Source organism: Protopterus annectens, chromosome 8.part0, assembly GCF_019279795.1.
Source record: "Protopterus annectens isolate FY-2018-M chromosome 8.part0, PAN1.0, whole genome shotgun sequence".
Classification (NCBI taxonomy): domain Eukaryota; kingdom Metazoa; phylum Chordata; order Ceratodontiformes; family Protopteridae; genus Protopterus; species Protopterus annectens.
This window is the reverse complement of record NC_056741.1, coordinates 197,687,310-197,759,398: the sequence shown is the minus strand read 5'-3', so window position 1 is coordinate 197,759,398 and position 72,089 is coordinate 197,687,310.

Genomic DNA, 72,089 nt, shown 5'->3' with positions numbered 1-72,089 from the left:
GTAAAGCATGTGGTGACCCTTTGAAGTAGACAGTGGTGCCGAGGGCTCTAGATGAAGAAAGTCTTTCTATTGTTTTAACCAAGAGTTAAATTGCTAGATTTAAACATGCAAATGTATTTGGATTGCTCTGCTCCTGATCAGCTGCAAGATAACAAGAGGGAGATGTTAAAAATGTAAATATAGTTAATGCGTAGCCTGGGAACTCCAGGAAGGGTCAAGAATGATGTAATGTTTAGCAGAACTGCAGTTTCAATTTAAACAGTGAGAACCAAAGAGTAAGCATTTTTGTCTTGATCATCCAACTCACAGAACTGCCTGTTGTCTTATGTAAGTAACCATAGATTTGTGTTTTCTTTTAGGAATAGCTAGGACTTAGAAAGATTAGACTAAGTGTTTTTTGTGATGTCAGAACTATACTACTGAATTATTTTAAGTATTTCTGTGAGATCTCTGAACTTTTGACTAGCACTGACTGTGTAGTAGAAAGTATTGTCTTGTGGTTTTAATTATGTATTAACAAATGCTTTAAAACCTTTTAACTGTGGCTGGTTTGTGTAGAGATAATTTAAGCTCTTAAGAGTACTTGCATGCCTTTGGTAAAACTGCTCAAGGCCACTCTAATAGCTTTATCCCTGGGCTATACTACCAACTGAATAATAATAATGCACAGTAATAATTGGACACCCCTTTAAGGGCCTTTGAGTAGCTGATAATTATTAGCTCGCTGGTGGCAGGGTACTACTGTATAGTCTGGAAAAGGGGGCACAGCTGGAGAACCTGTGCCAGCCTTCCCCAGGAGTGTCTGTGTCTCAAAGTATGTGTGGGTGTGTCAGCTACTTGGGCAGGGACACGAAGCACTGGTTGGACAGAGAGGATGCTAGAGGTTTTAGCTTGCCCACTAGGCTGAGATCTGGACCCTATAGTTGTGCCACTGGGGAGTCTTATTGGGGACCTGGGGAGCAAGGGAGTGACCAGCCCTGGATTGACTGTGATCTCTGTGTGCTCTTAAGGGACATTGTATTTTACTGTGTGTATTTGTTATCCTTTCTTCTCATATGAGACACCCTTTATGTTGTTAGTGGTGAAGACTGAGGCTCCTTGATTGCTGGGCCAGGGCACGGGCATCACAATGACAAAAGTCACACTGGAATATATCTCCCTTTGGGATTTTATCCCTGGAATAATGACTTGTCCTTTATTATGGCTTAGCTGCAAAGTGTTTGGCTGCTGTTTCATGGTCACTGTAATGTAATCAATCAACATAGGAAGTATTCTATACATCTGAAAGTACTCCTTTATCCATGAATGTGGCATGTTGTTAAATGCTTTTTGTAGTCTATTCATGCAATTCTTAGATCTTCCCCCTTTTATAGTACTCAATTATTTCTTTACTTAACAACAAAGGATCCTTTGTTCTATATGACTTTCTCTTATTAAATTTTGCTCTATTGCCATGACTGAGTTTTCTTCTAAATGGCTATGAACTCTATCAGCATCTTTTCCAGTACATAGTTTATACACTGTTGGAAGGTAAGTTATCGGTCTATAGTTTCTTAGATAGCTTGTCAGTTCACCCTTAAGGACGAGTATCATTTTTCCTGTTGTTAATCAGGATGGTGTTTTTTTGGGATGAACATATCAATAGTTCTTACTCAAGGACAAATCTCTATGTATTGATGTTAATACTTTTTGGCAGAAGTTTGATCCTGCATCTGGGACTGGGGTTTTCCATTTAGGTTTTTTTCTTAATTTTGTTTCAATTTCTTTTGCCACTATTTCAGCCCATTTCATATCCTGTACATTTGATCTTTTTATTGGTTGGGTGTCAGGCTGGCAACTTGGCACCATAAAAATCCACTGCCAATCATGAGCAGATTGGAGTTCCACTGTGGCGATCCCTAACTGGGAAAAACCGAAAGTCAATAAATTGTTTCTTTTACTTCTTTTATCCATTCAGTATCTTTGCTACGTTCTGCAGGGTCTTCTTAGATATTTCTCCAAAATGTGTCTTTTTCTTCTTTTTTGGTGATATTTATTTTCCTTTTGCCTTGTTTCCTAGTTCTGTAAAAAAAATATTTTGGGTGAACAATAAATTTGATTATTTTGTACTTTTCATTCATATTTATCTGCATATCTTCTAAGTTTTTCTGCTCATGCTGATTATTTGAAATAGTGTAAAATAGATCCTTGTCTGTTCTGATACTGTGCATTGCTTTTTATTATATCTAGTTTTCTATGTAATTTTGTTGAGATCTTCCCTCTTCTGTGCTCTTCTAACAGTAACAATTCTTGTTTTAATTGTTTGATTTCATCCCTTCCTTTCCCTTTTTGTCTTGTGTTTTTGCGATGAGACTTTACCATTATTAATTTAGCTGCACAATCATATATTGGGTCTATATTAAATCATCGAACACTTAGAAAAGCGAACGATGATTTATCGACCCCATGTAAGCAAAAGCTTACAAACTCAAACACTTAGAACAGCGATTTCTTTCCTAGGGAAAAAAAATCACTGTTCTAAAGAAAAAAAAACACTTAAAACATAGGGGCTCCCTCGACGTAGGGGCTGTGCCCCCCCCACTTAAATATACCAACTCTGAGATCACACTACAGTGATGAATACAGCAAAGTAATGGATGCGGCCAAGCTATTTCTTGACCAGGGAAAGAATTCACTTATATGTCGCTTCATCATTTTGCCTTTTCATCTTTTCAAGTTTAACCTAGACACATTTGAAAGAATGCTTCTTCGGTCATCTAATAGGAACATAATATATCCTGTTTACTTCTGTTATATGGCATGAATTTCTGTGAATAGTGTTGACTACTGTGTTCATTTCTTTCTAACATGTTGAGTCTTAGAGATTGTAATCTATTCTATTTCTTTCATTGATCTTAATATGTCCATCCATCTCTATTACATCAAGCAAGTCTCCTCATAGACCATTTTCTTCTAAATTAAGGGCAAATTCTTTGTTTTGTATTTCCTGTGGACATTCTGCAGAAATTACCAGAACATCTTCCTGTAACATATTCTCTTCAGCTTCATCCTGTGTCATCCATTGCTCTTTCATATGGGAACTCACTGGCCTATCATTCCATATTGTGTCGGAGTTCAAACCATTTCCTGCTCCTTCCCTTGCTGTAAAACTCCAGCTAAACTTTTGTAGTGATTTCCTACTGAAGGCTCCAAAGTATCTTCATATGACAAGTGATCACATGCTTCCTGTTCCACCTGTTTTCCTTAATTTGGGGACTCATTGTTCTATCATGATGTGATGTTGCCAACGTTGGATTTTCTACACTGAATCATTCACTTTTCAGGCAAACTGTAACTTCAGTTTCTATTTCTTTAATTTCTCCATTACTAATCTTCTTTTCTACATTCCCCTTTGTTTTCTTATTTTTTGTATTGTAAAATTTTCCATATCTGCATGCCTTTGTCTGTATTTCAAATAGTTTTGATGCTGCTTTTTTATATTGGCTAGTTTTGCTTCCTCCTTTGCATAACTATTGCACCAAATTAAATCTCTTTTTATTTCCCATGTCCGTATTTCTTTTTCAGACGTCTCCTGCTCCAGCTGATTCTCCTTACTTTGGTGGCTCGTTGTTCCATCATGCTGTGACATAACCTGTGTTAGACTTTCAGCACTAAATCCTTCACTTCATAGGTATTCCATAACTTCAGCTTCTATTTGTTTAACTTCTACTATACTAACTGTATTTCTACATTCCTCCTTTGTGATCATGATTTCTAGGTGTCTTTGACTGTTTTACTTCTAATATCTTTGGAACTGCTTTTTTTTCATATTAATTTGTTTGACTTTCTCCTTACCATGAATACTGCACCATGTCAACTTTCTCTTTTTCTTTCTCATGTCCACGTTTGTGTTTTATACCATTCAAAAATTTCTCAATGTTTTTCTTTATATTTTCACATTTCCTCACTTGCTTCATTTTCCAAATGATCCAAGTTTTTTGGTCTATATAATGCTTTTCATGATCTGTTGCATTAATGAACATAGATGTGCATTGGAAGCATTTGACAGTTTTTTCAAGTATTTTTCTTTCCTCTAATTTCTCTTTTAATCTTTTTATATATTGTCTATCTGGAAAATCCAGGCCAACCCCATTGTAGGAATGTTTCCATGTTTTGAGGATTCTACACTGAGATTCTTTCTAGTCCTGGCACCAGTCAAGATTGGGCACTAATATAGGGTTCCTATTACCTGATCGAACGTTTAGGTTAGCAAATACCTAAACATCAATCTGGTAATAGCGAAAGCAAAAAAAGTGAACAGATGTAATGCAGGGAAAGATTTCTCTTGGCTGTTATGTGGATTTTTGCCCCTTACCCACTGTAGAACATTCTCAGACTTGGTATATTTAGTTAGGGGGTGTGAGGGGCACAGCCCCTCCAGATCAGGAGATGTGGGGGGCAAAGCCTCCCACTTCATTTTGTTTTAATTTTTTTTTCCGTCCGAGTGTATTCATTCCCTACATTAAATTGTCTGTTTGCTGTTTTAATTTTTAATATTACTAGATCGACATTTAGGTATTTGCTAACCTAAGCTAACCTAAACTTTCAGTCAGGTAATATAGACACCTTTTTTATCCTGGGGCTTGTACATCCAGCTGTCTTTTTTATTTTTGAAACTCCACCTCACCCACTCAATACTTAACAAACCCCACTCCTATCCAGCTCTTTCTAGTTATATTACTCCCTATAGTCCTAGCCACAGCTCAGAGCAACATCTCCTTCAGATCTATAAACCCAACAAAAACACTGGCAAACTCAGTCTATGATACGTGTTATATAAAATACAATCTATATATCAGTGTCATCTTGTTGAGATTTTGTAAAAACAGGGTCCATCTTGTGAAGGCACTCACCAAGACTTGAGGATTCCAGCAATACTTATCTTTGCTTGCTGATTTTATAATCTGTCCATTTGGGCCTATTTTCTTCTTATGATTTTACATTTTTATATGCTTCAGTAACAGTGCTTTACTTCTCAGTTAAGGGAGGTGTGATGTTTGATAGATAGCTCCCTAACTGTTGTTACAACATTGCAATTCTTGACTTGCCTCATGCATATATAATTGAGGGGGCTAGAAGTTATCATTGGGTTAGAGCAGCTATTCCATTTCAGAGGACAGACTGACTATAATAATCCCTACTAATCTGAAAAGGTTTCCTATATGGTATGCATTTTTATAGCTTTAGTGATATTGGAAGCATGTGACGTTTCACACATGGTTTTCATATGTTAATAGGTTTTATTATATGGGAAATATTATTGCCTAATGGATTTATATGAATCACGTTTATGTTTATTTGATTTTATTTCATAGAGAGAGTTTTCTTTGATTGATTTATTAGTTGTTCAGTAATGACATATTTGCATATTTTTGTCTTCTGTTTCTGAGTCTGTCTGTCCCAGTCAATGTGCATTTTGTTTCAGCTGTAATGAAAATTCATCAATTTTCCTACCAGTACAGAATTTAGTTTTAAACCTGGATTGAAATTAGGTTATTTTCATTCCAGAAGAGCAATATTATTGAATCTGGAAAACAACTCTGGATTTAATGACTGCAGCAAATACAATAAAAAGTGAATAAAACTGACATGTCAAACACATTTCAAGTTGCTGGTCCATCAGATGTAGATTTTACTTCTGGCTGCTATCTTTGTAACAGCTGTAAATGTAATATATCTTTAAAATATGTTTGTTTATTTATTTATTTGACATTTGTTGACTGGCATGGTTTGGTTGCTCAAGTGCCCATTTTCATCAGAGACCCGAGGACAAAAGCTTCCTAAAAAAGGTAGATAGTATACAGTGATTTAAAAACATAGTTACAAATATAGAAACAGCATTCACATATAAATTCAACTGTGGTGGTGGTGCTGCGGTAGCATTGTCGCCTCACAGTAAGACGTTGTCCTGTTAGATTCTCAGCTAGAGCATCTTCTGTGTGGAGACATACATGAATGGGCATACCTTCGTTGAAGGTTGTGCATCAGGGCTGGCAACTCGACACGTAAAAATCTACTGCCAATCATTAGCGGACCGGAGTTCCGCTGTGGTGACCACTAACAGGAAAAGCCGAAAGACACAACAACAACATTCACATATAAATTCAACACATACAATTTTACAATAAAAATTAGCAACTGTATGATAGTAGGCGGAATGTAGTTGCATCTTTTATACTGATTTATAGTATATTTCTTTATCAATAGAAGGTATAATGCTAGAGATGTAAGGTATCCATTGTATACAAAAGTAAACAGTTACTGAGATAGGAATACAGTAGATTATAATGGGCATAGGAAGTGTCCTTCAATACATAGTCAGTGTACAATTTGTTAAGGAAGATTTAGTGATAACTAGTAAAACACTTACAAGATGGAGGCGATTGTTGTATAGCCTGTCATGTAGAATAAGTTCAGGATGAGCGAAGTGGTTGAAGGGAGAGGAGGTAGATACAAGAAGGGGGGCATAGAGGTACATTACATTGGGTCAGTGCAGGGGCAAGTCCAAGAGTGAAGTAGACAGTCTTTTAGTGATTTCTTGAAGCAGTTAGTATTATAAATTAGTCATATGTTGGAGCAGTTTATTCCAGGCATTTGTGACAGAGTGGTTATAAAGGAGTTTGCCAGTGGTTTTGGTGGGTTTATAGATCTGAAGGAGATGTTGGACTGAGCTGTGGCTAGGAATATAGGGAGTAATATGGCTAGAAAGAGCTAGACAGGAGTGGAATTTGTTAAGTATTGAGTGGGTGAGGTGGAGTTAAGGCGAAAGGAGTTGATGGTAAACTTTAAGTCACTACAGTTTCTTAGAGAAAGGCAGTGGTGTGAATGATATGGTAGATTGGCAACAAATCTGGCAATTGTATTATATGCAAGTTCAAGCTTAATCAAGAGATTACTTTGAAGGATATTGAGGATTGGGGCAGCATATATAAGGGGTAGGTAGAAGGTATGCTTGTGCCACAGAGAATTTGGATTCTTTTGTCAGAAATTTTTTATTTCTATACAATAAACCAAGTTTTTGGAGTGCCTTTTTGATGCAGTTTTTGATATGTAGACAGAATATATGTTAATTATCAATTATAACTCCTAGTAATTTAGTGTGGGGTTCAACCTTGATCGTTGTGTTGAGAAGTGAGGTGAAGTTGGATTTGAGGTGTTGTAGGGATTTAGGGAAGAAGGGCAGGAGTTTAGTTTTGTTGGGGTAAAGCAGGAGTTGATTAGAGGTTAACCATCTTTCAACTGAGTGGAGAGATTCTGGGTAAGAGTGAGAAGATGTGGTGGATTGTCAGAGGTTGAAATTATAGTAGAATCATCAGCATATTGAATTAGGGAGGAGTGAGGACAGGCTTGATAGAGGTTGTTAGTGAAGATGTTGACTAGAAGGGGTCCAAGGATGGAGTCCTGGGGAAGCACGGTACAGAGTGGGAGGAAATGGGAGCATGCAGAGAGCCATTTCACAGACTGAAATCTATTAGTGAGGTAGCTGGAGAACCAGCAGAGAGTAGAGCTGGAAACATTGAGGTTTGATAGTTTGGACAGGAGTAGGTTGTAAGAGAAAGTGTCAAAGGCTTTAGAGAGGTTGAGGAAAAGACACAAGACTAATCTAATATTGTCCCAGGATGAAAATATACAGTTTGTAAAAGATATTAGTACTGTGGCTGTACTGTGGTTATTGCAAAAGCTATGTTGGGTAGGAGTGAGGAGATTTTCTTGTATTAGACGAGCACCCCCTCTGGTGTGATACAGTTAAGGCTGCACTATTAGCACAATTAATTGTGGCACAAGGGACATATAAAAGTTAAGCCAAATCAACTGGGAAAGAGCAAGGAATATGAGTAAAATTTAACAGTTAGAAAAAATATAGACAGACTGAAAAAATTAAATTCAATTCATGATCATAACTTCTTCTTCTTCTTCTTTCGTCTTTTTCCCAGTTAGGAGTCACCACAGCAGATCATCTCTCCGCTCATGATTGGCAGTGGAGTTTTATGGTGTCGAGTTGCCAGCCCGGCGCCCAACCTTCCACAGAAGGCACGAATTCCTGATCATAACACATGTCATAAATAATCTAAAAAAGCATGGGTGACATTATGCTTCCTTAGTGAAAAAAATCCCAAATTAATAACAAAATTCTTAAGGAATAAAAGTATGTACTTAGTATAAAATATCATCTGATAATGCAACATGACAAGAGCTTAGGAAATTTAGTGTAGAGCCATATTGCAGCCATTCTAACAATACAGAAATTAAGCAAATATATATAGATACGGGTCCCCTACAGAATTTCAAAGCTTAAAACTTCAAAATTCATATCATCAAAGACCATATGATCAAAGTTTTAAAACTCTGACATTCTGAATGGAGATCGGCATATAGTGCAGAACAGGAGATTTCCCTTTTCCTCGCTGTAGTGCGATCTTGGATTTGGTATATTTAAGTAGAGGGGGGTGTGGGGTGTGCAAGGGGGCTTGCCACCCCTGCAAAAACATGTTTTGTGATGTGTTGACTGCTTTTTGGGGGGTGTCTTAATTTTGAGATTCCAAGATCTCGAGGTTCTGAATTTGATATTCTAAACGTTGAGGATTTTTGTATTTCAAAATTAAGAAGTGAACCCATAAGTACACATGCAATGTCATTGGATGATATCTGTAGCTGACTCTTGGAGAAGATAGTAGAGAGGGAAGAGGTAATACAGACAATTAAATGGCTAAAACCCCATACCATGGTAGGACCAAATGGTTCCTAAGGAGAATTCTGTAAGGGGGAAGGTATTATTAAATGATTAATGTTGCTCTAGGAGAATATTAAAAGAACAATAATATAACCCCTCTACACCAAAAGGTAGAACAGATGTCTTGCCAAAAGTAAAGGGTGAGGCTTTAAACACATGAGACTATGTTCAATTTGTCTGCTTAATTTAAATGCTAAAATACTTGCACACCATGACTGTATATTACTTTCTCTTTGTATCTTGAGGAGCCTCTGCTGAAAAGGGGATGTAGAGCTCTGCTATCCTCCATCTTGCAGTGTACTAAAGCCCATAGCCCCTATAGTATATTGTTTGCTTTAAAGCTTCATTTAAATGTTCTGACATGAAGACTTGTTTTGCAGTTTTTCCTTTGAGGTTGTGATTATTTAAGGTGATTGAGAAAGTTTGTAGCATTTTATTGATTTTCTTTTCATTTAAATTATGATTTTGGCATACTTTTGTATATTAAACATTTCTGACAGGAAGTTTTCATAAATTTATACTTTATTCCTTGTCTAAGGCTAATTTACATTGCTTCTAATCATTTGGTGATATAACTAGCCTTTGTTTATTAAAATTGGAGAACTTGGTGACACATATTTTCTGCTTTGAACTGTGTTGCTGAAACTATTGTAATTTTACTCAGCAGAGTATTCAGAATATTATCTATGCAAAAATAGACTTCCGATTGCCATTTTTAGAAAGAATAGCGGGCTTTGTCATTTTTTTACTGCATTGACTGTGCAACTAGTGTTTGGTATTGATGGGCTAATTTTTTGTACCCCTTGCTTAATGGATGCAGATACACTGCCCCCAACAATATCTACCCCTTGTGTACCAAAACACATAGAAGTAAATCAAGAAATATGTCTCAGCCTATGGCTTCTGACTCCACAGTAGCCTTTGGCAGGCTATTGGATCACTCATCTTCTTTGGCCTCCAGGTCATCAGGCATGGTGTTAGTACAACAACTGTGCATGTCAGAAGGGTCAGACATGTCATCCTGGGCTGTCACATTGCTTGATTCAGGTACAGGAGAACCAAATTATTTTAGGTACAGAGGAAGTTAGGGGTGCAGAATCTGTTGTTATTGTTAATACATCTCCCCCATGGGAATTTTCTAACTAGTGTAGTACATGCAGAAACAAGGCATAAGACCCAGCATGTTGCAGCGTATCAGTGTCTATCCATTGTTCAAGTGTTTTATTACATGGTGCAAACTGTAACACTGTTGTTCCCAATTTGTTTAACCACAAAAGGATCCTGATTTTGAATGAAATTTGTAATCTGTGGTTTCAGAAGTGTCAGAATCTGCTCAATCAGTTTCCTCTGAGGAAAAACAGGTTCAGAAACCCAGACAGATGTTTTCTTTTTCCAAAATGCTTACCAGATTTAGGGATGTTTTCAATTGGGAGAAATTACCTGCTGTCCCTGAGATCAGCAGGATTTATAATCTTTTGAAGGATGAGCTCCTAGATGTGGTGACCAGTGACCTTCCCTCCACTGATGCCAGCATTAGATGATGTCTTTAAGAAATCTTGCAACTTTCCCCTGCTGACTCTCTGACTAAAAAACTGTTTGAGAAATTAAGGGTGTGCAATACCATGCCTGGTTTCCAAGCCCCCTTGTCTGTGGACCCTGCTGCCCATTGAGCTCTTCCAATAAAAAGGCTATGTCTTCATTAAACCCAGTCTCTTCAAATAAGCTAGGCTGGCTAGAATATCAGAGAAATAAATTGTTGCAGTTCAGTACAGCAGTTTTAAATTGTTTAACTATCAGGGTTTTATGTGGACATCTATGCTGAGGTGTTTGTATATTTTAGATGAGTTTGCTATGTTGTTACCTGCTGAGCAAACAGTTTACATCAAAGGTGTTCTTTGCAATGTTTCTCAAGTGTCTAAGCATACGTTAAAGAGTTCCATAGAGGAAACCTATATAGTTTCTAGAAATAGAACAATGTTAGTGGTGATAAGGAGGTATGCTTGTTTACACAGACAAAACTTTTCTGATAAAATAAAAGGTGAGGTTATGAATGCTAAACTTGATTCTGATTGTGTGTTTGGTGCAGCAGCTGATCAGACCCTTAAACTCTGGGATGTCAAAGGTAAACTGGTACAAGGGATGCTAAAAATGTTCCATATTCCCAAGAAGGATAATTTTTGGTGACCCAACAAATGGAAGTCCCAGTCAAGAAAATACTAAGGCACAAAAAAACAAATGGCAGGTTGGGAACTCCACCAAACCTAACAAGAGGTACTCCTTTCAAAAAAAGGCTAATCCCCTTTTCTAACCTATGACTATGCTGAGATGCAGGATCCATGTTTTTCATGTCTCCCTCTATGTGCTCTGTCTCAAATGTTAACTCTCAACAGGGCAGCCTAGGCAAGCAGCCTAGTCATAAGTTATTTCTGAAAAATGTGTGCTCAACATCAATGGTATAGGTTACAGGTGGCACTGGAAGGAATATCTGCCTCCATTCAAGGGGTGGGGGACCCTGTCATTTACCAGACCAGACTTTATTATTCTCTTTTTTAGTCAGGCAAATGTTGGACTCAGGGGTCATAGAACTGGTCCCTCCTTCTGAATGAATGAAAGGTTTCTGGGATCTTAATGTTTCCGAAGAAACAACAGTCATGGAGAGCAGTGTTGAACCTATTCATTCTGAATACCTTTGTCAACTCCTCAAGATGAAGATGCTTCCCCTGCAGACAATGCTTACTCTTTTTGCCAGACTACTGCTTCATGGTGACCGTGGACTTGAAGGCTGCATTTCATTATATTCCAATTGCTCATTTCTTAGGTTCATAGGTTCATAGGTAGGTACTAGGCTATCTACCCAAAGGCATTTATAAGCCGCTCCAGAATGTGTTGGCTTTCGCCACCCCCTTAGATAAGTTCCCTGTGCCTCTGTCCAGCAGAGCCATTGAAGTGATCCCTGGGGTAAACTTCCTGTTTCCCATCCACTCGTCAAGGTTTCTCTTGAAGAGAGTTAGCAAGGAGCTCTGCCTAATACAGATTGGAATCTTGTTCCAGAGCATGGGAAATCTCTGGGACAGGAATCTATCCCTCCAGCATGTCCTATTTATTGTTGTGGTGAGGTTTAGATCCCTGGAGCATGTGGCTCGAGGGGGTAGGGTTTTCTTTGGGTGGAGCATGTCCATCAATTCTGGGTTGGACATGGCCTTGTATGCCAGCCAGAGATCACCTCTGAGCTGGAGTTTCTTCAGTCGAGCTGCATAAGGCATCTGCTTGAGGTCAGTGATCCTCTTGGTGAGGGACTTCTGTGGTCTTTCCAGTTGTTGCAGGTGTCTTGTAAGGCACATCCCAAATGGGGCATTGTACTCTATGATGGGTCTGATGAGTGATGCATAGAGGGGCCCAATGACCTCTTTCGATCTGGATGCAAACCCTTTTGTGATTAGGTGGGCCACATAGAAGGATTTTCTAACCACTTTGGCAAGATGATTATCAAAGGATAGGTTACTATCTACTTGGGGCTCCAGATCCCTTATTACGTCTTCCGTATTTAGGGGGCTACCACCTATGTGGTAGTTTGTGGTTGCTTTGTTTTTTCCAAAGAGGATGACTATGCACTTTTTGGCATTTAGCTTGAGGCCATGGTTTTGACATCAGGTATCTGTCTCAGTGAGACCCTTTTGGAGGATGTCTGTGTCAGCCAGGGAGCCAATTATAACCCCTAGTTTGCAGTTATCAGTGAACTTGGTCAACCATAGTCCTCCTGTGCTTGCCTGTACCTCTGAGATGTATATGCCGAACAGGAGGGGTCCTGGGACTGAGCCCTGGGGAATGCCACTTGTAACTGGTTTAGAATCAGACCTAGCTCCCACATCTCTTACCATGTGGGTTCTGTCCGTGAGCCAGATGGCAACCCATCTTGTGATATAAGGGTTTATGTTCAGGCTGGTGAGCTTGTCTATAATACGTGAGTGGAGAATAGTGTCAAAAGCCTTTCTAAGGTCTAGGTAGGCTATGTGGACTACCTTTCCCTCGTCTATAACCTTGGTAACTGTCTCAAAGAAGTCCACCAGGTTTAGGAGGCATGATCTGCCCTTATCAAAGCTGAAGAACGCCAGAAGTCTAAACCTCAAGATGCATGCACTCGAGACTCTCCTCAGTATGGAGAATATCGATATCTGTGCAGTAACAGAAACCTGGTTCAAGGCTCCCGAGAGCACCCCAGCACTACCAGGTTATACTTCATACCATGCTTTCTGGCCCCAAAACTCAGACCAAACCACAAAAGGAGGGGGAGTATCCATATTTATCAAAGATACCCACACCTCCAGGCTAGTGGCACTGCACGAAGCTTCAGAGACCATCCATGTGCAACTAACAGTGGGAAAATCTGCCTTTCAGTTTGTAGCCTGCTACAGACCACCCTCCCAAACACAGGAACCTCACTCAGCTTTCCTGAGAACACTGGAGAATATGAAGGTCTCTCCAAACACTATTATATTGGGTGATTTCAACTGCCCAAACATCGATTGGGAAAACTACTCAAGCCCAAACACCCTCGCCCAACGATTCCTAGAATTTATAAACTCAAATGCTATGGAACAACTGGTTACCATTCCCACAAGAGGGGAAAACATACTGGATCCAAAATGGGGTCTCTATGTTCCACACCAGAGGTATACCCCTCATTGCTAAGATCAGACCATAAACAAATCTCACTGGACATCCATATTCCATCCCCACCCCTAGCCAAGGAAACCACGGTGAAGAACTTCTCAAAAGCAAACTTTACACTTCTCAAAACTGAGATGGAATCCTTCAAAGCCCCCGGGCTAGTGGACAATACAGCCTGAAATGCAGAATCCTTTACAAAAGCATTCTATGGACACCTACAGAAATGCATGGAGCATGCTATCCCAAATAAAACCAAGAATCACTCCTCCAAAGGCAGGAGACCTGTCTGGTGGACCCCAGCCATAAATAAGCTATACAACAGAAGGAGAAAACTACTACATAACAGAGCAAAATCCCAAAAAGGGAAGGTGCCACTGATCAGTACTAGCAAGAAACTACGATCCCTCATAAAATCTTCTAAGGCCAGCTTGGAAAGAAAAATTGCACAAGACACTAAAGATAATCACAAGGCCTTCTTTAGTTATGCCAGAAACCTGGGAGGAAACTCCCAGATATGCTCTGAGTTAGCGCAAAATGACAAAAAATTCACTGAACCCACAGACATTGCCAACATCCTGGCAGAAAGGTTCAGTGCAAACTCCCCCCCCCTTCCCCCCCAAAAGAGCAAATGTCTATCCCAACAGAGTGTAGCCTTCCTGAGATCACAGATGCACAGGTGATAGCTGCCCTCTCCAAAGCTAAAAACACAGCATTAATGGGACCAGGCGGTGTCCCGGGCTGCATCTTACACAAGCTCCAAGAAGAACTAAACCCTCATATTAAGTCACTGTTCAATCTCAGCCTTACTACAGGATATGTTCCCAAGGAATGGCGTACAGCAACAGTGGTCCCACTCCACAAAGGTGGTGCCACAACAGACCCCGGAAACTATCGGCCTATATGCCTGACTAGCCTGGTCTGCAAAGCTATGGAGCATATCATCATGGAAATCATAAACAAAGACATTGGGAATCTCCAGACACTGGATCCTACCCAATTTGGCTTTGTTAAGGGCAGATCTTGCCTCTTGAACCTGGTCAACTTCTTTGAAACAGTTACCAAAGCCATAGACAAAGGGAAGGTAGTCCACACAGCCTACCTGGACCACGCAAAGGCCTTTGACACAATACCCCACTCGGGCATCACAAATAAGCTCACCAGCTTAAATATCAACCCCTATGTCACAAGATGGGTTGCAGACTGGCTCAGGGATAGAACCCACATGATCAGAATAGCAGGTGCCATGTCAGACTCTAAACCAGTTACAAGTGGTGTCCCACAAGGCTTAGTCTTGGGACCTCTCTTGTTCAGTATATATTTCTCCGAAGTACAGGCTAACATGGGTGGACTATGACTGACCAAGTTCACAGATGACTGCAAACTGGGTGCTATAATCAACTCTCTGACTGGCACAAGCATCCTCCAAAAGGGTTTCACAGAGACGGATAACTAGAGCCAGAGCCATGGCCTAAAGCTAAATGCCAAAAAGTGCATAGTCATCCCCTTTGGAAAAAGCAAAGTGCCCACAAATTACCACATAGGTGGTAATCCATTAAGTATGGAAGAAGTAATTAGGGACTTGGGGACCCAAGTAGATAGCAATCTCTCCTTTGACAATCACATTGCCAAAGTGGTTAGAAAGACCTTTTATATAGCCCACCTTATCATGAAAGGGTTCACATCTAGATCAAGAGAGGTCATTGTGCCCCTCTACTCATCACTTATCAGACCCATAATTGAGTACAATGCCCCATTTGGGATGTACCTTACCCGACACCTTCAGCAACTGGAAAGACCCCAAAAGTATCTCACCAAGAGGATCAAGGGGCTCAAACAGATGCCCTGTGCAGTTCAGCTAAAGAAACTCCAGCTCTACTCAGTTGCATACCGCCTACTCAGAGGCGATCTGTGTCTGATGTATAAACCATGTCCAACCCAGAATTAATGGACATGCTTCACCTCAGGAAATCTAAATCCCTTAGAGCTACACACTCCAGGGAATTGAACCTCAGCACAGAAATAAACAGGATATGCTGGAGGGACAGATTCATATCCCAGAGGCTCCCCTCACTCCGGAACAAAATCCCAATCCATGTCAGGCAGAGTCCCCTCACTGACCCTCTTCAAGAGAAATCTTGACGAATGTATGGGAGATTGTAAGTTTACCCCTGGGATCTCTTCTGTGTCACTGCTTGACAGAGGTACAGTAAACAAACCTTAAAAGGGCTATCTTCTGTGAACTACTATACAGAGGCACAGTCAACTAATCTAAAAGGGTGGTGAAAGCCAAACACACTCTGGCTAGGCTTATAAATGCCCTAGGGCAGATAGCCTGGTATCAACCCATGAACCTATGAACTGGGTATAGTCCAGTGTTTGGAGGTTTCCAATGTCTCTGTTAATGAGATCCATGATGATGCTCTCCATAGCTTTGCTAGTCAGGCTTATAAGGTGATAGTTCCTGGGGTACATTGTGGCTCCACCTTTGTGGTGTGGAATAACCATTGCTGTGCGCCACTCTGTGGGCATGTTGCCTGTGGAGAGGTTGAGTTTAAACGGTGTGTTTAGGTGAGGGGTTAGTTCATCTTTGAGATTGTGTAGGACACTGCCTGGGACACCGTCCGGTCCCATTGATGCTGTGTTTTTGGCTTTGGAGAGGGCTGTTTTAACCTGAGTTTCTGTGATTTCAGGGGCACTACATTATTCTGGTATAGTTATGGACTCTTTTGGGGGTGAGAGGGGGGTGACATTTGCAGTGAACCTGTCTGCCAGGATGTTGGCTATATCAGTTGGTTCAGCAGATCTGAGAATTGCCACTTAGATTCTTGACATAGCTAAATAATGCCTTGTGGTTATCTTTGGAGTCCATGGCAATTTTTCCTTCGAAGCTAACCTTGGATTTTTTTGAGGGAACATAGTTTCTTGATGATACTGATCAGGGATGTCTTCCCTTCTTGGGATTTTACTCTTTTCTGTACTAGTTTCCTCCTTCTATTGTATAGCTTGATTATGGCAGGGGTACACCAGACTGGTTTCCTTTTCCTGGAGGAGTGAGTCTTGGTTTTGTTTGGGATAGCACAATCCATGCATTCTTGTAGGTGCTTGTAGAGTGCATTAGTAAAGGATTTTGCAGCTTGGACAGCGTTATCCTTTAGCATGGGGGCTTTGAAACTTCCCACCTCAGTCTTAAGTAACGTGAAGTTTGCTTTTGAAAAGTTTTTCACGGTGGTTTCTTTGACCGGGGGTGGTGGCAGAATGTGGATATCCAGAGTGATTAGTTTGTGGTCAGATCTAACCAGTGAGGGGTTGAATTCCGGTGTGGAACACCAGTCACCCATGTTGGTGATGACCAGGTCCAATATTTTGTCACCTCTGGTGGGGGTGTTGACCAGTTGATCCAGGGCATTTGAATTTATAAATTCTAGGAAATGTTGGGACAGGGGGATTGTACTTGAGTAGTTCTCCCAGTTAATATTTGGGTAATTGAAATTACTCAATATCAGGGTGTTTGGTAGGACCTTTATGTTTCCCAGTGATTCCAGGAATGCGGAATGGGAGTCCTGGGACATGGTGGATGATCTGTAGCAATCTATTATTTGAAAAGCAGTTTTGCCCATTGTTAGTTGTACATGGATGATCTCTGAAGCATCGTGCTGTGCCACAAACCTAGAGGTGTGGGTATCCTTGATGAATATGGATACTCCCTCACCTTTTGTATTTCGGTCTGGGTTTTATGGCTGAAATGTATGGTATGAGTTGTAGCCTGGTAGTGCTGGGTTGCTCTCTGGAGCCTTAAACCAGGTTTCTGCTACTGCACATATATCAATTTCACCATTCTGAGGAGTGCCTCGAGTGCATGCATTTTGAGGTTTAGACTTCTGGCATTGAGTAGCATTACCCTCAGTATTTTGTTACTTGTGCTATTTATGGCGGTGGGTTTGTCGTTTGAGCCTTGCGTAAAAAAGGCACTATGGGGGTGGCAAGAGCCTTGGCCAGTATTAGAAAGCCTAAGGGTGACAGGTGCAAGCCACCTCTAGTGAAGCAGCATGTCTTGTCGAGCATGTCATTCCAGGATGACATGCACTGGATCCCCTGTGAATGACACCAGAAGCTTAGCCAATTGTTGAAATTGATATTTTTTTCTATATACCATGATATCATTCTTGGTGAGGGCAGGATGCTACTCAGGGTCAGGGTCATACCAGCCTGTGCTACTTGATCAGAGAGCTCCTCCGTGTCTCTTTTCATGTAGTCCAGGGAGGTATGGTTCAGGTCATTCACACCAACATGGCAATGACAGTGTCATATTTGTACTTGTTCTGGAGTGACCTGAGTGCTTGTGTTATGTGGTGGATCTTGGCACCTGACAGGCAGATAACAGTAACCTTCTCCTTGTTCAGCCGAGTGAGTGGGATGTCAGTGTGCCTGACTATAGAGTCACCTATTACTAGTGTGTTGGGTATGTTATTTTGCCTTGAGGGCTGTGATTGTGTGGCACACTGGTTTTGTGAAGTATGTGTTTCATGGTTTGTGTTGGGGGTGGAGGTTGGATGTCTACTTTGGAGGTCTCTGTTGCTTCTGATGATTTTTGTTTAGAGCCTCTGAGTATGTTTTCGTGTATTTATGTGTGTTTTTTGCCGGTGCTGGTTTCATAGGTCTATGTGAGACTGGTGGTGTGATGCAAGTAATTGCCTTCTTCTCTTGACTGCTTGGTCCTGTCTTGGGTTGAGAGAGCTTAGACTCCAGTTTAGCTGTATAATTTTATCTCTTGCATGTATTAGTGTTTGCTGGAAGGAGGAGAGGGTTGTCTGTGTACATGAGGCAATTGTAACATTGCCTCAAAATACCCAGATTCACCAGATGGACATGAGAGTACATCTGACACTGCCCTTTGGACATGCCTGGATAGGTTCAGTGAACTGTTTTACTGATTGGTTGGTAAGGTCGACTAGAGAGCCTTGTCCTTCTCTACAGTATAGGAGGGGGGTCTAGTGCTAAGGTTTATTAGTGCTTGCTATGAGTTTTGAGCAGGTGCCGGTATGAGAAGTGAATGGTCTGAGTGCTTAAGTTGAAAGTTTGTCTAGTTCTAAGGGAAAAATTGAAGAGTAGACTTTGTGGAGTCAGGATTAGTTATACCCTAGCTAACTGGTGCTGCCCGGTGTGCAAAACCACGCAAATGTGGGTTTTATAGCAGGGAAATGGAAGAGATAGAAATTAGCCCAAAATGGCCAATAAACTACTAATCCCTGGGCTGAAACCACTCCTCCAGTGGCAGATAGGCTTCTCAAAGCTCCATCTCTTGCAGTGAACAGAGAAACTTCCTTCTATCCAAGTAAGGTATGGGCAAACACAGAAACTTGCAACACAGCCCTGAATTCAGCACTAACCTGAAAACTGGACTATACTAGCTTAGAAAGGTGGGAAAATAAGTATATTTTTTTCTTTTTTGTTTTTTTTTTCTTCAGAAAATAAAGCAGATTCAGGAAATATCTGAGATTTGTTGTGTCAAATCAGTTCTTGACTTTTCCCTTCGGGCTATCCACTGCACCTTGAGTGTTTACCAAATACCTCAGCCAGGCAGTGGCCCACTGTTATACTCTTATCGTTCACATCTATCCTTACTTGGATGACTTGCTGATCTGTGCAGTGTTGGCATCCAGGTGTTTGGAATAACTAGATGAGGTTTTGGCCTTACTCTTCCACTTAGGATACAAGTTGAACCTTTGGTACCCTGCCTGACACTATCACAAAGCAACAAAAGAATAGCCTTTCATCCCAAAGACAAGATCATGTCTTACCAGATAGTGTTTCCAGTGGCGGCTGGTGATTTCAAATCAAGGTGGGGCAGCCAAAGACAGAGGAACGGGAGGGGCCAACAGGAAGGGGTGTGACCAATGATAAAGGGGCGGCGTTATGGTACAGTGTGCTCAATGCTCGCCATGCTTACCAATTTACATGAAATAAATGTTCAGTCACTATGGCACATGCTGAATACTCTACACCGCACATTGTTACATGTAAATACAGGTCGGTTTGAAGACTTACCTCTGCAAAGTATGCATTTTCAGCTGATTTATATATATAATCCATACACATATACATACTCACACACACACATACACACACACACACAAACACACACACACACACACACACACACACACACACACACACACACACACACACACACACACACACACACACACACACACAATATAAAAGTGTACACACCCCTGTTACAATGCTAGGCTTTTGTGATATTAAAAAAAAAGAGACCACAATCCATCATTTCAAAACTTTTCCCACCTTTAATATGACCTATAGCCTGTACATTTCAATTGAAAAACAAAAAATATAAAAAATAAAAAACATAGTCCAAAATGCTGGTTGCATAAGTGTATACACCCTTAAACTAATAACTTTGTTGAAGCACCTTTTGATTTAATTACAGCATTCAGTCTTCTTGGGTACACATCTGCCATCAATTAAAGAGACTCCGATTAACCCCAAATAAAGTTCACTCTGAGGCAGAAGTAAGATTTAAAAAGTAAATCTCATAAAGAGATCTGAAACTGATGCAAAAGTTGCAAGAACATTTTTTTTTGTTTCTTTGAATTGTACAAGTTCAGTTGCATCACTACCCATTCTGTTTCTGGTTAGAATGACCACATGTACATAACAATGTGTCAGTATACCTGGATTTATAATGACTGTGCACGTATAACATTACTAGTATGGCCCAGAATGACCACGTGCATATAGCATTGTATCAGTTTACTTTGACCAAGGATAATAATCTGTCACACACTGTCTTCCGTCAACATTAAGATTACAAGTTAGGAAAATCTTCACTGTTAATTCTTAATACACCCACATCTACAAACCACAGTAATACAGGGTATAAAGCTGTACAGAGAAAATTATCGGACCAAAGCACTACACTGGTAAGCCCAATATAACACCATCACTTAGTAAACATTCATTTAAAGTGGTCATTCTGAGCAGAAATAGGATGGATACTTACTTCTGCCACAGAGCTACTTCTTCTTTCTACTTTTCCCAGTTAGGGGTTGCCACAGTGGATCACTGGTCCGCTTATGATTGGCAGTGAAGTTTTACGGTATTGAGTTGCCAGCCCGGCGCCCAACCTTCCACAGAAGGCACACAAATGCACACACTCATGCCTAGTGCCAATTTAGAGTGTCCAGTACACCTACATCATGTCTTTGAGATGTGGGAGGAAACCGGAGCACCCGGAGGAAACCCACACAACCACAGGGAGGACATGCAGACTCTGCACAGAAGGCACCCCAGCCAAGGATTGAACCGGAGAACCTCTTGCTACTACTTAATAATAATTGTCAAAATAATTCAAATATTTAACCTTTTCCTGAAACTGCAGGTGTGGTGCTTAAAGTAAGTAGGAATGAAGGCTACATTAAGAGATTCATTACTGCTTATGTGCAAATGCACACACACACATATCTCAGGAAATGAAAAAGTATACACTTTAAAATTAAAATACACAAGGTACATATACAGCAGCAAGATGTATTCTATTTTACATTTCTGTAGCTTCATTAAATCAGCAAATATTTTCCACAGGCATCATACAAAGTCTGATTTATGCAATTCACTGTGAAAGGTACAGCTGATTCATGAATGCAAGACCACCTTTAAAAAGTGTGTCTCCTTAAGAGCCCTGGATCTATCATATTTGTCCCAACTGAATTTATTATGTATAACCTGTCAAGCTACAATACCTCAGTTATAACAGCAGTAATCCACTTTATCTAACTCCCAATAAAAGTATGGCTTTATAGATGGGTTTAGATAAACTGCATACACTGTACAGAGGTCAAGACCAGTCTGAAGATACCTACACCTCTAATGGCAGAATTTATACATTATATTTATAAATTATTCATCACATTTATTTTAAAGCTCCTGGTATTGTCAAAATGACAACACCTCAGTCTAATAGTATTCTGCTGCTTACAAAATACATCTTCATAAAACCTAAACAATCACATTTATGAAACCTTATAAACTGCGGATACAACAAACATAATTACACTGTATGTATTGATCTGACCTCGCAGTGGTGGTGCTGTGGTAGAGTTGTCACCTCACAGTAAGACGTTGTCCTGTTGGATTCTCAGCTAGAGCGTCTTCTGTGTGGAGACATGCATGAATGGGCGTATCTTCATTGAAGGTTGTGCATCAGGGCCAGCAACTCGGCACGTAAAAATCTACTGCCAATCATTAGCGGACCAGAGTTCCGCTGTGGTGACCCCTAAAAAGACACAACAACAACATGTATTGATCTGACCTCAGTTTTTCAAACAAGTTCAGCATGCAGCTCACATCAGTACTAAAACTTCTTTTGCAGGTAATATTGCAGTAATAGACCTTAAGCTACCTCAGGCATTACAGTTACTGATTAAAGGTCACACTTTTCTTGGCTAGATGTTCCCCTCACTGATCTGCCGGGTCCATACTGTCTCAGACTCTGGAAAGGCTGACAGCATTACACAGAAACAATCTTCTGCCAAGTTTCTCCACACTTGCATTAGTGTATTCTACGCTAACATTTACAAGTTGCTTGCAACTATGTATGCAATGATCTTTTCACACTTTTCTGCACAGTCCTTCATACCAGAACAACTAAGAAAGCATATGACATTTGTTTAATCATTCAAACTGGTTAAATTCACAGAAAAATAAGGCAGCTCTCTGTCCCTAACCAAAGAGTTCCTGCAAAATGCCCTCTCATGAATTTCCTGTCACACAACTGCCTATCACCTAATGGCGACATTCGCTACTCTCACCCTGACCAGTTACAGTTTGAAATGAGTTTGGAACACACACTAATTTTATTTTCCCATGTCTGCTTCTCTTGGATTGAGAAGATGTTTTACAAATACAATCTATATGGAAAGCATTTAGGACAAGAAAGTAGCTTAATAGTCGTCATCTTTTAAACCAAGTCCACCTTTTTTCATTTCTGTATGTGCTACTGCTTTAGCCCACTATGCGTAAAATGTAAATGTTATACAGTCCCCACTTCTTACTAAGGGGTCAGGGTCACACAGTGGTTCTGAGTGCTCACATTGTAAATTATCCTACTAAATTGCAACTTGTAGAATATTACAATCTCATTTGGATTATCTACATATAGAAACATCACATATCTGGTAACAGCCCATCATTAATTTACCCACCAAAGCTACATGCTTGACTTGCAGTTACAGAGTTATTAGTACACAAAGACATTTCTCAAAACATTTACAGATTTGTCTCAAAAGATGTCACTACTACGTCTAGTAAAGTGATATATAAACATCTGTCACAATATTTGAGGATATGGTCAGTTTATAAATATGTCATAAATAAATATGTTACTGCTGTGTTTTTCAGAGTATAGGAAGTTGCTGCCTAAACTCTGTAATTTTTTAGTAAGACTGATATGACTAAAACATGCATAGAAATAAAGAAATTAAGTAGGCAACTGATGATAATTTGAGAAAAGTCCAGTGATCACTTATAAAAGGTAAGAAATGGCAGAATAAATGCACAAGGCAAAAGAAAGAACATTTTAATTGCTTCATTAATTAAATATGGCAATTCCTGGTATACCACTCCCATCACAACCTACACAAATTTGCTGAACTGCAAAAAATACAAAGCTGTGCATTGACTGAGTAGTCACTTGTTGCTGCTTGGGCTAGTTTGTTTTAAAAAGAATAACCCAGAAAATTGCTAGCACCATAATCAGGAAAGTATCTCCAGCTATGAATAGGGAGCTGCTGTAGCAAAATGCGCACGATATGAGTAGGACTAATAATTAATGCCTCCTATCAAAACTTAACCTCACTTTGGAACTGAACAAAATTGAACAGAGATGCCTAAGATTAAAATTTCACACACGGTACACTCAGGACATATATTTTAAATGGAACCTTAAATGAGGCCATATAGAGTTGCTATGAAAACGTTTCCATATCACACTGGCTAAAAATTAACATTAAAAAGGTCCTGTTACTGCATCATCCATGAGAAAAAAACTCTACTTTAGCAAATGAATTATATTCTTCAGACTTTGCACTTTTATTAGAAAATAAGTGATTATAACAAATAGTCTCATGGTTGTTATGGTTCTTCTTCCTGCTATGTTATTTTCTTGTTAGTCTGTAATAATTACTACAAACAAAATGGCTCATACTGTATGAGTTATTCAGTTCATATATGCTACAAATAGTACTAGCTTCATAGATTAGTACTAAGCTAGCTGCCCTTACAAGCTATTTTAAGCTTAGCCGATTATCCCTTGTGAGACTCAAGCTCTGCACCTTGTGTTTGTAAGACAAACACCTTAACCATTAGGCCACCCCCCATGAGCTATCACTACATCTACACGATTCATGAATGCATTACTTGACAATAATTCATCTGTCATTTTGAGTGACATCCTGTATTCTAATATATTCAACAAGCATTTTTATACTGATTATTTATTTATTTATTTATTAAGTTAGCCTACTAAACACCTATAAAGCTACAAACCTATTAATATTTATTAACTGGAGTACAGCACTGATCTTAGGAATATTTTTCATACTCCTTCTTGGAGCTCAGTTTGGTTAATTGACTTTCTCAGAGTCCTAGTTAGGTGCGCAACTGGAGGCTGAGGGAATCAAACCTAGGACCACATGAAGCAGCTTCTTAACAATGCATAGGTTTTGCCCTCCTAATTAAGTACCAGGCATTGCTGAAAACTACTTCATATACAGCCTGAAACAAGCTACAACCATGTTTAGTTTTATTAAGCATTGCCTACTCACATGGCATCTTTAGTTATAAATCTTTTACCCATCTTGACAACATGTGCTCCAAGGCATATCTGTTATTTATAGGGCTACAATGACATAGTACTGTACAAACATGTGGCACAGTCTTTAACTGGTTGAAGTGAATCAGTACTCAGGTTCAGAAGTCAATGCAAACACTAGTAACTGACTGTGTAGCGTGATGTGATATTCAACATGAATTCTACAAGAGTATACACCTACCTTGCAAACTTGTTAAAAAGAGTGATGGACTGTGTGCATCTTCGTCGCACTCACAGACTTTTTTTCTCATTTCTTCATTCTCTGTCTCGTACGTACCCTGCTACAGCTACTGCTACTGATTGTTTCTCAATCTCTTTTTTGAGAAAAGAGCGAGAACCAATCAGTAGCCACCCAGCCATCCACGTCATGTACGTGACTGTGGACGTGGCAGTCCAATCCCCCTCCACTTTAATGTGTCGTTAAACCACATAGACATCTGGGCATCACACTGATGCCTTTTTTTCCTTAATCCAGACTGCTTGTATGGCAGTCTGGAATGCAGATTTACAAAACACTAAAAAAAAACCGGAACTCGATCAGGATGCGCAGTTCGAGTTCTGGGACTTTGCGAGTCAGTCGGACTTGCAGCCAACCACTACATATTAAATTATTATTAATGAATTTTTTTTTAAACTTTTCTTTCTTCACAGCTGGGGGGGGGGGGCTGCAGTCCGATGCCAGTCCGATGCCATGAGCCACCCCTGAGTGTTTCAGGAAGTTACCAAGAGGAAAATCACCTCAGCAAAGAATTCCTAAAAATTCCAGGACTGATCACATCCAGATTCTCCCGATAACACTGGCCCATCTCTACATGATGAATTCAGTGGTATGTCTAAAGTTATTGGACCCAGCACCTACATTTCCTGAAATTCCAGTTGCCAGTGCTGCCCTTCATCAGACTTGAGTTACAGTGGTGGAGAGAGCAGTTGAATATCAGTCTAGAACTTCCATTCTTCCCATCTGTTCTTGAGTAATCTGTCCAGAGATATTCATTTAACTTTGCTTGAGGAGGGGCATCAGTGGAAGTGTAACTGCAGGCAAATTGGGAGGTTAAGGATGCATGGAAGCACTTCAATATCAAGAAAGTGTCAGCAGTGATTCAAGCCTTGATAGTCCTTCACCACCTATGGACTCTGGGTCCTCTTCTTGTGATTATGGAAAACAAAATAGTGATGTGGTACCTCAACAAAGTAGGAGTACAAGGTCATACCCTCTGTGGCAGTTGGCAGTGATGACCAGATAATCGGCTTTACAGAATTACCTCACTCTTCAAACAGCATACATCCTGTCAGAGAAAACATTATGGCAGACAGACTAAGCAGATCCTATGCAGACCTGCTTAAGTGGTAGCTCAAGGCAGTGGTGTTCCAGGATCTAGTCCACATGTGAGAAACACCTCAAATAGATCTGTTTGCCATATTTCAAAATAGACAGCTAAAAACATTTTGTTCCAGACATCCTTCCATCCATGCTTGGAGTTAGATGCATTCTCATTCCCTTGCATTTTCACCCTTTGCACTGATTCACAAGGTACATCTGAAGATTCAGAAGGAAATGTCAGAATCATTGCAGTGACCCTCTTTTGGCCTAGGCAGTCTTGGTTCTCTCTTCTAATGGCCAAAGGCAATTACCACAGACTTCCTCACACTCTGGATTTGCTCACTCAGTCTCAGGGCTGACTAGTGCCCCAGTTTGAAGCAGCTGCAACTGACAACCTGGATGATTCACTCTGAACTTGGTTTAGCTACTTGTTTCATGAGGATGTGCAGCAGGTTTTAAAGGGTCCAGAAAAACCTGGTACTAAACAATCTTATTTTTTCAAATGGATGAGGTTTTTTAAGTGGTGCCTAAATGGGAAAAGAAGATCTCTCAAAATTAACATCCCTCTGGTCTTAAAATATGTGTGTGAGCTACTTCAGTATGGCTTATCATATGCACGCATTAAGGTGCATTTAGCAGCCATTTTTGCTTCTCAGACAGTGTAACCCCCTCTTTCTTATTCTCTTTTGGTCAAACAGTTCATGAAAAGTGTATTGCATATGAGCCACCCCTCACAAATCAATGTTTTCTTTATGGGATCTCAGCTATGTTCTGGAAAAATTGACCTTGTGACCTTTCAAGCCAGCAGCACAAGCTGATCTAAAGTTCTTAATGTGGAAAACTTTTTTTTTCCTAATTGCACTGAGATCTGCAAGGTGAGTTTCAAAGCTGCAAACTGTCATGGTGGGAAAACCTTACATGATTTTCCACAGGGATAGGTAATCCCTCTTTCATACCAAAAGTGGTTTCAGAATTCAGTCTTGGTCAGTTGATTAATCTCCTTGTGTTCTTTTCAGAACGTAAGAATAAGAGAAAGAGGATACTTTATATCTTGTATGTGCATTGGCAGTTCAGATACAACCTTGTCAGCGCAAAACCTTTAGGAAGACTGAAAGGTTTTTTATTTCCTACACAGTGGAAAAGAATGGTCAACCTATCTCCAAGCAAACCAGTGTTCATTGATTATTTCACCACAGCAAGGCAGATCCAGGCAAGGGCACTTCCCAGAAGGGACCTTTCGTCTTCAGTGGCTTACTGGAAAGAAGTAGACTCTAGCAGTATTCTAGAGGCAGCAACTTACTCCTCTGTCCATATCATTACAGACCACTATAAGCTGACTACCTTTTTAAAATCCTGAGCCGGCTTCACTAGAATCCTTCTCCAAGGGCTGCTGGACCTGTACCCTTCCTCCTCCCAGGCTGGTTAAGCTTTGGGAATCTACTGGTGTGCCAGTAAAGCAGTGAGTTTGTTGAACATAGTACAGTTGTACAAGTCCTACTTATCTTTAACACTAGATGTTTGGAGAGCATACTGTTTATTGGCAGAACCCACCCACCATCACCTTTTTTCAGATATACATAGTTTAGCATTGGAATTGCCTCAGAGTTGTTCTCAGAGGCCTCTATTGTTGTGTGTGTGTGTGTGTGTGTGTGTGTGTGTGTGTGTGTGTGTGTGTGTGTGTGTGTGTGTGTGTGTGTGTGTGTGTGTCTGTGTGTGTCTGTGTGTGTGTGTGTGTGTGTGTGTGTGTGTGTGTGTGTGTGTGTGTGTGTGTGTGTGTGTGGTTTTTGGTGTGTGTTTCATCTTCTCATCCTGCTTGACCCTAGAAAGCTGAAAGACAGTCCCTTTATTGCCAGGTGACTGGTCTATCACACCCACAGACAGACAGACAGGGGGAGGAGTGTTGAGCTTTAACAGACTGCCAGAGGGAGGGTAGCAGAGCACTTCTACCCATATACCAGTTCTGCAAACATCTACTTTCACAATTAAGTAAGACTTACACAACTGTATTTTGTCCACTCAGTTGGACTTTCCTAGTCAACAAAATCAATAAATAAAGCAATGAATAGATAATAAGAAAAATAATACATATGCTAATGACATTAGATGGGATCCTCCCAAAATAATAAGTGCAAGAAGAGGAAGTTTTGTACAAGGCAAACAGATATGTAAATAAAGGACAGTAGACAATTCCACTAATTGTAATCTGGATACTAAAACAGCAGGGATAATACTATTTGATATTAAAAATGATTCAGTGAATTTGTATTTCATTTAATTAGGATTAAAACATAGAGACTTCAGAAATAATCCTATGGACCAGATTAATGCCTTGTGTAATGATCATCAAGTACATTTTTGAGTGGGGAGCACCATCTGAGGGCCATATTTAAAGAAGTAGTAGGTAAGGTTGTTCTTTGCCTCAGGAGATATTTATTATGGCTGTAAAATACTATCTTACTAAGCTAGACCATTTTTGTGAAAATTAAGAGGGATGGGCCAATGTATGAGTATTTTTTTAATGCTTGCTTTTACTGGGTGATAAGATTGACAAGAATGTTCAAAGAACTAATGAAAGTCCTTATAGGGTAAGGAGGCATTTGTAGTCTGCATTTTACTGAAAGTAGTACTGTTGTTATAAGGTCTGAAACAGGCAATAGATTAGGACAATGTGGATCCCTCACAGAATTTTTTCTAACATATTTGGGGTTCTATGTAGGGTATACCTTAAAGTCAGCTATAGACAGACACTTGTTAACTTGGAAAAGCATAAAAAAGCATTTAGAGAAAACTATTCTCACTTTTACATGTGAAATAAATGCAGTTAAGGTAAAGGGAATTATTTTACCACTATCATTATAAGCAAATAAAAAAATACCCTGTGTTGCAGAAAATAACATGAGATTGTTTGTAATCACATCTTCTAAATCAATGGAAGTTGAATAGCTAAGAACAAAGCTGCACCATGGTAGTCATTGGAGACTGGGGTTTGCCCATTCTACCATCTTACTGATAGCATTAAGTGCAAAAACGTATACTGTGGTGAACCATGAGGAAAAACAAATGTGAACAATAATATTTTTTTTCTCAAAACATTTTTATTTGAGAAATTTAATATACAATAAAGTTAAATGAAATTAACTCATTTTTTCTTTTTTTTAAAAACAAATAAAATAAAATTAATTTTACATGAAGTAATAACATAACAATAAACAATATATAACTATATACAATATGTTCACCATCGATCAATACATTTAAAATAATTTATAAATATGTAAATAATATTTACTATAATATATAACTTCTTTTGCAAAAAATCATATATTTTATTCCAACTGTGAAGAGAAGAAGTATTTTTAGAAATTCTATTCCCGATGGTTAGTTTTTCCAAACAAGAGACTTCATTAAGAAGATTTTTAAATTCTTGTAAAGATGGAGAGGATTTAGATTTCCAATTTCTAGTCATAATTTTCCTTGCTATGGCTAGCATAGACCAAATCAAAGGGTAATCAGATACCTTAATACAAGCTGGAACTGGAGTATTAACTAATATTAAGGATTTAGTTAAATTAAAGTTGTCTGTAAAAATAGCTTGCATAAAATCATTTATATCATCCCAAAAATTTTTCAATTCGATACAATCATAGAACATATGAGACCAATCAGCATTTACTTTATTATTACATCTCCAACAGTTTATATCTTTTTTCCCAATTTTCCTCAATGTATGGGGAGTAATAAAGGATCTATTTAGATATTTCCAGGAAAATATTCTCCATCTTAACGAGGAAGTAGTCATACTAGATAATTTTAAAATATTGAATTTGTCTTTGTCAGTGGGAAAATAATTATTAATGGAAAAGAAAAAGTTCCAGTAACTGTCAGAATAGACATCTAAATCTGATTTGATAGCTTTATATAGTTGCGAGAGTTTATTAGTGGAAGGAGAATTATTCTGAAGAGATAAAATCAAGTAATGTAGTAAGTTTGGTATAACTTTCTTAACTGAAGGGGTCATTAAGTCAAATCCTTCCTTCATGTAACTCCAACCAATAAAGGGACTCAAATCTGAATTCAACATCTAGTAAATTAACTGATTTCAAGACATTATTTAACATCAATTGATACCAAAAGAATACATTTTTCTGTTTAAAGATACACATTTTATTAGAGACAGACGTAAAAAGAATACCTGTTGAGTAGGCTATAGGAAAGTGAAGGAATAACCATTATTTATAAACATTATATTTAAATATAAAATGTATAAAAGATTTTAACTTCTTGTTCCGGCTTTTTCCAGTTAGGGGTCGCCACAGTGGATCATCTGTCCGCTCATGATTGTCAGTGGAGTTTTATGGTGTTGAGTTGCCAGCCCGGCACCCAACCTTCCACAGAAGGCACACACATGCACACACTCACAACTAGGGCCAATTTAGAGTGTCCAATCCACCTACTGCATGTCTTTGGGATGTGGGAGGAAACTGGAGCACCCGGAGGAAACCCACGCGACCACAGGGAGGACATGCAGACTATGCACAGAAGGCACCTCAGCTGAGAATTGAACCGGAGAATCTCTTGCTGTGAGGCGACAACACTAACCGTGGCACCACCGTGGCCTCCCTTTCTAAAAGATTTTAACAAAAGAGGCAAATAATTACTTTTAAATTTTAGGGAACAAAAGGTGGAAAGCTGATCTTTTAGGACCCACATTAATGAGTTATTTATAAACAACAGCTTTTGAGAGTTATTTTTTATAGTATCCAACATTAATATTTCAAACATTTTTTTTCATTTAGCTTGATAATTAGTATCAATTAAGAGAGAAATCACTTTTACCATAGATTAAATTGAATACAATTCTAAATTAGGCAATGCTATACCTCCATTATCCAAGTTTTTCATATGGTGAGATAAAGCAATTTAAGATTTCTTTGGAAACCATAAAAATGTTTTAAAAAAATTGCATTTAATTTTTTAATTATCCAGTACAGGGGAGGTATATAGACTGAATAATGTAAAGAATTTTAGGGAGAAAAATCATTTTAATAATAGTGAGTCTTTCATCCATAGATAAAGGTATTCTATTCCAATTCTTTGTTAAATTTTCAGTTATTGTAAGACAATTGTTATAGTTAATTTGTATTATATCCTTAATATTTTTAGGATTGAAATGCCTAAATAAAGAATTTGATCGGATTGTATTAGATATTTTTATAATCATCATATAAATTAAATTGTTTTGGGCCAATTAAGAGACTTTGTGTTTTATTATTATTAAAAGTTAGACCAGATTTCCTTTGAAAAAGATTTATGTTATTAAAGAGGGCTCGAATAGATGTATTTTCATCAGTCAAGGTGAGAAGAATGTCATCAGCAAACAATTGTATTTTATATAATGAAGTGGAATTTAAATTATAACCTGTTATATTGTTATCCCATCTTATTAGGTTTGCCCATGGTTCCATAATTAGTGTAAATAATAAAGGGGACAATGGACATCCTTGTTTAGTGACTTTAACTAATAGTATATTTTGTGATATACTTGTGCCAATTTTAATGTATGCTTAACTATCGATATATAACTGAGTAATGAGATTTATAAATGTATTAGAAAAAAATTAGTTCTTCTAATAGGATAAATAAATAATTCCAGTTAATAGAATCAAACACACTATTAATTTCTAAACTAATCAAAGTCAAATTTTTATTTAGTTGTTTAAGTCAATCAAAATTAATTTTTTTATGTTAACATATGAATTCCTATTCACTATGAATTCTGTTTGATCATCATCAATCAAATTAGATACATTTTTTTAATCTATCAGCATAAATAGACATGAACATTTTGTAATCTACATTGAGTAAAGAAATGGGTCTATATGAGGAACATTTGGTAGGATCTTTGTTTGGTTTTAATATGGGAGAAATAAAAGTGTATTTCCAAGAAGGAGGGTTTGATAAAGTTTTGTGTGAGGTTAAAGACTTCATGAAGTAATTTTAGTGCCATATTAGGAAATATCTTATAAATTTCTGGAATGATGTCATCATTTCCCAGGGCTTTACTTTATTTTAATTTGTTAATTTGTGTTTGAATATCTTTAAAGGAAATAGATTTGTCTATAATATATTTCTGTTCAGTAGATATTCTTTTATTAGTATATTTGCTAACAAAGGTTTTTATATCTTCTTTAGGATCTATTGTGTTAGAATTTTGGTTGATATTGTTAAAAAAATTCTAAATTATGATAGAATGCTGTGAAGATTAGTTACCATCTTTTTTTTTTTTTTTTTTTTTTTTTTTTTGAGGAGAGAATATTTCTTTGATATGATTAATTTTATTTAATCTTTTAGTTTTATTAGCCAATAACTTTAAAAATTTTGGGTTATTTGAATAATTAATTAATTTATATTTTTCTGCAATTATTTTTGTTTTATGGTTTAATATTTCAATATATTTATTATTTAGAGAGTTTATTTCCATTTGTTTATCAATAGTAACTGTATCTACTTTTTGATTGAGCTTTAAATTATCTATTTTATGTTGTATATCACATCTTTTTATTATAACACCAGCTCATATTTTTTTCCATATAGATATACTTTTAAAGCATCCCATATATATTTTTTTGATATGTCATTTGAATTATTCAGTTGTAAAAAAAATAATTTAAATTATAATGAATTCTTTCAATTCTTTTAACTTTGTAATATAAGCTGGTATTCTTTTGATTTGAATAGAGACATTGTTGATATTAAGATAAAATAGGGCATGTTATTACTTTTGTATTACTTACAAAATCTAATAGGTCATTAGAAACCAAAACTCTATAAATTTTAGAATATGTATTATGCCTCTGGGAATAAAAAGTATAAAATAATGAATTTGGAGTCATAAAATGGTTAATATCTTTAAAAAAAATATTTCAATAAAATCTCGTAATTTCTTAGCTGACAATGAGATCTTCATTTTACCTTTATTAGAAGAATCTTTATGATCTAATATACAATTAAAGTCCCCTGCTATTATTGATTTTCCTTTTGTAAAATGCACAATTTGATCTAAATGTTGTTTAACCATGTTAGTATCTATACCTGGAATCCAATATATATTAAATAATTATAATTTTTTTTATTTAGTTCCAAAGTTATAGCACAAAATTTTCCTTTATTGTCTTTATAGCTATCTATTATTTTGGGTAATGGTAGTGAGTTATTCCACAAGGTGGCTACTCCTCTCTTTTTTTGAAGATGTTCAGAGCTTACTAAAATTCTGTTTGTTTGTGTCTTTCGGCTTTTTCCGGTTAGGAATTGCCACAGTGGAACTCCGTTCCACTAATGATTGACAGTAAAACAGAATAAGATTTATTATTTAGTTTAGATAAATCCTCCAAGAGTAGGTGAGTCTCTTGTAAAAATATTAGTTGAAATTTATGAAGTTTAATGTATCTAAATAAATTACATTTATTACCTGGATTATTTAAGCCATTAATGTTAATGGAAATACGTTTTATAGCTGTCATTTAAGATTAACAAAATAAATCAGAGAACTGACCATCGGGTGTTAATATTATATTACTTTCTAGTAATTTAGTATGAGATTTCCCCAGTTGGAATAGAAATAATCATCTTCAGATCTCTTCAAAAGAACTTACTATTCAAATTAGTGGTAAACAACAATAAAATTTTCAAACAGATAATATCATAACTGATTAGTAAAACAATATTTACAATCCAACCCCTTCTGGAGTTTAAAACCCCCCAATCTAGGTGACATAGTATCATCTAAATTAACGCTTAATCTAGTAGCAACATTAAACCAGCTACTGTCTAAAAAATAAAGTTACCTTCAGGTAAAAATACCAAACTGTAGCAATACTACTATTAATATGTGAAATGTTGCTATCGCAATAAGCAGGTGTAAAAAAATATTTGTGAATTTAATCGAACTATGAATCATGAACAACCTGGCTGGATTATCATGTTCTATACATTTACTGAGTACTAGCAACATATCAGCATCTTGTAGTAATTAAACATTTTTACATTAATTCATGTGAACACTTTATACTAACAGGATAAAACAAGAAATGGATATGAAAAATCATGGTATTCAGCAGTTAAGCATGTTGTTAGGAAAATTATAAAATCCCTGTTGCTCATATTATTTATAGTCATTTGATGAACCTGAAAAACTTCTACCAAAAAAATTAAGATCAAATATGTGAAACATCTAAAGGAAACAATTGGAACAACATAACCATAGCTCATATTCTAATAGTCAACCTCCATACATTTATATATATTCATAAGCCATGCTTTAAATTAAATGTTGCATATAAAATAAAGTCAAAATAATATTACTTTGATCATCTTGTGTCCAGAGTGGCAAGGAAGGCCTTTCACATTACACATCTCATAGGTAATAGCATTGCTTCTGAAGTGAAAAAAAAATTATAACCCCCCTATACTCATCTCTCGTCATGCCAATAATAGAGTACAATGATCACATAGATATGTACCTTACCAGACATCTGCAGCAAATGAGGAGACCACTAAGATCTCTCAATATGAAAATTCAGGTACATGGCATACATGAACAAACTGAAATTACTGTCACAGTGCTCTTTGTAATATAAACTTTTTAGAGGTGACCTGTGCCTTACCTACAGAGCAATCTCTGATCCTGCCTTAATAAAAATGCTTCATATCTATAAGTCACAAGGGAGAAAATTCACTCACTTTAGGGACCCCAACTCAGCCTGCATACTCAACACAATTTTCCAGAAAGACATTTATGTCTCATAAATGTTGCCATTCCTCAGGGAGAAATTCTCAATTCAAGTAAAAAAAAACTTCTCAATGACTCTATATATGCATAACTTTAGACAATTGGATGAGAAACAGCAAATTTAGCCTGGGAGTCTCACCTGTGTCCTGTTAGATAGAAGCAGTTAATGTTAATCTTTTTCTGCATGAAAATATAGTCTGTATCTCTATTATTTAATAAGAAATAAAAGTTAAACATGACCAGACTTATAAGGTCCCCAGGGCTATTAGCTTTGTAACCTCCTATGATCCTATGTAAATCTATGATTGGTCAGCAGAGGAGAAAAGAACAAACTATGTTCACTAAAAGCTGCTTTGGGTGTAATTTCTTTGCAATGTCAGAACTACCAAAAAGGTATCTAAAAGAGTTGTTTTTCCTTTTTCTTGTGGTATATTAAACTTATAATTTAATTATGTGACATTAGTGAACATCCATAAAGTTAGTTGGGAAACAGTATGAATTGCACTTGCACAAAACTGTAGATTTCAGGTAAATAAGTGTGGTTAAAGAGAATGCAGGATCACTTACCCCCAGATTCATGAAGCTTGCATCAGGCGTAGGCATAGCGTAGGTGGTATAATGCCAAATATGGCCATCGAGCGATTCAAGTACGATCCAATTCCATGTGCACTACCAGCGTACGCCAGAACTGCGCAGCCCTCGGCTTAGGTATGCTAATCACCCCATGCGCAGTGTCGCACCATGCAAATGAAGGCATATAGCGAGTCATGAAGTGGTGCAGGCGTAGCGGAAGCCCACGGAAATGTAAGCCAAAAAAACACGGTTTACATTTTCCCAAACAGAACATCAGAGCTATGGAAATGGGCCAGACTCATGTATTACAAAGTTAACATATGCCAATGGCTAAATACACAGCCAATGGCATAAGAAAAGATGCACAACAACTAAAAAACAACATTTAATGTCATGGCCACAGTAACGCACAGTACAACCGCAGAGCATGTGTGCGCAAACAGGAATACAAAGGAAATATATGCAAATGGCAGAAAATCGCAATGTGAGACAAAGCATGATTTCACCATAATGAGCAATGAAAGGCATGGTACACCACAAGCAAGGCGTAAGGATCGCCAAGGGCCCGCGGCAGTGTTCGGCGCAGTAACTATGCATTAGTATTCAATGCCATGCAAATGAGGCAGGTAATACTGAATTGCAAACGTCCCGCCAGATTAAGGATGTACCAGACGGCGCAGCGCCATAACACTGAGGAGTGTATCAGAGGTGATCTATGACATCAGCAGAAGGGTGTGCCACCATATCAGTAAGCACATTGGAGCTATGCAAATCAGGCCTGGCCATTGCTAAGTAAAGCTGCAGGACAGGGGTGGGGAGAAAGGTATAAAACCGTGTAGCTGAGAGCAGACGTGGTGCCCAAAAGCGCATGTGTACGGGGATGAAAAAGTGCCCGAAACCCGGCAAGCGGATGCACGCGCCACGAACAATAGTATAAACAGGAAGGGCAGGGGAAGAAAAGAAGGAAATGCTGAAGCAGGGTAATTGGAGTACTAATGAGCAATCCACACCAATCAACTCACGGTGGCCAATCGATGGCAGCTGACAAGTCTGTTCGCATAAACCTGCAAAACAGGATAGGGGAGGCATTGGAATGCAAAGAAAGGAGGGGAGGCATTGGATTGCAAAGACAGGAGATCTGTCATAGCAGAGCAAAGCTAACCAACAGTAGACCGGCAATAGCACACATTACGCAAAATACGCCAGGTCTAGGGAAGTACAAATGAAAGCAGGCTGCTGGAGGCATGCCAGAAAATGGTAGGTGGAATGTGGAGAAATGTAAAGGGAAGGTCAAGAGGTAATCCACGGCAGCCAAATGTAATTCAACACCAAAGGCACCACAATAGTAGTTCCGGTAGTAAAACACATAAGATACCCTGTAGCTACGATTGTACATACACACCCTATGACATCATCGGTTTTCACAGCACAATAGTACAATGTGTGAAAGCACCCTACACACACCTGTGTATTCCCAAATACTGCACCATAGGTGTAAACACACGGGGAACTTTTAAAATGTACATGTTGGGAGCTGCCATAGCTGTGATTCATCAGCATGTGTTAGAGACTGATGGTGCTGTGGAGGATGATGCCGACAACCACCGCAGGCCCCGGAAGAGGAGAAGAGTGTTCAGACCAAGGGTAACCTACCAGATGCTACAAGATCTGGAGAAAGTAGAGCATTACAGGGTGGACAGGAACATCTTTCAGCAAATAGTGGAGCTGTGCCAGCCCCGCCTGAGAACCAGAAACAATAGAGGGCACGAAGGTATGTGTAAGCTTACGAATACTAGCCACAGGTACCTTTCAAAGGCCAACTGCAGATATAATGGGGATGTCACAGGCATCAGCATCCAGGGTACTACACCAGTTCCTGGATGCCATGTTACCACATGCCAATGAGTATATATTACATCCCCCGAACTCAGGAGGAGTTGGCCAGCAATATGCGTCACTTCCACTGTGTGGCACACTACCCGGAGGTACTGGGTGTGATAGACTGCACGCACATACAAATCAAGTCACCACCCGGTGAGCATGGTAGGCACTACATAAACCACAAGGGATTCCACTCCATCAACTGCCAGGTCATGTGCAATGCCCAGGGCATTATCATGGATGTGTGTGCTGGCAGCCCTGGAAGCTACCATGACTCCCATATCTGGCATGCCTCACAGCTGTATCACGTATTTGTCAGGGGGGATATCCCACATGGCCACCTTGTGGGAGATGCTGGCTATGCACTGGAGCCATGGATGATGACTCCCATCAGAAATCCACACACACCCATACAAGAATGCCATAATGAGGCACACGCACAAACCAGAATCATCATAGAGCACGTGTTCGGGATGCTGAAATCACGGTTCCGGTGCTTGGACGCATCTGGTGGAGCCTTGCAGTACTCTCCAGGCACGTGTGCCCACATCATCATATTATGTGCCATGCTACATAATATGGTCCTGCGGAAACAGCTGCAGCAAGGACAAAATGGTGAAGGCCCTCATAGCCCACCGCAATTGCCAAGGCCATCACAGGCACAGAGGGATTCAGACCATGAACACACTGTGTCAGCCCCAGTAGGCAGACGGAGGCACGCCCAATATGCCTACGCCTTGGCAAAGAGGGAACTTTATAGCACATACTCTGACAGTGTAGGCCCCTACGGACTGACATACCTCTCCACCTGCACACACTCTGACAGTGTAGACCCCTACGGACTGACAAACCTCTCCACCTGCACACACAGTAAAATGGATGGCACACAAACACGACCACCTGTATATTGTAATGTATAGGTGGCCCACTGCGTGAATCCTACATAGGCAGCCCTCAAACATTGTACACACAACAGCTAGTGGAACACGGAATGTCAACACCTGAACAGTACATGCGCCTATCAGCATATGGTGGTGCCGTGTGTATAGGTTCCCAGGTACATTGGTAGATACACGGCCAATTGTCGGAGGCCATACAACAAACAGGGCAAACATTGTCCGCTGTCACCACAACATCGAGAAACCAACTGTCGCTTAGAGGAACGGAGGCAATCGTGGGAGCACATGTGTTTAAGCACTGTTCTGCACACACTCAGCATGGAGTCCCTGCTGCATTAATGAGGGGCTCCACATAATATAATCATGGATGTTGTGTCAAGGCATGGGGTGTACCCATGACAGGTTGTCATCTCCCCAGCATGCTCCACCTACGGTCGTTTGAAGGTGTAGCACAGTATCCTGTGTGGCTCACTGTGATATACATACCCAATGCTGGAGCACATCCAGTAAACATCACATGGACATACCATTAGCTGGACACATCAATATGTAAACTAACCGAGTTACCCATGTGAGTGCAGTATGGAGTAACAGCCATAGTATACTCCACGTACAAAATGACATAACACTTGTACAAATCCCAGATGGCCATGTGTTAAATGCAGTGACTGTCGTGTATGTTCCCGGTCTCACGTCCTGCAAGGGATGTAACGTAATCCCGAAGGCACGAGTAATGCATGTCGGATGCAGGTCAGCAGATCATGTTTAGCACACGTTAGGGGGAATATGCATTGCCCACTGCTGGTAAGCGACATTTAAATATGACTATATGCATATGCGCGAAACAGGGATAAGCTTCACCGAATATCGCGCAGATCACGGTCAATGATGTCCAGAACAGGTGGAACCAGCATTATTCACCCCTGTACTAATAGTGCCTGCTCTGAAGGGTAAAATGACCGCTGCCAGGAGTAGAACACGCAATCATGTACAGAATCACCTAACACTATCCCTAGCCAAGATGTACCTATGGTAGGCTTGCCACCTCTTCAAATGACCAATGTGGGACATACGGCAGATGTCTGCAGGCTGACACATACACCCGGCCAGTATGAAATTCAGAACTTCACTGTTTTGCATAGATAACAGCTCATTCTTGTAATGTTTACTTACTTATTCTGTTTCTATAACATACAGGTGGTTCAGATACAGAATAACTGTTTCATGCAAATATTACATAAACCATAGGAAATAAGTATGTTCTAAAATCGCAGGACATTTGCCATGTTTACAAATATTTTGCAGGACACAACTGCCCAAAGAGGGACTGTCCCTCACAGAGTGGGACAGCTGGTAACTGTAACCTATGGCAGGTGTGTAATGTGACAGGTACTGACACAAATGTGCGGAGTCCAGGAAACAGTATACACCAACAAGTATACAATGAAAGGTGTAGCTTGCCTGTCACTTTCCCCGTGAGATATATATATATATATATATATATATATATATATGTGTGTGTGTACACATGTATACATATATATAATACAGATAGAAAGGGCGATAGAGTGATATATGTCGATATATATGGATTCAGCGATATCTGCAAATATATAGAGATAGGTCAACGACATTCATAACAACTTGGAGGTACAAATAAATAGGATACCGCCAACAATGGAATGTGAAACATACTGACATGTGTAACCACGAGGCTGAAAGACCGAAAGAACACAGTACCGGAACAGTACAACCACGAGCAATAGTATGATGATATGAAGGGACATTTAGTTACTGCTGCCAGTGTTGTGGTCCACGTAGGTACTGTGTTCAACTGTGTTTGTGAGTGCCGTAGTCTGTGTATTTGTGTGTTGAGGGTGCTGTGTGTGTCTCCGTGTGACTGTAATGTGTGTGTGTGTGTCCACATCATGTGTCTGTAAGTGCCAACTCGGAGGTAGATCATTATGGTAGGTGTGGCTATAGCTAGCCGTAGGCATACAGTTACCACCTGTCCCACAGTAGGAGGGACAGCCCCTCCCTGGGCAGGTGTGTCCTGACATAAAACATTACAAAGGGCAAATGTCTGAGATTGTAGGACATTAATATGTCCCATATATAACGTAATAGTTGCATTAAATAGTTATGCCTGTATGTAAGAAACATAAATGTCACATGCAATATGATAAGTAGCCAAAGTCTCACAACAATAGGTATGTATAGAGGATAAAAGTATGTGCTAACCTGTGTACTGTCCGTGGCTATGTGTTGGCCTATAAACACCACTGTGTGTCCCGCAAGTGTCCAACAATGTCCATATGAAAAGGTGGCAACCCATGGCAAAGAGGTTCTGTTACCAACGCAACCGCAATGACTGCAAATATCAGGGACAGAAATACACGGGATAGCTGTCACTTAGACATATCCCTTTACAGATCACTGCAATTCCGGAGGTATGGAAGTATCAATCTCATCTGCATACTATATAGAAACCAATTAACAATGGCCCAATGTACAATCCCGTAACATAAGTCTACTAACTGATAGCTCTTTAATTATGGATGGAGCCCACACACATATATATGGAATATGTAGAAATGCAAGCCCCACAAACCTGACCTGCTAAGTACACCCAAAGTCATCCACCACACTGGAAACTATAGCAATACAGACTGTAATAACAGCACAAACATCCAGTCAGTCAATTACATCTGCAGAACTGTCAACATACCTTGTGAGAGACACAATTAAAGGCGCCATGCAAAATTGCAGCCGTTGTATAATGGAACAAACGGCAATGTGACAGGTTTTGTTTGCAGTAGTCCATCATCAGACCTTGGGATGACAGGTACACTCACATGTGGAAACACATACTCTAGCTGTCACACACAATCCACGGGGGACATGAATCCAAAGCATACTTGTCTCTATGCATAGCAGTTGCAATTACACATAACAAAACACAATACAGGCTGTCTCCCCGAAGGTAGGGCAAATGGGCAATGCCCAAGTGGTGAATTCAGTTATACCCCACTGTTGCCGCATAATTGGAAAATGGAGTAGCTGCACAGCTGATATGCAAGTAATTAGTCACTCAGGAACTCCAATTGGCGGGAGGAAACCACATGTTACAGGTATTGACTTATATAAGGATGACTTGCCAGACATTCAAACCAAATGCACAATACAAAATACCTGTTTAAGCAGTGTGAGAGAGATAGAGATGAAACTCCGTAACGATAACAAGGTATGTAGAATACTCAGTATGTAAGTTTATGTATAGCATGTTCATTATTAATTATTTATTGTATGTATAGCCTGGTTTGCATAAATTACACGAGTCCGCAATGCATAAAGTGGGAAAAGGTATTTATGTAGTGATGTCTTGCTGAGCATACTAATGCTTGTAGAAACTGTGCGTTTAGCAGTGGGCCACAAGGTGCACATCACAGACACCACAAGGGATGCTACATGAGGACTTTAAACAGAACAATTCCATACAACCCATAGTCAGTGGTAAGGTATGTCCAGCAAGTACGTGCCATAGCAGGGGATAGTACATGTTGATATACTGTCACAGTAGGCATGTGTATGGGCATATAACGACAATGACTTGTCTAAGGTGGTCCTGCTGTGCAAGTATGCTTTGCATTATGGGATACTACGTGAAATATGTGTACTGTATAGTATTGTGGGTAGATATGTCAGATATTCCACACAGCATAACAGGCATATCATGCATACCAAAGGTATCGTCTATTGGCATATACAATAACAGGATACATATGGCTTTTAGGCACGGGACATTGTAATATCATGATAGCTAATCTAAATGGAAGGGCTATCAAGTAACCATGCACAAAGGACATGTAATAGCTCCACAGGTTCATAGTGGGGTACTATGCAGTCTGTCAAGTCTATGTGTAAGCACAACTACAGTGTTCACACCAGTGGCACCTCTCTAGGGTAGTGTCCTGTGAACAGCAGAGCCATGTGTTACCTGCACCTCTGCACAGTACAGCCACTGCAGTGATCCCTGGCATACATGTCTCTCCCAACCACCAAGGGAGGTATCACATGAACAGTGCTACTGAGTGTCCCTGCGTGATGTACATAGGACTCATGTTCCAAAGCATGGTGAGTGTCTGGTGTGGGAATGTAACCCACAAGCACATCCCACTCATTGTTGCATGTGTGCACATATCCATGAGCATGTTGCTCACAGTGGCTTTTGCTTATGTTGCGTATGTGGAGTATATCCATAAATATTGTTGTGGACATGGGCCCTGTCTGTTCAGCAGAGGTCACCCCTGAGTATGTAGTATGCAAATGTGTACAGACATGGTGTCTGCAGTACAGCCACATACTTTAACTGTCAGAGCTCAATAAATGTCATAGCGTGTTAATGTTGTGGTATGTAAAGCTGTAGCTGTTGTGTAAGGTACACCCTACATGGGGTGGTGTACCCTTGACTGTGTGTAGAAGTTCTGAGTTCAGAGGTACAATAGGTGACCATGTACCAGCTACACACCCAGTACAGATACGCATGGCCATGTAGAAGGATATCCACGCCACAGTGGCAATACGGTAACCGCAGAATTGGGTGAGACATACGTGTGTACTACAAACATGTACAATGTGACATGTATGTAGGGGACTACCACCTATGTGATAGTCAGTGGGAGAATGGTGTAATGCAAAGGTGATGTTCATGCAACATGTGTCATGCAGCTTGAGGCCATGATAGTCATATCAGGTATCTGTCACAGTGACACCCGTATGGATGGAGTCACTATCAGCTGGTGGATCAATCATGGTGCTTTGTATGCAGGGGTGTGTAAAGCTAGGCAGGGAAAGTCCCTCTGTGCTAGCCTGTACCTCAGGGAAGCATATACTGAACATGAGTGGCCCTATGACTGAGGACTGTGGTATGCCAAATGTAACTGAAATGCAGTTGGTACTATGGTATGCTGCCCTCATTGTGTGTGTCCTGTCCAAGAGCCACGTTGCATAACATCCTGAGACACAGGGTACGATGTGCAGGTGGATGTGTATGTTGTCAATACCAGAATGGAGAACGGTGCTGAAAGGCAATGAGAGGACAATGTAGGATGTGTGGACTACCGTACCATCATAAACTACACTGGTAACTGTATGAAAGGAGTCCACCAGGTGTAGGGGCTATGCTCTGGCCCTAACAAGTCCAACCTGGGTGGCATCAAAGGACCGGAGCCCAACAATGTCTCTGTGAATGACGTCCTTGATGATGTGCCCCATAGCTGTGCAGAACAGTCCAGTCAGGTGTGTAGGACTATAGTCCCACTCGTGCATTGTGGTGCCAGCTGTGTGGAGTGTGAGAAATGTTGCTGAGAGACATTCAGGGGCCACAATGTCTGATACAAGGCTATCACTGAATATAGTGGCCTAGTGGGGAGACATGTTGTTCAGAGGTTTGTGGACATCACAGCCTGGGACTTTGGAAGGTGACATGGGGCCAGTGTCCCAGGACATATAGAGTGCAGGTTAGTACTGTGTAGGTGTGACTGCAGGGACACTGCAATGTTCCTGCATGGAGTGTGGCCCTGTAGTGAGTGACAGGGTGTAATGTTAGCATTGAATCCATCCGCCAGCATGTTGCCAACATCACCTGGGGTCTGTAATGTTCCTGAGTGGCTGTTGTATGTGAGAGCAGATGTGGGTGTTGCCATCGACTACTGTCATACCACCATAATGCCTTGTTGTACACCCCGGAATGTGTCACAGTAATGTTGACGTAGCTAGTCTCGGAGTATGTGATGAGGGATCCTCTGGCCCTACCGAGGCTGACCAGTGAGCTACTCCACCCATGTACACCATTGTGCAACAGCCTCCACCTGTTGTTGTACATTATGTCCATGGAACCTGACCACCAGAGTGGTGTCTGTTATCTGGTGTGTACCATCATGGCTCTGTGTGGAATAGCATGATCCATGCAGTTGTGTACATGCTAATGAAGTGCACGGGGGTATGTTTCAAAATTTGTATGTGCATCGTCCATCTGCACGGGGTGTCATGACGTTAACAACCGCTGTCATAAGACATCTGTAGTAGGTGTTGTAGTACTCATGTACTATGTATCCCGTGAAGGGTGTGGTGCCGGGATGTGGCTAACAAGATTGATTAGCATATGTTCGGAATCCACCAATGAGAGGATAACCCCAGGTGTGGAACACCAGTCACATGTTGGTAGTGTTCATGTCAAGGTTAATGTTGGTCTTGGAGGTGGTGTGTATGGGTTGATCCAGCTGAGTGGAGGTTATGACTCATGGATGTGTTGGTACATGAGTGGCTATCCCAGTTAAGTGTGGGGTAGTGTCAGTCACACATCAGTAGTAGCTGTCTGAGCCCCACTGTCCAGTACACCAACAAAGGAGGTCTGGTAACCGTGGGGTATGTTGTTGTATCTGTAGCTTGTTATGATGTGTATAGTGGTTCTGGACACAGTGAGTTGCACTTGGAGCACATCTGATGCATTGTGCTAAGTAACTAGCCAGGATGTGTGCACAACATAGTGGGATATGGGAACACCTCAGCTGTGGGTGTGCCGGTACAGGTATGTGCCTGAAAGGTATGGTCTGTCTATAACCTGTCATTGCAGGTGTACTCTGCAGAGCCTAGAGGCAGGTCCTAGTCACTGCAGAGATATTGGAATGGTGCATTATAAGGTGTGCCTTGCCTGCGTGCATCACAGAGGATGATGCAAGCATTGTGTCACATGACCCCATGTCTTGCTTGCCAGTTCCCGTTCCGCTGGTGACTGTTATTGGAAACTGTGCAAGACAGGCAGTATAGAAGCAGCAAGAGCCTTACATGTGATCTGTACTCCCAGGGATGACAGGTGCAGGTCATCTGTGCCAAAGCATTGTGTTTGACCAGGTCAGTCAAAGCGGACAGATACCAGATGCCTGTGGAAAGACAGCAGAAGCATTGGCAGCTATTGAAGTGACACAGTCAGTCGGTGTACAGTGGTATCGGGTCTGGATAAATGCATAATGCTCCCCAGGGCTTGGCCCACACCTTCAGGGCTACAAGACTGGTGTGCTATTGCATGTCCCTGCACACGTAGTCTGTGAAGTGGCATCTCAGGGCAGTCACACTAACATGGAGAATGACAGTCACATCGTATCTGGTGAGGTGTGGCATGGGTGCATAGGTTATGTTGCAGAACCAGTTACCCGACAGCAAGATGTAAGCGACTATCGCCTTGTGTAGCCTGCTGTGTGGTACTGCAGTATGACCGCCTACAGAGTCACCTATGACTGGTGTGTTGTGTATGTTATAACACCCTATTGGCTGTATGTGATGGGCACACATGAGTCTGTGGGCTATGAGTTGGTGATGTTTTCCGTGACGGGGGCTGCCTCTGGTGCCTACACAGAGTATGGAGAGGTACTGCACAAGTTGTCCTCATATGTGTGGCCTGTGGTGGAGATCATGTGAGACTATGTGATGAGTGGGGTGTGTTGCAAATGTTACACATCCCCACATGACTGTCAGGTGCAGTCAGGGTTCCTGACAGCATTACCCCCAGCATGGCTGCATAGGTGCATCCCCCACAGGCTGTAGTGTCGTATGTTGGGAGGTCAGCATTGAATGTGTATATGACACAATTGCTCTATTGCCACATGTACAACATATCCATCATATAGACAGGCAATAGCACTGGTACGTGACAGTTGGACATGCCTGTATATACAACCATGTCTCACAGGATATGTGCGTTAGGTGTGTACAACAGCTGTTGTACCATAAGCAAGCTGGAAATTGTAGGACAGCAAGTGTACCTGTGGGAAATGGTGTGGAATGGGTGCTATATTAATCAGTAGCTCATGACATGTGCCCAAATTCTGAACAAGTGCCTAGCATGACCATACAATACAGTTAGGGTGTTGGATAGTATCAACCCACAAGTGGTGACAACAGTCATAATGGGAGACAACGCACTATAACCCTGCTGAGTATGGTGTGCATGTCCATGAACCATTATCACTGTAGATGTTAGCAGTACAGATGTACAACACAGCATGGATGTTTGATTACAAATACCCTTGTATGTCACAGGAGTGTTCTACCAGTGGCCTGTTGACAGACTCACAACTACAAAAGGTGCCAGAGTGACATGTGCATATCATACCAGTGCCAGCTACAGTAGAACAGGGTTAATGTGTTGTACCCCACCCTCACTGTAGCCCATACCACACAGACAAATGTTAGGCATCTGTGTATGTAAGGATGTGAATGGCCATGACCTATGAGTATAGCTGTATCAGTGCTGTGAACAACATACACAATGGGCTGTGTGGGTGAGGTGTGTGACATATGTGCACATTCTGATGGATGATATCAGCATTGTCACCACTAGGTGAACATCCCTGTACCTATTAACTACCACCTAGGCTGTGGTCAACATTATGGACACTGTGTAAGGGATGGTGCTGTGCAGTACACCTCCCTGACTTGGTGATGTCTACAAGCCCCTCAGGTGGTCATATGAGGTACCCATGTCTTGACAGGGTGCCATCCATGAGCACAGAGATCATGGGACAGGCATATACAGCACTGTGGTGACCAATATCGGACCACATACCACCTTCAAGGGGTAATGGCCATGAGTGGATGGGAGATACCAGCCATCACAATCCTCACCTCCACTATGCAGCATGCTGTCTACCTTGCATAAAGACATTTGCTACCCCATGATGATGGACATGCTACATGTCCATATCCTGATCTGTAAGACATACGTCATGGACAGCCACTGTCCTACTACTAGGATTGCCACATGCTGGACAGATCCCTGTGCCATACCTGTGACATACTCCTGCCATGCCATGCAACCCTGTCCATCAAAGCTGCACATGTCATCCCAGTCATACATGGTGTGATGGCCACATGGTAGCTGTAGTATCAACTGTCTGGATCAGTAATGGTGCACTGATGCACCTCGCAGTGGCATAATGGCTGTCTGTTACAGCTAGCTAACCTTGCCCATACATGCTATGGTTGATAACCATCCCTGCGAATGATGTCCGACTAGCCATTGTCCCATGTCTATCACATGTGCAACACAGGCAATCCATGGCAGGATGTTGAACAGCTGTACATTGCTGTGTAGATGTATATGGCAAAACACATGCATGTACAGGTGTCCATGCGTATGTGTGCATTGTCACTGCTCAAGTCCATTAAGGCTGTGTCTGTGTTGATATGTGACATATACACAGCATCAAGGTCAACAGCATTACCATGGACACATCCAGGCATGTGCATATAGGTAAGAACACCAGTGCAGGCAAATAGACATGCCCACATCAAGACAGCAGTCACATGGAGTATGAACACTATAATGAGGTGACACACATATATGGTGATGATATCCAATGCATAACGGGTGAGACATGTGTGACACATACACGTCAGTCATGTCAGTGTCATGATGATTTGCAAAGATAACTGTGCAGATGTAGTAGATGTCATAGAAATGTATGTGCAACAGTATCTTTGTACATCTCTGAAACTGTGACCTGTCACCATCATTATGTCTTACAGATAATGCCTCGTACATGCCTTCCAGCATACAGCCGCCAGGAGGATGATGTCTTCATCCCATACCTCCACGAGAACTACGATTTGTTGTTCAGCCATGTGCCACAGCATGCCCAGCAGCGGGACGACCTGTGGCAGGATCTACGCAGGAGGGTGAACGATGTGGGTGGCCATAACCGCACCTACCAGCAGGTGCGCAGACACTGCACGGACTTAAGACGACATGCAAAACAGCGTGCCACTGCAATCGCCAGGGAACAAGGTGGAACAGGTGGTGGGCCACCAACCCAGCCCCCTCTCACACACACCAAGGAGCTACTGGCCAGTCTGGGGACACTCTCAGAACAGCATTCACAAACAGTAGCTGCCATCGTAGAGGTGGGTGTCTCCCAACCAATGAGCCTGGAGTTGCCTGGTAAGTCAGTACTGCACATATGGCTATTATATCCCATTTAGTTGCATGTGCCACTGTACATTATGTAAAGTAACAACATATGCAAGTTATGTGGACACACATGCTGCATACTACCGTATGCTACCCTGTGTATGCACACATGTGCATGCTATATGCTATTATACAGGCGATTGTGTTAACATGCACAGTGCACCCTGTGGCTGTCATACAGTCATGGATAATGTTCACACTGCTGTGTCACCCCTATACAGGTACCTCTGGCATGCCGCACAGACATGGGTCTGTTGCAGGTGAAACTGTCATCAGTATCAGGCATGTTAAAGCATAGATCTATTTGCCATGTGGCCAGTTAACACTTGCACACATGATCGTTCCAGTCATGATATACAGTTCACATCACCCATCATTCACACAGGCCACCCATGTGCAATATATACAAATGAAATGATATACTGACATGAAACCACAGTAGTTGTCATTGCTACATGTGTGGTCAGCTGTGCATACAATGGTGGAGGTGTTCTACAATGGAGGCATATGTGTATGCATTGGAACAACATGTGTGGTATGCACACAGTACCACACAGTGAGCTGTGATATGGGCAGCCCACAGGTGTCACCATTGTGTTATATGCCCCTGCATTGGGTGCACACATTGTAATGTGCCATCTGACATGTCCCAGACACATAGCGTTCTGGATGCAATATTGTCACACTATCCCATGACCCATACCCCACATACCAAACATACAACCCGTTGTCTGCATTGCCCTGTGGATGGTCATATCTGACATCCATGGGTGTATGTCACATGGGACAGCACAGACATTTGAGATAGATGGCCATCACACACATTTGGCCAACACATGTGCACACATGGCCATGGGTGATGGCCAGAGACACATAGCCACACAGTAGATGTGATGTGTATACACCCTGTTGCACATTGTCCACACATGGTCCAATTATAGCCTTAATTGACTGATTATACAGTTGATGTGGTACACTGGACATCCTAAAAGCCCGTGCACAGCTAGTGGAGATGTCACTGAAGTCTACCACATCAGATCTGTTGAACATCATGACTGTGTCATAGCATGCAGTTATGGCTATGCAATGTGTACATATTATGCAATGTACAGCAATATAGATGCCTCATGATGCCATGCAATGGCACAGTGTTTGTACTTCACACTGTAGAGCAATGTAGATGGCCCACACTACCCTTCCATGCTCATGCACATTTGCTAAACATGCATTCTATCTGTAGGGCATACAGACAACACCACAATGTGATGCCCATGATGATGCTGTACATGTGTCAGGACACCATTGTTTCAGACATGTATGCATGTTAATGCACATGTCAGCAGATTACATGTCAAGGTCACGTCAGCCATGTGTACTGTTATCCTGTTCTGGTCCACATGGTGTATCACGGAGATGCATGCATACTACCATGATTGTGTGAACTGCATGGCTACTGATATGACACCTGCTTGCTGTAGTGTGCACCCCAGGGAGGTATGCTTACTAACACTATTAATGTCTGAGCTGCATGCCCTCTGCTGTATCACAGGCATGCTGCATGCCATCTGTCAAATCACATGCATGGTGTGTCTGTGTGTGTGTGTGTGTGTGTGTGTGTGTGTGTGTGTGTGTGTGTGTGTGTGTGTGTGTGTGTGTGTGTGTCTATTGTAATTTAGAGTCTTTCTTTGCATTCACAGGTGATGTAGGTGCGTTACTCTCCTCCGGTCCATTTGATGTTAGTGTCCCCACAGATACTAGCAGTGATGAGCATATGCATGAGGTAGAGGCAGGGTTGTCAGGGGCTGAATCTGTGCCAATGATTGCCATCCCAACTATGTCCCCCTCTACCCCGCACACAGTTCTGCTGCCAACACATACTGCATCACCAGTGGCCAGAGAGGAAGGACAGACAGCGTCTGTTAGCGTGGGACAGGAAAGTGTGGTGGCTACAGAAGGTGTGTCTACATACCATGGTGTCAGTGCAATGATGGCAGATGTGCCACACAGGCATATGGCCGGTGCTGCTCGTAGGAGGACCTCTGGCAGACATGCACCTGAAGGACAGAGCGCAGCAGCTGGTATCTCCAGACGCATGTTCCAGACTGTAATGGCGGCACAGGCACATGCTGAACGGCAGAATGGAGAAGGGCAGAGGCTGCAGGGAGCTGCTATCCATACCCTAAATGACAACATCCAGGCATTGGCAAATGCTCAACAGCAGATTGCTGATGTTCTGGACAGGCGATTGGGTGACATGGTTGGAATCCTTGACCGTGGCATGGCAATCCACGAGCGTGAGCTGTCTGTGCTGGAACATCTGGTAGGAGTGAGGCATAGGCCACGTGGACATAGGCCAGCTACACCACCTAGTGCAGGTCAATGTGAGCGTGCCACCTCACATGCCTGCTCCCATAGTGCCGGTAGCAGTAGCAGTGCAGCTGGTGCTGCGGTGTCCACACCAGGGCACAGCAGGCCACATGGACATGGCCCTGGATGTTCCCAGTGGGGACACGGTTCCAGTGGACATGTGTCGTCGGAAAGTAGCCAATCTGTACCTCCGCCTGGTAGTGCTCGTGCAACCCTTGGCAGGCACAGGTCACATGGCTGTGGCCGGACACAGTGAGCTGCACAACCTGGTCTGTACAATCTGGAGCTGTCAATAATACCCCGTGTAGGCATCACAAAAGGCAGAACTGTGTGCACACATACACACACACAGCAAAGACATCTGTAGGGCACAACAATACCCACAGTCATACTGAACAGACATGTCCAATCATATCCCTGGCCCTTACCCACACACATGATGTCATCCATTGGTGCAGCCTATGGCCCTGGCAAACATTATTACCCTGTGCATATGATGAAGAATGTGCCGCATCCCTGTCATCTGCACCATCGGTGCAGGGGCATGCTCAAATGGTCTGATGCACAGGGTGAACAGAATAAACAGAATAGTGAGACGTGTATATTACATTAGTTGTGTGAGAATAGTGAGAGGAGTGTATATTACATTAGTTGTGTGAGAATAGTGAGAGACGTGTATATTAAATTAGTTGTGTACTGTTGCCACGCACCAGACATACCATGTAGTACAGGTTTAGCATGCAGTGTTATATGTTCACAGTATGTGTCTCGGTAACAACAGTAACAGCATGTTGGTAATGATGCCCTGGGTCCCTCCTTATGGCCTACTTTCATGTGCCTACAGGTAGCACTGTTTGCAGTCTCCCATGTGTAACTGTGGAGTACTCACAGGAACATATGGCAATATCAGCATGCTATACGTAGCCTCAGCCTGACTGTTGGAAAGTCTAACATAACACAGCTGTCCAGACATATACTGATCCAGAAGCATGTGGGCAGTTTCATAGGCTACAGTGGCTAGAGACTTGACAGCCATACCAGATCACATCACAGGTATGTTGACATGGTGCAGGGGTTGTACACAGCGGTCTGGCCAATGTTAATGTTAGAGGCCACTTGATAGCATGAGGCCTCACTGTGTAGCAGTAATACCCTGTCACATTACAGGAACATGCTCACACTCACGGGGTCAACAACACTTTAACGCACACCACATAGTGTTGAGATGAGGACCCTTGCCTATGTGGTCATCACCCTCACAGTACTGTGCACCCACATGACGTGACACAGACAAAGAACATGTACAGGTAGCCATTGCGGCTGAGACTGATGGCATCAACAGGGAAGTGGACTGCATCACCATGAGGGTTTGGGATCCTGTGTGTTCTGTATGGTAGCATACACCCTCACTCCATGCACCAGACAGCCATACATACCTACATACACACACACACTGTGGAGACCACTAATGTCATATACATATGGATAGCTGATGTGTGTGATACACACACCACACCTGCCTACGTCATGTTTTCCACACTGCAGTATGTACAGATTTCTACAACAGTTTACAGGGGTGTGTAACAATGTGGATGTATTCCCCACCATATGTGGCATATATGGTCACACAAGCAAACACACATGGCAGTACTGTGAATGATACACCTGCTATATGATGATACGTCTGCCAGACATGCAGCAGTATTGGCTGCATTATGTGTACCAATGCTACCTTCAGCAATTGTGCTGCTATATGCACACGTGAGGATGCAAGTGTTACAGGTGTCAAGTGATGTACTGTGGGTTACACCTGACCGCTGTGTAGGTTTTATGTCTCCACCGTCTAGTAACAGTAACATAGCGTACTGTTTGCACATGTAGTGGTAGGATGGCGTGTGACACACCTGTGAGCCGTACCCGGCAAACAACCATCTACACAGGTGGATCACCACTTTATGTACACACATCCATCCATACCTGCTGTACATCCTACCGTACTGTCAGTATGTCACCATATACAGGTGTCAATGATGGGGCTGCATTGCAACTGCATGTTGTAGTTAGGCACAGATGGGTTACTTACATCAGCTAATGCACATGTATGGTAGCTGCATGCACACTACAGATTGTACATGTGTGTTGGTCCTACATGCCTGTCATGTAGCCATGTTTGTATGCATTGCAATTGGTGGACATGTGTGTTGACATACATAACACATGGACAGTTGTATGATATGATGGGTGTCATGGGTAACTAGTACAGAGGGAATGTGTCCTTGGTCAGTATTGCTACCTCATGTACTGTTAGCATTCAACAGCCATGGACACACCTTCCATTTGCGTGCGTCTGATTGCCGTAGCCACTTGTCTGCACTTAGGACAGCAAAAGCTATGCTATGTACATATGTGTTGTGTGTGTGGTCCAAGCACATATCCACTGCAATTACATGTATGACATAGCCAAACATGTGTGTTCGTTGGTGTACAGCGACAGTCATCTGTCACAGCTGTGTAAGACCCAGGGCCCCTGGTATGTGTAGAGCCGACCTGGTTATGTACAGTGGTATCATTGCAATGCATAACACATGATGGAACCATGTCGGTACATGTGAAGTCTGCACAGTTGCTGTAGACCTATGTACAGTCCACTGGTCATGAGTCATACGGTGTTGTGTTAATGAATGGTAGTATATTGCTGGTCCCATGACATGGTGATGTCTGAGGGCTACATTGTACATTGTGGTGTGTACCTCTGTGATCTGCACCTGAGACATCTGTGACAGCTCCTGAGTGTGTACTGGTCAATACATTTGAGTGGCCTTCATGTACGTGGGGACAGTAATACCATACTGTGCCCTTCCATGTTTATAATCTGTGTGCATGCAATACGGCCCTTTGCAACTGCTAAGTGTATGAGCATGCCCAGTACGCCATTGTGTAGATGGACACACAGTACATTCCAAACTGTGCCCTTCCATGTTTATACTCCGTGTGCATGCAAGACGGCCCTTTGCAACTGCTAAGTGTGTGAGCATGCCCAGTACGCCATTATGTAGATGGACACACAGTACATTCCAAACAGACCTGTGATACTACGTGTGTGGGCATGGCCATTGACATCCTGTATAGCGATGGTGGTCATCCAGTCAACAGATGTCCATTTTCAATGTCACGATGGATGCCTACATTGAACACATTGGTTGCTGACTTGAAGGGTGTACTGTCTGTGGCGCATCCCGTATCTATGTAGTGTTGTTGTAGTGCTCCGTAGATATTTAGTTGCCCCGATCACACCACTGCCGTGTGTTTGTCTATGTCTACCTTGGGACAGTAATATGCTTTCAGACTGCTCACTCTATATACATTCCCTATCGGCGTCTTTGCCTTTGCGGATGATGTCACCCACCTAGAAGTATGCCTCTGGGAGTGCTGTGTTCAGTTATCTTGGTTGCGCATTCTGTAAATGCGTAATGCTGTAGTGTGATAAGGTAGTTAGGTGTATGTTCGACTCCCAGCCCTGTCAAGTGTGTGCCTGTGTGTGTGTTTCCAGCTGCCTGGGGACACAGTCATTCTTTTAGATGCCTCACACCACATACATTCCCTATCGGCATCTTTGCCTTTGCGGATGATGTCACCCACCTAGAAATATGCCTCTGGGAGTGCTGTGTTCAGTAATCTCGGTAGCGGGTTATGTAAATGCGTAATGCTGTAGTGTGATAAGGTAGTTAGGTCTGTGTTCTAATCCCAATCCTGCCACGTGTGTGTGTGGGTGTTTCCCGCTGCATGACAACAGTACATTGCTTTTACAGTATTCACTCTCCATATAATCTGTATGGCGTCTTTGCCTTTGATGCTGATGTCAGCAAGCTAGACATATGCCTGTGTGACTGCTGTGATCTAATAATCACTGTGGCGTGTTCTGTACATGCATAATGCTGTAGTGTGATAAGGTAGTTAGATCTGTGTTCTATTCCCAACCCTGCCAAGTGTGTGTGTGTGTGTGTGTGTGTGTGTGTGTGTGTGTATATGTATATATATATATATATATATATATATATATATATATATATATATATATATATATGTATGTGGATATTAGCACTATTGAATGTGCCGCATTATGTGTACATGATCACCTTGGATGTATCTATATCTGCTATGGCTCTGTGATAGTGCACATACTGTGTGCTGTAGTGATCCTGGGTTATAGTTGTGTAGTGACCAGTTATTTTGTTGCTGGGTATTAAAAGGGACATTGTAAACAATGATAGTACAGCACCTTTAAACGGTCATGTGCACATCTCAGCAACAGTCAGCTGTGGTTATTACTTTGGAGGATGAGTACGGCTCATATAACTATGTATTAAATGACAATACTCTGCAAATCAGGTTAACATTACTGACTCCCGTTTATCCACAGATTGTGATACAGATTCCAAGACTGTATGTGTATACATTGCCAGATGCAGGACTGGAATATTGTTGAATGCATGGAGGGGTGTCCATGGCCAGAAATGGCGATCTGTACAGCCTGGCAGGTACAGTCTGTGACTGTCCCACAACCTCCTGTATATGGCTGACACATGCTATACTTGTGTATGTGCAGATACACACACGTACCACAAACAGCTAGGGCTATCACATATACAATCCCATTGCATCACCATTGGGCCATGCAATAACTGTTGTCCCTCACACACACACACACACACACACACACACACACACACACACACACACACACACACCTATGTGTAAACTGGATGGCTCAATGACATCTCTGGAATTGTAACACCACACCCTTTGCATATGATGTCACCTGTGCCACCACCTGTGATGTGGAACATTGATGCAAGATCAGAGTAACATGGTGCTGATGCACACGGTGGCTTTATTCCACTGTACTGATGTTAGACTGCTGTTAAGACAAACTGAGATACTTCGAGGTGTATATCAGCAGGCATGATGAATTGCAGCTGTGACCATCAATGTAGCATAGTTTACAGCACTGTTAATTCTGATGTATTCTCCATCCATGTGCCATTTCACTGATGTGTGTAGTATTGGCAGCATGTGTGAGTGTGCAGTATGTGTGTGATGTGTGTAGTACACATGTATACATAATTCAAACACGTACACTGGCATACACGACATTACAGGGGCTTCACCATTCGTACACACACACACACAGGCTGACACGCATGCACACATGTGTACTCAGGCTTACTGGCGTGCACGGGCGCGGACACACTGTGGGCAGGTTTGCAGTACACCGTGAGTCTCCTGACTTACCTAGGATACCTCATAACATGGCTCTTCCACTGAGTACTGACAACAAACATGTGACACTACTCCAGTAAGAGTACACTGTTTTATACATACACACTGATGTTGTCACCTATCTTGTACTCTACTCGTCCCCTTCTCCCACACTACACTGTTGAGGCTTAGGCCCATATGGCGTGACATGTTGTGCTTCACTATCCTTAGCCTCACTTGCATCAGATTGACTAAAAATGCTTCGTTACATCTCAGGCAGAGTGCTTCCACACATGATAACCAGTATGCAGTAGCCATGTTGTGTCCAGCTTGCCATTCATCCGCATGGCGTACTAACATCTAACTAAAATCTACATTTGTATTGTATGTTATACATATTTGAGTTGTTTTGAAGTGCAGCGCGTTCCCGTGGTGCTGTGCTATGCTTCCACACCGGAGATCGGGGGAGGACAACTACAGTTTTATTGATATCCAATGGGCAATAATGCCACTGGCATTAGATTTGGATATTGGCATGCTTCTTCCACTGTGTTCATACCGTATTTGCAGCTGTCATTGCTCTGTTTAGCAATGTGCAGAACGTTAGTCGCCTATCATCCAGGTACATCTCTGCACATAACACTGCTCTTGCACGGACAGCTGACTGTTTCATGTATCACATATTTGCATAGCTTTCACATACAACTGGGGTATGTTGCAAATGCCAACATTGTCTGTGCAACGTTCATGTTACGGACGGTCTTACATGCCCCTACAGGAGTTTGCTGCATAGCTTGGCAGACATCTTTCCTTGCTGTACTCTCACTGTACTCGTACATGCCAGAGGCTTCATGTATCATGGCCATGGCTTTGCTGTGTGTTATGTATATTTGTGGTGTGTGCATGGCTGTGGGTATGTCCCACTGCCATCATTTGTACAGGTGACAGCCCTATGGGTACTTCATGTAGACTGCTGTGTCATTTAACATGTCAGCACATACCTGCGGCCAATACTGAACTTCCTACTGCAGCGCTTTTCATACCTTCTGAGTTATGTTGCAGTCGACAATGATGTTTCCTCAGACATGTATCTGTTTCTGATCATACCTCTATACCTCCTAGAGCAACAATGTGGACAAAGCCTAAAATGATGGCGGGACATGCAGGGGCGGATTTTAAATAATGCTCTTACAAACATAGATAGATGACGGAATAATCGCTTTTGCAGTAGTATGACTTTTCTGAGGATTTGGAGTCTTAAACTCAACTGTTTGTCATTATTGAATGACATCAGTTCTCGGGTATTTACCAGACAGGTACAGATTTTAGGATGAACACACCAAACATATGGGGCATAACCCTTCACATTCTGTGTAAATCTGAACAGTTGCGAAGTATGTGTTTGATACAGGATATCAATTTTCTTACACCAATACTCACAAAGTATGGTGGCATCACAGGACAGATGCCATTACATTTATATTGCAGGACACACCCACCCAGAGGGTTGTATTCCTCACAGAGGGCAACAGGTGCTTAACCGCACTACTTATTCTATCATGTACCTTATGTGTACGCCGGTATTTGCGCTTTACGTCAGTGGCAGCGCTCACGTAAGAGTATGGGGGACTAGACACTGTATCGGTGACACTGCATGACACCCTGAGGGACACCTGTCTTTTCAGTCTATTGCCTTCCACATTGACTTTCACAGGGTATACGTTGTCATTCACATATGTCGAGGTACATGCTTTAGACTTCGTGACGTCTTTCTTCTCACCTGTCCACCTAGTATCACTAGGTCTGTTCCTTTATTTAGGACAGGTTATGTTAATACCTCTCACCTGTGCACATTATGGGCCCACAACTCATGGTTTGACCTATGATCTTGTTACATTTGTCATAATATTGTGCATTTCTGGTAAATTACTGGCAAGGCATTACGGACTGTGCAGTTAAATGATTATGACTGACATTTCTATGTCATGATTAGTAACCCTCGTAACATCCATATTCCTGACAACACCAGTATTTTCTCAACGTTCTGACTTTGTCTGGGGTATATCTAATATAGTCCCCCTATTTGTATTTCATGTACTATGCCTTAGTGCAGCTGTCTTATTATGACAGTTTGGCAGGTATGGTTACCATGTTGGTCGTACGCATGTCCACCCATGATAATCGCCTACAAGACACTGATCATACCTATCAACTGTAGAGATTTTGCAGACTGTCCGGAGTTTTTCCTTATATATTTGGTCTATTTTTCATAATATTGTGGTTTTATGGTAAGTCATTGGCAAATTATTGAGGCTTGAAGTCAGGACATAATGACAGACATTTGCGTTTCAGACTTGACACCCTTCAGACAATTCATGCTACTGCAAAATCTGTTATTCTATCAAATTTCTTTAATTGTAAGAGCCATATTTAATACATGTACCTATTTATGGGCCTTTATCCCTCCATTATTGATGGCTTTGTCCAGATGTCTTGGTCTAAGAGGTTGAGAGGTATGACACTGATATAGAGATAGAGAACTCAGCACAGCTCCTCGTGGTGTCCAGCAGCGTTCCTAGAGCAGCAGAGACCAGAAAAGACAAACTTTCCAGATTCTAAGTATTTTTTCTGCATTTTCGACTTTTTAAGCCTTTCGACTACTATTTCTGCCTGTTTTATTCTGTTATTACCTGTTTTACTGTTTTTAATAGCTTGAATTGTTTGTTGCACTTGCTTGTTTAAGTTTTACTTAAAAGTTAAACAACAGGCTAATACACTCAAGTGTACTAGCTTTTGATAGCAATTAGTCAAAAAACACAGCATTTATTGTATTTTCTGCCTATCTGAAAAAAACTTGAAAAAAAACAAACAAAAAATACTCTTGTTTTCCATACTTTCCTAATAGTTTGTTCTAGTGATCAGATTTTGCTGATCCCTGGGCTTTGTCTTGGTTCCTGCGTTTCTCCATTTTCCTTGTTTGGTCAGGGGGAAGTTTCTTTACTCACCAGTGAGGGTGGGGAGCACTGAGCTGCCTGTTTGTCCTCAGAGGAGTGGTTTAAAGCAGTAACTTGTAGTTTATTGGCCATTTTGGGTCATTTCCTGTCTTTTCCAGCCCCCTGCTATAAAGCACGCTTTGGCGGGCTTTTCTGGCTATAGAGAACTCAGCACAGCTCCTCGTGGTGTCCAGCAGAGTTCCTAGAGCAGCAGAGACCAGAAAAGACAAACTTTCCAGATTCTAAGTATTTTTTTCTGCATTTTTGACTTTTTAAGCCTTTCGACTACTATTTCTGCCTGTTTTATTCTGTTATTACCTGTTTTTACTGTTTTTAATAGCTTGAATTGTTTGTTGCACTTGCTTGTTTAAGTTTTATTTAAAAGTTAAACAACAGGCTAATACACTCAAGTGTACTAGCTTTTGATAGCAATTAGTCGAAAAACACAGCATTTATTGTATTTTCTGCCTATCTGAAAAAAACTTGTAAAATACAAAATAAATACTCTTGTTTTCCATACTTTCCTAATAGTTTGTTCCAGTGATCAGATTTTGCTGATCCCTGGGCTTTGTCTTGGTTCCTGTGTTTCTCCATTTTCCTTGTTTGGTCAAGGGGAAGTTTCTTTACTCACCAGTGAGGGTGGGGAGTACTGAGCTGCCTGTTTGTCCTCAGAGGAGTGGTTTAAAGCAGTAACTTGTAATTTATTGGCCATTTTGGGTCATTTCCTGTCTTTTCCAGCCCCCTGCTATAAAGCACACTTTGGCGGGCTTTTCTGGCTATAGAGAACTCAGCACAGCTCCTCGTGGTATCCAGCAGAGTTCCTAGAGCAGCAGAGACCAGAAAAGACAAACTTTCCAGATTCTAAGTATTTTTTTCTGCATTTTCGACTTTTTAAGCCTTTCGACTACTATTTCTGCCTGTTTTATTCTGTTATTACCTGTTTTTACTGTTTTTAATAGCTTGAATTGTTTGTTGCACTTGCTTGTTTAAGTTTTACTTAAAAGTTAAACAACAGGCTAATACACTCAAGTGTACTAGCTTTTGATAGCAATTAGTCGAAAACACAGCATTTATTGTATTTTCTGCCTATCTGAAAAAAAAACTTGAAAAAAACAAAAAAAATACTCTTGTTTTCCATACTTTCCTAATAGTTTGTTCCAGTGATCAGATTTTGCTGATCCCTGGGCTTTGTCTTGGTTCCTGTGTTTCTCCATTTTCCTTGTTTGGTCAAGGGGAAGTTTCTTTACTCACCAGTGAAGGTGGGAAGTACTGAGCTGCCTGCTTGTCCTCAGAGGAGTGGTTTAAAGCAGTAACTTGTAGTTTATTGGCCATTTTGGGTCATTTCCTGTCTTTTCCAGCCCCCTGCTATAAAGCACGCTTTGGGCTTTAGCGCCGATGAAGCGGAGTTGCTACAGGAGCACACAAGAGCAGCGGCGGTTAATCAAGGTTAAACTATTCGGCTGCCTAAATTCCACTCTTCAAATTTTCCGTTAAAACAGGCTTCCTTGAACTGTACTGCTGATCAAACCAGCGTATTCTATATCTAGAAAGTTCAGCTCTACTTGATTCTTAAGTAGACTATTCTTTATCTGTAAAGACTAGCACTTGCTCCTAAAGTATTTTTTTACCTTGATATAGCACTTTTATTATACATAGTTCCCCACTAGCCAAAATCCCTTTTCGATCACCCACATCCCCTGGAGTCTTTTCAAAGTCCTTGTCTGTTCCTTCTAGCATGTCGAGGGATCAGTTGCTAGTGTCCTCTCCTGCTCAGCTGGTGAATCTGGGAATATTGAGGCAATGTTACAATTGCCTCATGTACACGGACAACCCTCTCCTTCTTCCACAAAACACAAATACATGCGAGAGATGCAACTATATAGCCAAACTGGAGGCTGAGCTCTCTCAACACAGGACTGGCAAGACCAGACAGGAGGAGAAGGTAACCTCACATACCACAAACCCAGTCTCACATAGTACTATCAATACTTCAAATCATACACATAAATACACAAAGACATACTCTGAGGCTCTGATCAAAAATCTACCAAAACAGCAGAGGCCACCAAAGCAGACACCCAAACATCTGCCACCTCAGGACACAACACATTCAACACATAGACCACATAGTCAGTGTGCCAAACAGTCACAGCCCTTAAGGTCAAACACAATGCCAGACACATTCGTCATTGGTGACTCCATAGTCAGACACACTGACTTCCCACTCACCAGATTGAGTAAGGAGAAGGTCACAGTAAGCTGCCTGTCGGGTGCTAGAATCTGCCACATAACACAAGCACTCAGGTCTCTCAACAGCAGGTACAAGTACGACTCTGTCATTGTCCACGCTGGTGTGAACAACCTGAGACGTACCTCCTTGGACTACATGAAAAGAGACATAGAGGAGCTCTCTGATTATGTAGCCCAGGCAGGTATGACCCTGACCTTGAGCAGTATCCTACCTTCACCTAGAATGATACCACAATACAGTGATAAGATGATCAGCTTTAATAATTGGCTTAAATTTTGGTGTCATTCAAAGGGGATCCAATGTCTGTCTGCCTGGGATGACATGCAGGACAAGCCACGCTGCTTGGCAAGGGACGGCTTGCACCTGTCACCTCTGGGCTTCCGGATATTGGCAAAGGCTCTTGCCACCCCCATAGTGCCTTTTTTAGGCAAAGCTCAAATTCTAAACCTACCACCCTAGAACACAAAAAAGGAAAAAAACTAAGGGTAATGCTGCTCAATGCCAGAAGTCTCAATCTCAAGATGCACGCACTCGAGGCCCTTCTTAGTATGGAGAACATCGATGTTTGTGCTGTGACAGAAACCTGGTTCAAGGCTCCTGAGAGCACCCCAGCACTATCAGGTTTCACCTCATATCATGCGTTCCGGCCCCAAAATCCGGACAACACCAAGAAGTTTGCACTGAACCTGTCAGCCAGTATGTTGGCAATGTGTGTAGGTTCAGTAATCTTCACATCATTTTGAACTAATTCCGAGCATATCTGGGAGTTTCCTCCTAGGTTTCTAACATAGCTAAAGAAGACCTTATGATTGTCTTTTGAGTCCTTGGCGATTTTTCTCTCAAAATTTGCCTTGGATGATTTTATGAGAGCTCTTAGTTTTTTACTTATAATGATCAAAGGTGTCTTACCTTTCAAGGATTTTGCTCTATCTTGTAGTAGCTTCCTCCTTTTGCTGCACAGCTTGTTTATGGCTGGGGGTCCACCAGACTGGCTCTTGCCTTTGGTACAAAGAGTCTTAGTTTTGTTTGGGATTGCCTGATCCATGCAGTCCTGTAGGTGCCGGTAGAAGGCATTTGTAAGTGATTCAGCGGTTTGAGTAATGTTTACCACTGGCTCAGGGGCCTTAAAGGAGGCCACACTAGTTTTTAGAAGTGTGAAGTCGGCTTTTGAGAAGTTTTTCACTGTGGTCTTTTTTATTTCAGGTGGGGGCGGGATGAGGACCTCCAGCGAGATTAGTTTATGACTGATCTCACCAGTGAGGGGTATACTTCTGGTGTTGAACATTGTGATCCCATGTTCATGATGATGAGATCAAGTATGTTTTCTCCTCTTGTGGGGATGGTGACTAGTTGTTCCATGGCATTTGCAGCTGTCACTTCTTCAGCGTCAATGACGGTTGGCTCTTCGTATGGATCAATTTTTGGGGTCCTGCAAAGGACACCTATATTCATGTTTAAAGTGTAGAACTTGCCAGCCTGTCACACTGGTACTTTCCGGCCAATGGTTTGGAAAGCAGCGGTTTATTCACCTTTCGTGCATGTCCATTTGTCTACCCATAATAGCTATACCGTGGCCTATTTATGTACATGTGTTATATCTACAGGGACATATGTTTGTTGTGTATACATATATACATGTACATTCCTCATTTCATAATTTGCTTTGGTTTATGTCTGTGGATTATGTGTATACACATATATCTATACCCATACCATTCCTTTCAACTGTACAGATTGTCGCAGAATGTACAGCTGTTTGCCTCTTATCTTCGGTCTGTTTTTCATAACCTTGTGTCTATCTGGCAATTTAGTGGCATTTAATTAAAGACTGACATTGGGAAATAATGGCAAGCAGTTCAGGTTACGACTGCATACCCTTCAGAGAATCCATGCTACTGACACACCTGTTATTCTATCCACTTTCTATGTTTGTTCTGGCACATATCTGGGGATTTTGCATGGCTTTGTCCGGTTTCATACTTTATGGGGTTAACAGGTTTGAGCCATGTATATATAACGTGGAGGAAACAGCATTCATTTGCTATGCTGGGAGCGGATCACCCACGCAGGCGCACTTGCATATACATATTGTGGGTTACATATGTTTAATAGATATTTGTGCTTACGTGGCCTTTCCTACTTCTGACCGTAACACTTACATATCTGTAGTCCGATTTATGGACTGATGCGAAACACATGGTTCACCTTTGCATATTTAAATGTGTGTACAGCATGAACACATTCATTACACTTTAAAGTTATATGTGCAGTGGTCGTAGGTGAACTGGGACTGCATTCACGTTGGCCGGATGCCGGAAACACTATTCTGTTGCTGTTCTACCTCATTGATATGCATACCCATAGTACTTAGCTACATCAACATACACCTCACCGCTTCACGTACAACACAGGCATCCATTCTCCTGCTGGGAAAAACGTGGTACTACATATTACACATTCCCTATTGCCTACTGCTGTGGACACCAGCTGCATTGTTAATCACTCCAAGGATATGCAGAACACCGAGGCATATAGTCATGGCACATACAGGTCTCTGATTGTCAGGGTGTTCATGTAGTGATCTGGGTTTAGGCTTGTCCGCCTGGTGAACGGAACTTCCCTGGCCGAGTTCAAATGTCAGACGAAGCATATGGACAGGGAGTTTCTCCCTATTATGAACATTTTTATCTGTATTTACAGACACAGATGTTTGGGCACCTGTCAGGAGCTTATTCTTTTGGCAGCACATATTATGGGTGTGGTTGTTATGGTCCATACTCCACGGTGAGGGGGGGGGGGTTCTCATTCACATTTGACTATTACCTGTATTCATTCATACATGTGAAGGTTTGTTACTGTAAATATGTACGGACCGTACCTCTCAACCTCTTATAGCTACAAATCTGTGCAAACCCTACATGATGGGGAGAGTAATAGGGACACATTTTAACTATTGTCCTTACAAGCTTAGAACGTTGATAGAATACTAGATTTTGCATTATCATGACTCTTCTGCGGGATGTGGAGTCTTAAACTTAATCCTCATTATTTAGTGACGTCAATCCTCAGCTATTTACTGGACAGATGCAAATTGTCAGGGGAGCACAACAACAATATGAGCCAACACTGTGGTCATTCTGCGAATATCAGGACAGCTGAGGGGTATGGTACAGACCTCTGTAATACGCTGTTGTGTTCTGGCACAGCGGTAGCTCAGCATTACAGACAGAAGTCGGAACGTGCTGGCAGACACTTGAGTTTCAGACTTCATACACCGGACATTAATGCCATTGTGCAAACTGTTATTCTATAATATTTTAATGTTTATCCATCCAAAGGGATATATTCCTGCTTGCACCTGATATAAATTCTAGGGATCTTACTCCTCTGAGCTCTCCATACCCCTTCTCCTCTCTACCTTCCAGCTTAACCAGACTTAGCTGACACTCACTTGACTCCAAGTATGTAATTGTTGTACATATCTGTGTTACTACTACAAAACTCTGGATTTGCACAGTCTTATGCACATTTTATGTATGTGTATTTCCTGACTGTATGAATTTTACTCTTGTATTTTACCTTTAACATTATGTTACCTTTATTTCCTTGTATTGCTTATGGAGCTCTTCTCTCCAGGCCTCCACTGAAACTGGGCACTTCTTGGCCCAGTGGACTTCCTGGGTACTCAATGTGCACATAAACGAATATATTCTAACAGCCATCTTTGCAAATTGTACCTGCTTTTGGACCATTGTCTCACTTGTATTCACGGCTCTGTCCAGATATCTAGCTCGCACAGGTTGACAGGTATGGTCGGTCATGCCTGCGCACAGTAAGTATCCTTCACACTTCATCAGGGTTATCCTGTTAATGTCAGTGTCGTCCTCACCCTTCTGCCATTTGCCACTATGCGAATGTGTACAATATATTCTCCCACCTATTCGTGTCGGGACACGTGCGTCACGGGAAGGCGTTTTATCCTGGGTACTAGGTTATGCATGTCCACTTAGGTCTGGATAGTGTCTTGGACCTCTACTTCACGTTCTGACTTGTGCCCAGATATCTACAGGATTGGACATCATGTCGTCATACTCATTCTACTATTTACACAGGTTACTTATCCCATGAGGGATATTCCAAACATTGGACCAGACCAAAACAAAACTGATATCGAAGAGTATTTTGGCTTTTTGAAAATGTGCGGGGGGGTTTAACATGCAGGAAAATACATGGTTTGCAGTCCTGAAAATGCCTAGGGTGACAATACCTACTACATATGCGTAGGGGTCACTATGTGTAGCTGTGTCTGCAATGAACAAGTAGGCCAAGTATGGCTGGATTTGGTGGACATTCTGTTACGGGGGTGGGTTGTGTGATGTGAAGGGTATGCTGGGTTGCCCATTATGCAGCCAGGTGTGTTGCATTTGTTATGGCCAGTTCCATCAGGACCAACCTGTGGGTATGTGACAGTGACATATCTATACATTTGGATCGCACATTTCCATATTCATATGTTTGTGGGATTGTGTTCTACACTATGTCCTGTCTGCTTGTCTTGCAGCTATTTCTCCATGTGTTTGTGTTTCTGTCCACTTCACCCGCTACCCCTCCTATACCTCTGGTTCACCTTTTCTGCATATGGCACAGTATCGCCTTTGCGGATTTTACCATTACCCATCCACCCCTCACACGCAGATTCCTCACACCCGATAGCTCACTACTTTGCTTGTTGAGCCATGACACGGCCAGAGTAGCACATTGACTACCCTACAGGTGTCAGGTACCTTTATGGCTGTGTGGACTACCCTGCCATGTTTGCTTTCCATGTGCTATACCTCACACACATAGGTACACGCCCATACTTCACTTTCATTACTTGGTTGGTATACCCGGGTACTACCCATTTGGCTATGTCACATACAAGTTTGGCTTCTACCGCTGACTTCCGGGTTTTGCATACCTGTTGTACTCATTGGGAGGATGGCACCTTTTCCTATGTCCATGCTATTCCTTCCACATATCCGACTGTTGTGGACAATGCCTCCCCACAGTCTATGGTACTGTTTCCGCCTTTTCAATTGGCCACGGTGTGACATTTGTGGTGAACACAGCACATTTTACAGGCCGACACATACCCACGGTCAGTTCGGCAGATAGAATTTACAATTCTTGCCTATATCTAAGCTTAGTCTTGTAGCATTTCGGTGGCTTATTCTGTTTCTTCTGACATTTATGTAATATACGTACGGAGAAATACTGTTTCATGAAACTATTACATGACATCTGAGGGATAATTATGTCCTATAATCTCTGGACATTTGCCATGTTTACAAATTTGTGTCAGGACACATCTGCCCACAGAGGGACTGTCACTAGCAAAGTGGGACATGTGGTAATCTTAGTCGACGGTAAGGATCATACTGTTCCTTTCGGCCTACATGTGTCCTTATTGTTGTAGCTGTTTCTATGCTCCTGATTCATTTACATGTGTATTCTATTCCCTATCACATTTGTTATGTGGAATGCGGACATACCTTTTGTATGTGACTATTACATCCCTTGTGGGATATGATTTGGACATATGGTCACTACATATATCTACATTTCTCCTCGTGTATTTTGTTATGGACACATCTGCACAGTTATGTACCCTTCCTCACATTATGGGTCAGCTGGTGACCCTCTCCATTGGGCTGGACGTACCTCCTGGCAGCGCCCTAACATATGATACATTTTACTTCCACATGGTATAGCTATCAACACTACGTTGGACTACGGGCACGCGTTTTTTCTGTCATTTGTTCAAGGGTCGGAACCCGTTATTCCCTACCGTGCATTTGTGTTTGCTTCTTCATTTTCTGTTTGCAGGGACTATCTTGCATGCTTTGTATATTTCAGTCTCAACGGACACTGATAGGCGCGATTACTATTGCAGGCGGGATATAATTTTCAGCAGTTTAGGTTGCTCATCGACAGCCGACATTGACACGCCTCCCTCCGCAACTTTGTTACGCCCCATGCACTCGTGCACTTTCCCTATGCACGTGGCTGTGGCGGCTGCACACCTTCATTAAATATACACTGCACAGCCGGCGCAAGCCTTACACTGGCCTTGCGCCAAGCTTCATGAATCCAGGGGTTAGTGTTTTTTTTTTCTTCAATACATAACATCAGAGATAAAGCACTGAAGCAAAACCTGCTAACAGATGCATAAGTCATTTAACTCATTTAAAATGCTTTGACTTAATACATAAGAAACACAAAAATGCATGTCAAAATGATATGTAATAGTCTATGAGCAGTGTAGTAAGAAAACTACCATTTAATTGTATCCAAATGTTTCTTAATATGTGATGAGAATTATTAAAGAGTTAAATGATTGGAAAAAGGAAACAATTACACCCTAAACTAGCAGTGATTGTACTTCAATTCCTGTTCCAACAGTAAATGGAGGGGAACTAGGTTTGTGTGTTTGTGAAATGACAACAAGTTAACTGTACACCAAAATGTTAATTAGTGGAAAGTTAAAGGTTAAACAAATTGTGAAATTGTGTTTTTGCTGTATACTTTTTATCTCCATGATTCCCAGCCATCATCCTTCCTTCTACTGGTCTTGAACCCATTTATTTCCCTATACTGGATATCCCCTGCACAGATATGACATCTTACCAGCAGAGCTGTCATTCAAGGATCCATGGCATTATTTTGTGCCCCCTACTAGCAACCAATCAATGACAGCATTTCTGATAAGGCCCTATCCTCCTTTCCTGATGGCTGACACAAGCATCTCATAGTTAGGGACATTCTACACCCTTCAAATGAAAATGGATTCTCTTTTGTATAAGTTAAAAAGAGCTATCATCACCAACTAGGGATAATATGAGCACATTCTTCATCCTATCCTTTCCAGTGTCAAGCAAGCAATCACTTGTATGGTGGCAACTAACTAATTGACACCACCATTCTTCACATCCCCAGGATAAATGAGCCCATACTAGCCAATTATTTCTACATCCCTTACCCGGGTCTTCTTGTGTCTGAGCTGCTAATCAAACTGAGGTCAACTAAGTCATATTTTATGCATTTTACTGCTATTGCAAGCATACAGGATCCTAAATATCAAAAACATGTTTTTGAAAACAACTTAATATCAATTATTAAATTCTTAAAGATGATTCATGAATTATATTCACAATGTCTTTTTGTAAATGACATAAACAGAATATATCTAGTGGCAAAGAGAATGACAGGAACAGAAAATATTCAAAAATGAAGTATCTTGTTACTGTCTCGAATTAGGGAATCAGCTGTTTCACCCATCTCTTGCCAGTGTCTCAAAGTTCCAAGTCTATGTGAATAGACAGAGTCCAAGGTCAAATGTCAACGCTGGACATTTATTTATGTGAGCGAGCTTCTCATCATCTGGCAGGTTCGTTCATAACACAACTGAACCTCTCGAGCTCAATCCAAATGATTATTTTTTGTATGTGAAGCGGAAAACCAACGGTAATGCTTTTCCAAGGATTTTCTCTTTCATTTTTTTAAAAACAACTGCTACTCGAGAGCTTAACACCACAAGCAAGCCATTCAGATGAAAATAGTCAAAGCACACAACTATCGCCAGCAGAACCAGCCACAACATTAGTCACCGTCCCAGCTTTTCCCAACTACATTAAAACAATAAATACAAATAAATCCTAGCTAGCAACAGGCTATCCTAACCTAGCATAAACACAAGAAATAAATACCAACATACTCCCAAAACACTACCTTTCACGCCACTTTTTCTATCTAACCCAAAGTACACTTCACCATCCGCATACGGGCAGGCAACCCACACATCAACCAGAGAAGCAACCAGCACCTGACTGACATACAAACAAGTCCAAAAAAGAACATAACCATACTCAAACCAGCAACACCAAATCACCAGCAAAAAAAGAAAATAAAACACATGCAGCCATTCTCCACAATGCCGCCTTACCCCTTTTCAATGCACATCAAGCATCGGAGCATATCTAACCAGCACTACACGGCATCCATGAAGTAGTACGGCTTCAAACAAAGGTAACACCCACAGAGGCAACCCCTCTATAGGCATCAGACAGAATAATATGACCAAATCATCAGAACAAACAAAACACTAGATGTATACTATAGACTATTAGTACCAAACCAATAAGCCAAACAAAATACGTTACATTACCAGAACCATTTTTTATGAGCAAGATATCATTAAAAGGCAAAGAGAAAATAATAAAACAAAACAACAACACATGTTACAATAAACAAAATTAAATAGCTCACCTGTGAATCCAGATTAATTTCCTTGATTTATAGGGTCTTTGTAACTAGAAACTTATATTCAAAAAGATTATCATCCAAAGTTAAGTATACCAAAACCAAAAAATTCAAATAACCTTATATGTATAAGTAATTTCTTTAGCTTCTTTTTAGAATCAAATGTTTTCCAAGTGTTGCTCTCAGCATTTCTTTTGAGACTAGTGGAAAACCATTCCATATCTTCAGTTCTTTCTATTATTTTATTGTTTTTAATAAATAAAATTGCAGTATCCAAGTCTTCAAAGGTTTTTTTGACCATATTAAAAAAAGATTTTTAGTTTTGCTGGAAATAAAAGGCTAGCTTTAATTTGATGTTTCTTAAGTTCTTTGAGTAAAGGTAAAAATAATTTTCTTTTAGAGATTACAGCTGGGGAATAATCATTATCAAATCGAATGATTTTGTCTTTTATTTTGATTGATGATTTTGCCCAAGCTGTTTTTAATACCAGTTCTTTGTCATGTGAAGAAAGAAATTTCACAATTACAGATCTAGTAAAATTGGAGTTGTTATTTTTAGACATTGCCAAGGATCTATGTGCCTTTTCAACACCATATGAGAGAGCCTCTGGTAATTCCAAAATTTGAGGCAACCAAGAAGACAGACATTTCACCATATCTGATCCTTCAATACCTTCAGGTAATCCAAATATTCTTATATTACTTCTTCGAGATCTATTCTCAAGATCATCTACTTTTAATTGAAGAAAAGTATTTTGTTTCAACAGAAATTCAACATTATGCTCATTCTCCTTTGTTCTGGTATCAATGTCATTCATAGCAGTTTCTAAACCTGATATCTGTTTCTGCTGTTGAGTGAGGTCTTCATGTATGATATCCATTTGCTGTGTACATTTCTCCTTAAAATTATCTATTTTCATATCCATTTGTCTAGTTTTGAAGACAGTTATTGTATATTAGATATTAACGATTGAAGTTCTTTTTTAAATGAAGATTCTTGTTGAGAAGATTTGTTATGGCTCATGCTGTTCTGTTACTGAAGATTTCTAGTAGATTTTTTGACAGGGAAATTTAATATTTAAGCAAATTTAAAAAAAAAATATCCTAATATATTCTTTAAAAAAATTGTTTAGGATAAAAAATCCAGTTTTAGGATAAATAGGAATTAAAATTTCTGTCAGGAATGAATTTGAAAGACAGAGCTAGTAGAAAATGTTGCTACCTTGTGGACATCTTGGCCACGCTCCCAATCTGAACAATAATATTTGAAGACAAAGTGGGTATAGCTCATTTCCCATAGAATGACCCCAAGGCTGGCTGTGTAGCAAGATAAAGATGGGACTACATTTGGACCGAATACAATGAAACCAGCTTGTGAAAGAAACTGAATGTTCAGGAAGCAATATCACAACAGGATAGAGAGTTATAGAGGAATGTTACCATAAAAGAGTGCAGACAGCTAATATTCTGTGAGACAAGACAGCAGTTATCTACTTTGGTATTTTGGTGTTTTGACAAAAAAGATGTGAATAGCATTGGCCCATATAACAATGGCACTTATTTAGAGATTAAATCCACATCATAAGATCATAGGAAGTTACTAGGCTATTGGTCCTGAGGTCTTTACAAGTCTTACCAAGAATTTAGTCCATGTTCTGACAAGTCTGCACTCGATCCCCCTGTCCAGCAGGGACACAGGTCGAATTCCAGGGATGCATTTTCTGTTTCCCATGCAGTTATCCAGGTTGTGCTTAAAAAGGGTTAATGAGGTACTCTGCTTGACATGGAGACAGAGTTTATTCCACTGAAGGGGGAGTCTCTGGGACACAAATCTGCCATGCCAACAATTCCTATTGATGTCACAGACCAGGTTGAGTTCACACATGTGGGTTACTCAAGTGGAGCTTGACATGCGAATAGGCAGCAGTCCCATCAAGGCAGGGTCTGTGATTTCTTTGTATGCCAGACAGAGGTCACTTCTGAGTTATCTGTATGAGACTGAGTAGAGAAGACAGGGCTTTTAGTCTATGTATGTAGGGTAGATGTTTGAGGCCCTTGATTCTCCTGGTGAGGAACCTCTGTGGTCTTTCCAGCTGCTGCATGTGCTTTGTGAAGTACATGCTGAAAGGGGCATTGAACTCAATAATGGGTCTTATAAGGGAAGAGAACAGAGATGTTATAACCTCCTTGTCCCTGGATGAGATACCCTTACTAATGAGGTGGGCCACGTAGAAAGCTTTCCATACAACAGAGGCAATATGGTGGTCAAAAGTCAGTTTGCTATCAGTCTGGGTGCCAAGTCCCTCACAACTGATTGAGTGCTTAGCACCTTGTTATTAATGTGATAATATGTGGGGACATCACTCTTCCTAAAGGGGACGATGATGCATTTTTGGCATTCAGTTTGAGGCCATGTTTCTGGCACCAGTGATTTGTTTGAGTGAGACCCTCTGGGAGGATGTCCACATCACTAGGTGAATTGATGACAGTGCCCAGCTTGCAGTCTTCTGCAAACTTGTTCAGCCATTGCTCACTGGTTTTGGCCTGCTCCTCAAAAAAGTATATCCCAAACAACAGTGGCCCCAAGCCCGATCCCTGGAGTACACCACTCATTACGGGTCTACTGCTTGAGGTGGCTTCCCCTATTTTGACTAGGTGAGTTCTATCAGTGAGCCAGTTTGCTACACAGCTAGTAACATACAGATTGATGCCTAGTTGAGAGAGTTTATCTATTATACCTAAGTGGGGAATAGTATTGATGGCTTTGGCCAGGTCAAGATAGGCGGTGTGGACTGACTTCCCCTCATCCATGGCTTTGGTGACTGTCTCAAAGAAGTCGATCAAATTTAACCGGCATTACCCCCCCCCCCCTTGCTGAAACCAAACTGTGTGGGATCACGTGTTTGGAGGTTACCAATGTCCTTGTAAATGAGGTTCATGATAATCCATTCCATGGCCTTGCAGTTCAGGCTAGTTAGGCTGATGGGTCTATAGTTTCCTGGATCACTGGACACTCCACCTTTATGCAAAAGGATGACAGTGTCTGCCTTCCACTTGGCTGGGATGAAGCCAGTACTCAGGCTTTGGTTGAAAAGGGTGC